At 37.1% G+C, this 63,131-nt stretch overlaps 1 protein-coding gene and 1 long non-coding RNA gene across 4 annotated transcripts; one reads left to right on the forward strand and one right to left on the reverse strand.

The window, feature by feature from the left end:
• Positions 1-3,844: 3,844 nt before the first annotated feature.
• NET1 (neuroepithelial cell transforming 1) lies at positions 3,845-54,664 on the reverse strand. 2 transcript variants are annotated; one of them, XM_037156614.2, is made up of 12 exons: positions 54,423-54,664; positions 40,370-40,436; positions 27,841-27,900; positions 10,684-10,791; positions 10,103-10,270; positions 9,637-9,699; positions 9,209-9,305; positions 9,009-9,085; positions 7,819-8,076; positions 7,224-7,394; positions 6,077-6,263; positions 3,845-5,736 (listed from the first exon to the last, which is right to left on the reverse strand). In XM_037156614.2, exons 1-12 carry the CDS (start codon positions 54,548-54,550, stop codon positions 5,330-5,332), a joined length of 1,791 nt encoding a protein of 596 aa, XP_037012509.2. In that variant the 5' UTR covers positions 54,551-54,664; the 3' UTR covers positions 3,845-5,329. The 2 variants fall into 2 exon arrangements, with proteins under 2 accessions (XP_037012509.2, XP_037012515.2); XM_037156620.2 differs by lacking the exons at positions 27,841-27,900; positions 40,370-40,436; positions 54,423-54,664 and adding an exon at positions 15,890-16,161.
• Positions 16,260-33,007, forward strand: LOC128627517 (uncharacterized). 2 transcript variants are annotated; one of them, XR_008391725.1, is made up of 4 exons: positions 16,260-16,327; positions 20,918-21,020; positions 29,577-29,617; positions 32,201-33,007. It is a non-coding gene; the product is annotated as an uncharacterized LOC128627517 (long non-coding RNA). The 2 variants fall into 2 exon arrangements; XR_008391724.1 differs by having other exon boundaries at positions 16,280-16,327; positions 20,938-21,020.
• Positions 54,665-63,131: the final 8,467 nt, after the last annotated feature.

Raw genomic sequence — 63,131 nt, forward strand, 5'->3', positions numbered from 1 at the left:
ACTGGGAAGGACAAAAACACGGGGTGTTGCTGTCTACTCTGTGATGTGGGATGACATTGTCACTCTTTTCCCCCTACTCCCACTTGCTTTGTCCCCACTTGTGAAGCGTGGGCCCTACAGTTACATTTATGCCTTAGATTCTGATACTTTGGGAGTTGGAGGTGCAGTCTGCTCTGGCCAGCTGGGCCCGGTTGTAGACTCTGACCTCTGTATGCACAATTTCTTCCTTGCAGCCACAGTCTGAGAGTAGGGGCTGTGGCCCAGACACCCAGACAGGCTCACGTCACCATGCTAAGCGTTTACATCCAGTGTCTGTTTGTAGAATATGTACAGTATTATTTCAGTTTTGATCTCTAGATATGAATGATGTGTACTCCTAATGGTGCATTTTTTTCTGGGCCTGGGTAATTTTTTTTTTTAAGCAGACTTTATTTTTTAGAGCATCTTTAGATTCACAGCTAAATTAGGTGGACAGGACAGAGAATTCCTGTATTCTCCCACTAGCACTCCCCGACATATAACTTCGCCTATTATCAACATCCCAACCCAGATAGTACATTTGTTATCACTGATGAACCTACACTGACACCAGGATCACCCAAAGTCTGCGGTGGACATTAGGGGTCACTCTTGGTGTTACACATTCTGTTGGATGAATATCTAATGACCTGTACCCACCACTACAGCGTTGCACACAGTACATTCACTGCCCTGAAAGTCCTGTGCTCCACCTTATTATTCATCTTTCCCCACCCCAAGCTCCTGGCGACCACTGATCTTTTTACCGTTTCTATCATTTTACCTCTCACAGAAGATCACAGAATTAGAATCATATAATGTGTACCCTTTTCAAATCTGCTTTTTTCACTTAATGAGCATTTAGGTTTCCTCCATGTCTTTTCATGGCTTGCTGGTTCTTTTCTTTTTAGCGCCAAACAATAGTCCATTGTCAGGATGAACCGTCTATCCACTCACCAAGGACATCTTGCTTCCTCCCAAGTTTTAGCAATTATGCATAAAGCTGTGGGTTTTCAAACGCATGTTTTCTAAGTAAAGATCGGAGTATAATAGCTGGATCATATATTTGTGATTTGGTAAGGAACCGCCAAAGTATCTTCCAAATGGCTGCACCATTCTGCCGTCTCCCAGCAGTGAACGTTTTTGCCATTCCACATCCTCGCCAGCATTTGACGTTTTGGATTTCAACATTCTAATGAGTGTGTAGTGGTATCTCACTGTTGCTTTAGTCTGCAATTCCGTAACAACAGGTGATGTGGAGCACCTTTCCATGCTTAATTTGCCATCTGTGTATCTTCTTTGGTGAGTGTCCAGGTCTTTTGCCCATTTTAAAATTGGCTTGTTCTTTTTTCATTATTGAGTTTTAAGACTTTTCTTTGTATATTTTAGGTAACAGTCCTTTATCAGATATGTTTTTTACAAATGTTTTTCTCCTAGTCTGTGGAGTTGGGGTTTGAATGTCTTCTCGTTCTCTTCAGGTAATTTATTGTAATTTTCTGAATTTTGCAAATATTTCATAATGCAAATGTATGATTTTTAGCTAAATGTAAACTTTTAGGATAAAAACGTAAAGCTCTGTTTTACTGATATTTTACCATGGCCTGATTTTTATGGTAGAAAGATCGCTGGCTGCCAGACGGAGGGTGGAGTGGACAGTAGTGAGAGCAGAGAGTGGGGGCCGGTTAGGCGGCTGTTGCTGCTCTTCACACCAGAGCTACTGCAGCCAACACTAACTTGGAACAATGAAAGTGCTGGGCAGTGGTAGGATTCCACATATATGGTGGACACGGCTTACCAATGAAGTGCTCACAGAGTGAGAAGAATCAGATTTACTCAGATAGGAAACTTAGGGAAGGGCAGGGTTGGGAATGAACAAGCAATAGTTCTCTTGGGTCATGTCAAGTGTGACATGCAGGTTTCCAAGTGGACGTGTCAGATAGACAGGCTGCTGGGTAGCGAGTCTGGAGCTCAGGGACAGGTGAGAACTGAAGACATAAATTTGGTGGTTGTTGGGTGTTGGTGATGTTCAACTCATGGGGATGGGTCAGATCATCCGGTAGCATACAAAAATAGGTCTGGGGACCAAGGGCTAGGCTTTCCGACTTCAGAGATCTGGAAGAGTACAAAGAAAAGATGCTAGGAAGGTAGATCAAAGAGAAATGTACTGGCACAGGAGTTGAAGGAGTGAGGCATGATGGGTTTAGTCAACTTCTTAGAGGAAGCTGAAGAGTCATGGTGCAGAACGAACTGGGCCTACTGGGCCACAGTGTACGCTCAAGATGCTTGGGGCCAGAAGGAAGGACAAAGTCTTCCACCAGAGGTGGACCTCTGAATGATAGTCGCTGGGGTGGGGTTGGGAGGAGCTTAGGGTGACAAGCATACTTGGTTTAAAAGCTAGAACACAGGACTGGTACATAACTGCCTATCATCTCAGCTTTGCCACATACCAGCTGCATGATCTTGGTCAAGTCACTTGATGTTTTATTTCAGATGCCTCAGATGGCAAGGAGGGAATCAGACTAAATGCTGAGGCCTAATAAAGCTGAACAATCTCTGCTTGCCCTGCTCAGTGGAGGGAAGTACAAACCTTTCCTCCTGCCCCCAGTAGCACCTATGGAGGAATCTGAATTCTATGGAGGATTATCAGAATTCTTTAAATGTAGCTAATTTTGTCTTACTTTCTGGTCTACTCAATAGTAGAAACACTATTAGATATTATAATGGTAGTTCCTTTCTTAAGAGGCAGGAATGTGGAAATTCTCAGGGTTGGGTTACATGGAGTTGCTTCATAGGGTGAACTGGAAACATACCTTTCTCAATACCTCATTGATACAGTTGTGGTTCCAAAAGGGGTACACTAAAGGGAAAGACATGGGGGGAAAAAGTAGAGGAGGAAAGGGCCATGTGAATTACACTAGAGTCCAGATTAGTCTAACACCGCTGTGCCAAGGTGTCAGGCAAAGAATACAAATGCTGAATTTAGGCAAAAGGTTTGAGGTTCTGTGAGTCAGTGGACAGCAAAGGCAGCTGTGTTTGATCATCATTCTGACTGCACTTTGTAAACTGAAGGCTGGGAGCTTGGAGGGGCTTAAGAGGTTAAAGAGTTGGAAACTCACTAAATACCTGCAATTCCTTAAGTTCTTTTCCTTTTTTAGTGAAAAATTTCAAACATATACAAAAAGATATGCAAAGACTATAATGAATTCTCAGTACTCTCCTCCAGCTTCAGTAATTCTTAGCTTATGGCCAATCTTATTTCACTTTTAGCTCTAGCCATTTTCTTGCCCTGTAATTCTGAAGGAAATCCTAGATATCACACAATTTTATCAATAAACATTTCAGAATCTGTCTCTAAAGGGACTGTAATCAGAGTACTACTGAATACCCAGTCAATACTGAATTATTTCTCATTGTATTATTAAGTTTGCTCGATTTAGGATCGAATTAAGTCCACATTGCCATTGTTTGATATGTCTCTTCAGTCATAGTTAGAAACCTGAAATACCTAAATTAAAACCTGAAATTAATCAAATTCATCAGGATGCTTTGCTGTATCAGCCTTACTGTCATGACCACAAACTGGCCAGATATTCGGCTGTCTTTAATCCAATCACTATTTCTGATTATACTGCATCCTAAATGGATGGTAAGATGCACAAAATGACCTAACCGAATCTTTCTCTTATTCATCAATGAAGTGCAAAGGTTTAAGTATGTGTAATTTTTTAGAACTTTTGTAAGGTCTGCCATTATCCTTTATCATACCAACATATTTTGGCAAATGTCCCCCAATATCCACCACCAGCCAAGAAACCTTTAAGGGTGATTATGTGTGTGCTTTTTTTTTTTTAATTGTATAATTCATTTATACAGAGAAATCATTTGGATTGACCTATTTACAGTATTTTTCAAATTTCCCCTCCACACAATAGTCAACACTTGCTCAATTTGATCACCATTTTTGACCTGCCACGACACAGAGCTTTCAGTACCCCCTTAAAGACCGGGGTCTCGTTTGACCAGGTACACTTCACACTGTAAAAGATTAATCAGTTTTTTTCCTCTTATGAATAAATCCACCGTAACTGACCTGATATTGTCAAAATTCCAACATATTTCGTTGTCTTTTCAAACCCATTATTTGCAGGCATTGTAAACCAAAGCGAATAAAGTTCACTTCCCCCAAGCCTTCTACGACTTACTACACACCCTCAAGTTTAGCTTTTACTATCTGCTTTCACATTCTGGCACAACCAGACATTTTTTCCTTTAAAACAAAGCTACTCTCTTTTTCCCTCTTTTTTCTGTAAAAAAAAAAAACAAAAAAAAAAACCCAAACTTATTACCAGTCAACTGCCTTCTCTCTTGCTCTTCAGGTAGCACTAAAACTTTCAACAAAATCCTTAAGGTGGTTTTCTTTCAGTAGTCCAAAATATGCTGAGTCAGTTCATGTGTGTTCATTACTGAGATGCACAACACTTTAAAATGGCAATTTTCTTAATTGGCTCAAAAACAGTATGGCTTGGTTTCACTTGGAAAAGTTAATATGATTTAAAATATATATATTTATATATATATATACACTCAAACACACACATTTTTTAATCAAGGAAGAAAAATATTTTAAAGACATGCCAATTTGAAAGTCATCAAAGTAAAAAAATAAAAGCAAACACTAAAAACTACAATAAAAAATTAAATAATTGGCAGTAAAATGAATGAAAAAATGAGGAATGTGTAATAAAAAACAAACTAATATAAAGCATTCCAGTTGATAAGATGGGAAACTTATTAAGTTTCATGGTTTGTTTTCCAAGGAACTTTTGTTTCAATGTACATTCTGATATGTTACATGTATTCCATGTAAATTTTAGGTGCCAAGGCTAAGATTTCAAATTTTGCACACAAAATTTATCACAGAAACACGAGTAAAATTCCAGTCTTTGCAAAATTTTAAGTTTTGGCAAATAAGGTAAATCTCACAATTGGTTGGTGTTGAAAAGTCATGATGTAGAATGAAGAGAAAACCCATTTCACAAATTTCTCATTTGATTAAAAATACCAGGCTTGAATGTTCTAAATCATCTGAGAAAATATCTGAAGAAGTAAAAAAGGATCGCAATTTAACAGCAATCTCTCTCTATATATTTAGCTGCCTTTAAAAAAATAGAAAAGAAAGGAACAACAACCAAACCAACAAAAAACATTGAAAATGTTAAAACTGGTATTAAGTAACCCTGCAATGCTTCCATGCTCACATTACAAGAAAAAATAAACTGTACACATTTATAAATAAACAGTTCTCCACCAGTTATACCAAAGTTTCTTTCCGTTTGCCACTGAACTGGGCTTTGTCCCTTGCTTTTCGAAAGCCACACTGTGTTTGCTGTGCTTTGACACTCTTAATGTTGTCTGCTGCGAGCACTGGGGAGCCACATTCTGAAGCATCTCCATCAGCTTCAACCTGTGCCACACTGGACACTGTGGATGCTCTTCTCTGGGCCCTGATGTTCACGGCAGAGGGGCTGTTCTCTTCGCACTCTTCATGGAGCTCTGGCAAGCCCGGCGGCTCGGCTGGACTGGCGGCCTGCTGGAAAGGGGCGATAGCGGTGCGAATGCAGTTGAACCACTGCTGCTTGTGGAACACGTCATTTGCTTGTAGAGTGTGTGACTGGCCTGGAGAGGGATCTTGGAAACGAACTCTAAAAATATTTTTAGCTAGAAAAACAAAAAAACAAAACCAAAAATAGACTTTAAAAAGTTTATTCTAGATAAAGTGGTCATATCATCATAGTAAGAGTACTGGTTATTCATATAACATGCCAATCAATTAGGTAAAAACATGGAAAAAGCCCATATATGACTTAACAGATACACATACTGGTGTTAGAGCAGAGAAGCAATTTACAACTCAATGAGTGTAATAGTTTGCATAGGACAATGGAATCCATTTCATTTTTAATTTCTTTTGTGTAGGAACAGAATTCTTAAAGATTAAAACCAAATTTATTCAGGTTCTGAGTGTGTTCTTAAACTGTTTTAAAGCTAGTATTGTTACCTTTATCTGAGTTGCTGAAAGCCCCTCGAAAGGACCCTCCCATTCTCACATCTCCATCCTGCAGATCTTCCAAGACCAGCTCCTGCACTGGGATTGGCTGCCGGTAAACCTGGTAAGAGTGACGCTCGTTTCGTGTAACAGGCCGGGTCAACACCAAGATGTCTTGAAACAGGAAAATGTAAAGTTTCTGGAGAAATGGAAGACCAATGCTTACTAAGTATGGAACTTTGTGACTCTAGGTGATTGAAATCCATTGTGAAAATAACTTGATTTGATGTTAACTTCACATTAATTTACTAAGATACCTTTAGAAATGACCCCATAAAGAGGAGGATTTCAATTCTGTGCGTGTTCTACTTGGAGAGCTTTACTCATCTCAGACTATATAAAACATTTTTTTAGTTGGTATATAACATGAGATTAAGTAGCCCCCAAGTAAATGCTATTCCCCACAAAGACCTGATCACCAGCAGTAACATGACCAGAAATGCCAGTACTGTATACCAGTTTTCTAACCAAAGATTTAAAAATGCAAGGTGGTAAAAATGTTAATGGTTCTGTTCTGTTACATACAAACTTAAACCTTTTAAAACAATTAGGCCTTATGACAGAAATCAGAGATGTCAGATTTCAACTTTTCCCAAAAAGAACCTCAACTTGCAAACTGAGCTTCTGAAAAATAATGAAACAAAAGTACTATCCATGTTTATATATAGCTCTGGAAGGTACTGTTGTAATTATTTTAAAAACAAGTTTTGTTTTCATTCAGTCTGCTGCAGGGATTTGTTTAGTAGTGCTAAACATGACTTCCGTCACTATAAAGTAAATTCCACAAAATTGTTTTGTTCTTTTTTATCAAACATTATGAATCTAATAATTTATTTAGAAAGGAATCCCTAACCAAACAAGTTGATGACTTATGATTCCAAACTAAAAAAATAAAGTATTACTGATTTTCCAAGGCATTTAACTCATTCTGTAATGACAGAAACCATACATTTGCTTTATCAAAACTGATAACCAGTAGCCTTCTTTCATTATGTAATGAATTTATTTTATAAACCTGCTTTAGAATTCATGTGGAAAATTTAAATAGGGTGGGAAAGAAGTAACAGCTCACTTCACATCAGCATTCAAATGTACTCACGTGTCCATTTTTGTTCTTCAGTTCCCCATGGCAAAGCAATACTTTGCTTGCTTCAATTCTAGGATCCTTTTGCTTTTCATCCAGATACTCTAGTTTGTCAATGTAATATTGGCATTCTGATTCACCTTTCTTCAAGTTGATATCGGAGAGAACGCCTTGTATTATCAGTATCTAAAAATTATCACAACATTGATAGAGCACTTTTAGCCTATTAACTCATTCCCCTGTAGGACAACAATATCTTATTAAAATGACAGAACTTTAAAGCTTTATTAAAGGGACTCTAGAAATCAATAAATTCAGTCAGTCTTTTCTTTCTATAGATAAAGAAACAGCCTCAGCCAAATTGGGTGATTTGCCCAAAGTCACATAGCTAGCTAGCGAAAGGGTTAAGCTGGTTAAAATATAAAATGTGTTACATCTCTTTATGCCTAGTGTACAGCACACTAACATACTGGGTACTTAAAACAACAGATCACTTCACTATGTTGATTTAATATGCATTATATTTGAGAGTTATCACTGTAAACCTTTCTAAGGGAAGCTAATATATAAATATGCAAAAAACATAGGAATCATGTATTTGACTACTTACAGATTCTTCCAGAAGCTGAACATCAAGGTGGTCTTTTGGTGTGTGTCTAAGAATTTCCTTTAACAGTAAAGGGTATTTGACCAGGCGACTTCGAGGAATATCTAGGAAGCTCCAAAGATCTAGTTTTCGACTGAAAGGGGACTCAAGACATCGCTGGAGAAAGTCTTGGACCCTTGGATCTTGTTTCTTTTGATCAAGAAGAGCTTTGGCTGCCAGCTGGTTACTACAGTAGCCTCTGTAGGCATTCAAGCCTGGCAACTACAGAGTAAGAAGAGAAAAAAGAGTATGGGAAGTTTCTGTTAGGATTTAGTTAATCAGTCAGCCAGTGAACATGAAATGCAAAATCTACAGCTATTCTTGAAAATTTCAACAAGCTGTGGAAATTTTCCTGTAGGTAATATTGGGTGTGGAATGGTGCTCTTTTTCTTATTTTTTAAAATCTTTTTTTCTTTTTAAAGATTTTTAATTTATTTATCTTTCAAGGGGAAGAGAAGGAGGGAGGGAGAGAAATATCAATGTATGGTTGCCTCTCATGTGTCCCCTGCTGGGAACTGGTCTGCAACCCAGGCATGTGCCCTGACTGGGAATCGAACCGTGGGTGCTTGGTTCCCAGGCCCGCGCTCAATCCACTGAGCCATGCCAGCCGGGGCTTGGAATGGTGTTCTGACTGATATCAAAATGCCCTACTCCAATTTCCCTAATTTGGCTAAATCCGGCCAAAGACTCATGACTTCTTCTTTCCCTAATATCAGCTAGATGCTGGTCCTTTGTACTCCTAGGATACCTGAGTGTTCCTCTGCCACATTTGTCACCAACCCAGGGACTGTTTATATGCTTGATTACTTTCTCACTAAATTGTAAATGTAGAAACTATCTTTCATCACTGAATCTCCAATGATCCCTCCTAGAACAGTGCCTACTATCAGAATGAAACTGATAAAGTAATGGCATATACTGTGGGGATTCTGTCCAAGGAGGAACATATTTTTTATTTTAAAAAACTGTATCACTCATAAAGTATTTTTTAAAATAGACTATCACTTTTTATAGCTACATAATTTCAGTTTCAATGACTTGTTTATCTATTTCTAGAATCCAATCACTGGATCAAATCAATCTGACATTCATAAAAAATGACAAGTATGGCATACCTGTAAAAAACTACCCAGAGCAAACAACTTGCTACATACCCAGTTCACAAGAATGTGACCAATCTGCTCTACCGTTCCATCAGGTTTGGTTGCTTCTCCTAATCTTGCCAACAAATCTGAAGTATAGAAGGGCAGAAATACCAATAATAGGTTTATTTTAAAAATAATTCAGCATTAAATTAGCAGTTTAGATTTAAAATTACTTCAGATATTAATGAAAATTAAATTGCATCTTTTACCTTCATGAAGAGGTATATAAGCATCCAAATCACCGAATATTTGTGTTAGTTCCTCTTCTGACATAATAGACAACTTTAACATGGGGTCATGGTAGGCCTATCAGAGGGGAAGAAATACGTCACACAGAGATCAAGCCAATAAAACACAATGAGAGAGCTGTCCTTGAATGACTAACTGTATGAAAGCTAGTGTGGATTCTATTTGTTACACATAAAAGAAATTAAAGTATATGTTAATGCCCAAATATACTCTCTCTTATTGGTATTCATATTTGAGGGGGGTATGTCTAATAAATCATCTAAAAAATATTCACGCCAGTAAATATTTTCTACTTTTCTTCTTTTAAAGACAAAAAAACTATCTTTTACAACTTATTAAGTATAATTTTTAAAAATTAGGGCATATGATACGAAAGTTATTTACTGACCTTTCTTGCAAGCTTGAGATCCTCAATTAAATCCTGTTCACCCCGGGACATTTCATATATTGCCTAAAAAAAAAAAAAACAAAACCCCAACCCCCCAGCAAACATCATAGGTCATTTCTTCCTTCGAGAAAGGAAAATTATATACAATTGGTATTTACCATTATTTAACTGATGGTTTGAACAGTGCTTTTTAAAGTGACTCAGTTTGAAGCCTGTAATTCACAATGGCATCTTAAAAGAGGTTGCCATGTTTCATCATTTTACCTTCTCCTTAAGAGCTGTTAAGTCAGATGACCACTATACATCAAAAGTGCTGCTCAGCATGTGTTATTAATTGTTGCTTAAATACAAAAAATGCAGGGTGATTTTTGCCACAGGTATTAATTTGCTATTCTTCTCATAAAACATATGTTTAAAAAACAGGGACTGTTTTTAAATATGGTCTTCCTATTGAATGCCAACATACCTCCTGACGTTTGATTTCTTTGGCAGTTAAAGACTCCTTCATACTGACGTCTAACATTTCTGACCATAGCACGCTACTTCTCCTTTTGGAAGGTGTTGGAACTGTTGATCTGCTTGACAGCTTCTGGGCAGAAGCTGGAGATCTGTTGTCACCACGAAGGGTGAATGACTTAAAAGAAAAAGAAAGAAAGAAGTGAATAAAAGAGAAAAGATTTACAAGCTACAATAATTCTTCCTTTTTCTTAAAAAAATAGACAAATTAAAAACAAAACTCTGAGATTTTCTCAATGCATAAAACAATAATTTATGTAAGCTGCAATCTATTAAAGTATTTATCAGCTAAAATTATTTTTGTATCTTATATGCAAAACTATGCTTTGATGTGATACAAACTAATATAATAATGATGTTATATAAATGTTCTAGTAACTATATTTATTACCAGCATATTCCAAAAAGAAAACTTATACTTAAGTATAACAGTGTAAACCTGTTTGTACAACTCAGAGAAAAATACAAATCTTAGGCTTCTATAAAATGTCCCCTTTACTACATTACTCACTACCCATCTCCTCCACTGACCTGCAGTGTTTGACCAAAACGTCTGACTGCTCCATTTCTTACAGGAGAGATCAAATTTGCCAAGGATGTGACCCGAGCTAGAGGTCGAACTCTTTTATTGCTTGGTTCCTGTGAAAACAAGTACAGATTATGTAAAAATACTAAGAACACTAATGAGTAGCAGTCATTTATTAAAAATATAAATGGTATGAGGAAGGCCAGTCAAGTATCTGAATTACCACCGAGACCATTAACAAATATCATCAAACAGAAGGAAACTAATATTAAAATACAGATATTAAATTCTAAAATCCTCTAAAACCTTTTATTTTAGTATAAAGATTACCTTTTTAAAAAATCACACTATTAGGACAGATTTCAAACATACACAAAAGTGCGGACTAGCATAATGAACCAGGCACTTAATTACTTGGCTTCACAGTTTTTGGTTGAACAGTTTGTTTCATGTTGGCCTCTTACATAATGAAATATTTTAAAGCAAATCCCAGACTTCACATCAGTTCATTCTTAAATAATTCATTTAGAGAACAGCTTTTAAATGAACATGTCTGACACTGAAATGGGTCAACTAATGGCAGTCAGGCCTGTCACAGGAAGTAAGTGTTCAGGCAGGGACAGTGGTTAGGAGAGCATTCGGGCTCTGGAACCAGACTGACTGGGCCCAAATCCTGGTTCTAGCACTTGCTACGTAATACCCTGGGCCTCGGTTTTCTCATTTCTAAAATGAGGTTAGTATTAGAACTTGTCTTTTAAAGTTGTTGTAAAGATTAAATAAGATGTTTAAAGGGCTCAGAACAGTGCTTGGAACATACTAAGTTTTAGCTATTACTAATATTTTTTTCTTGGAAATATTTCCACTTATTATGTAAATGTTGGGATATGTAAATAATTAGATCTTTCCCCATACATTCAATTATTAACTTTAAGGAAAAAATATACACATTCAGGAAAAATAGTTATTTTTCTACATGTATTATTTAAAAAATAATAACAGTATAGCAAACGCATCCTTTATTCCAGGACCTCAAAAGTTTACAAAATGCATTATTCTAATTTTACTGCTAGGAAAATGGAGGCATAGCATTTAGGTGACTTGCACAGCTATTGAAATAAAGAAAGCCAGATAATAAAACAGGCCTATCCTTCAGAATGTTTATGAAATATAATTATTTGTTTGTATTTGATGCCTTTGACAATTGTGGCATACTTGACAAAATAATTCTGATGAGAGTTCAGAAAGATATATAATTAAAAATTATATTAAAATTACCACTTACAACTAAAAACTATGATTTACAAATGACAGACAAAACATTTTTTCTAAAATTTTTTAAATTTTTATTTTTGATTTAATTATTGTTCAAGTACAGTTTTCTGTCTTACTCCCATCCCAGCCCCCCCCAGCGCTCCCCACCTCCCTCCCATTTCTAAAAATTCTTTGATATGACTAAAGTCATATAGAAAAGTAAAGGCTGTGGATATTGAGTAAAAATAATCTCCTTAGAGTAATTTAAGAATAAAGTGGCAGAGATAAAATTCTCTGGAAACAAACTTAAGTGGTTCAAAAAGTCAGAGAAGCAATTAGACTTATAAAAGCTACTAAAGGCACACACACACACGCCAAAAAGGAAGGACACCCACTAAAGGCAGGAGACTTTGCAGATAATCAATTCAGGCCTTTGAGGGGCTTAAGAGGTGGAACTATAGAATCGCCGCCCCCACCCCTGCCAAAATAATTAACTCCAAAGTAAAACTGTGAATATAAAGCCACTAATGTGCAAATGCTAAATGAACTGAAATAGAAACTTTCAAGATATATAATAAAGTGACACATTGTGTGGCAATGACATGTGTGAACGCTTTTACAATATACATCTGCCCAAGACTGCAGTGACACATGCATGGGCTGAAGGTCCACCATAAGGCATTCCTTTCTACTTAGTAAAGGCAGTACAAAGAGTCTTCTGTTTGAATGGAGATATAATTACCTCACAAAGTAAGATATGCCAATGGTAACTAGAAACAAAGCAGTTGTCAGAAGTTCTGTTCTACTTTTTGGAGAGAGGTTAGCTAATTCCTCTCCCTTGTTTAAAAACATAACAAATGTGACTTCCTAGTAAATCCCAAAATATTTAATTTCAATTTAAAAGTCTATGGAAAGGTACTATTCCCAGTGAATTTGAAAGGAATAGTTAGCTTAGCTGAGAGGAAAATATTTGATATCTACTTTATTATATAATATCAAATTAATGATACAAATTCTTTATAGAGTATTTAAATCAAAACTACAGAATTTAGATTTAGATAATTAAATATAAATATGTCTACAGCATCTTTCTGAACTACTGAGGATTTGTTTGTGCAGTCTTTTTAGGGTGGCAGGATATCACGTTAAGCAGTACTTGGTGGTTTAATATGCTCCCTAGTCCTTCAGAAACTTCCCTATAATCAATCTTACTTCTTCCTTCACAAAGGACATGTTAGTTGTATGAATTTATCTAATCTCAAATGCCTTGGTAAGAGTGCCTAGCTAGCTCAGAGCGTGAGACTTAAAATGTCATGGTAAGAAAGTATGGTATTAAATCAGGAAATGTGTGTGGGGGCAGTGGGGGGACACCTTTGCACATTTCACACATACTTTTGGGCATCCAACAGTAACTTTCCTGATTTACTAAAAGGCAGGAAAAGTATTTGGTAAACACAACACAAACATTTAGCATGTATATTTCAAAAGTATGAAAAACTGTAATGAATAATTTAAAAAGTGTGATTGAAATGTGAAGATGTAATACTAAACTATGCTTCACTACTAATTTCAGAATACACCTACTATTTTAAAAGTATAATACAGAAAAAATTGTGGAGAAGTGATATGGATTGATTAGGCATTCCTAAGTTAGCCTTACGGTTGGGACAAAAATTTGTCTTTTAAAATACAGGTTAAGATTTGGCCCATGTGAGCTATAACCAGAAGTATTTTTTCTTCAGAGGTTCAGAAGAACCCTTTTAATGATCTTGGTTTGGTTATTAAGAGCCTAAACATGTGTACTGTAGCAACGCAAATGCTGACAACAAAGTTTTTTGAGAACTGGTACGAAAACTACTCCTACCCTCCACATACACAGAATGCAGGTACGGTGTTTAGAGGTGATGAAGGAAGAGGGGAGCAGGAGTCTACCTATCTTACCACCACCCAAAATAATGCTTACATAATGGTTTTTGCTGTGGTTGTTTATTTTTATTTGGAATGCTATTAACAATGCTATGATGAATACAAGAAGTTTGAAGAAAAGTATAGATATTAAAACTATTCAATTTCCTCAAAAGACAATCTGAAAATCTACAGGAACAAAGAACACCAATGAGTTTTGTATGTTTAAGGAACTTTCTATCATAGGCAACCTTTCACCAGGGTAAAAGTTCACTTAGATGGGAGAAAAAAAAAACATTCAACACCCTCTAACATAAATTTATGTTGTTTATTTAAGTTAGCTTTTAACCAGACTATCTAGTTTAGCTAGGCAGTCACATGTATTTCTGTGGGGAATCTACTTGGGACTGAGTTTTTAAATCAAGCTATTTATTTTACTAATCCATCTGAAGTTAGATTTTATGCCTTAAAGCATTTTCTGAATATCTATAAACAGAAAATTGTTAAGATCAATTTAAAGTCTTTTACTGAGATGTACCTTGCACATAATAGCAACGACATGGAAAACTTCTGTTGTGAACTCAGTTTTTATTGTAAAAAGTTTTCTTCTATTAATGGTGTCACGTAAGAGGATTTATTCCAGGAGGGTCTCTTCTATAGTCAACCAAATCAAGACTTAAATTAAAACGGAATGTGCCTGGTTTTATTAGTTTGGGTTACTGGATAAATAAATTTTCTCCTCTATCTGGCAAGAACTTTAAAATAATGTGAAGAATGAATAAAAGTTACTTATAAAAAGATAAAAATGAGTTAAGATCACATAGGATTTCTTCTCTTTCAATTTAATAATCAAAATAGTCAAATTCAGTTATTTGTTTAAGACTGTGTGGCCAGCACTAAAACCCTGACAATATTCCTGGCGTTTTTAATCTCTGGAATAAAGGTATGGCAGAAACATGGCTAGTACTTGACACCAAACAAAAAGTCTAGTTCTTCATGGCCCAAAAGGTGACCTGTATCAGTATTTATACTGATGACCATGTATGACTTGCTCTAACCAATGGAAATGCTTAGATATTTTGAGAAAACTAAAACATAAAAGCAAAACCCAAAATCAAACAAAGAGGAAAACAAAACCAAAGCTAAACCACATCAAATGAAAGCAAACCTCCCAAACATGGCAGCTATTTTAACTAGCAAAATGTATGTATGATACACAGCTTTACTGAAGTATACAACAAATTGTACATATTTAAAATATATAATTAATAAATTTTGATATATGTATATAGCTACAAAACCATCATCACAATCAAGATAAGTGTATGCAGTTAATGGAAAACAGGAACACTATGTTATATAAACTGTAGCATGCAGTATAAATGGTATACTCATATAATATTAAATCAACTGTCAAAATTAAATAAAATGGCACAAAAATCATAACTTATTTTGATAAATGTTCATAAAGATTTAAAAAAACCATAATGACTTCAGACAAAGCAAGGAGGGTAGCAGTAGCTAAAAATTCATTGGTTGAAATATTTTAACATCTATTTCTTCCTGAAGAAAAAAAGTCGCACACAATTAACTATTTAGATATGGAAAGAAAAATAAAAATAAGCACTAGGTCAGAAAGCATTTTAGATGCAATTTATTCATAGCATTAACTGGCAGGGGAGTCTTACTCCATAAAGCAGTTCCTAAGACTAGGTAATATAAATGGAAGTTTAAAAAAGTAGTAACTGAATCAAGCATCAGAAATGTGACCAATTTAACCAAATTTTATAGTGTAACATTTAAAATCTGTTTCTTTTTGTATAAAGTTTGTGTACACTCATGCTATACTGTGTATAAACTAACTATACCATAGTTCCTAAACTTTATACCAAAGTTCCTAGACACATTTCAAACTTGCATATAAATTAGTCACACATTTTAAAACTCAGTAAAATCAAAGTTTAACATTATACTGTTTATAAATTGTTAAAAATCTTAAGTTTCTGTAGAGTTATAAAATATCCCTTTGGCTTAATCTTTTTCTAAAAGTCTTACCTCTGGTTCTCTGAAGGACTGATTATTCACATCTAGGACTCGTATAGTCCTTTTAATAGGTAGGAGACCTCCAGTCTCATCATGCGCCACCATGCTTCACCAAGTATCCCTTAAAATCTTTAGAATTAATCCACATCCAAGTCAGCCCCTATAACCAAGCACGACACAGGCACACAGACTTTTCTTCTGAGTGCTCAGCCACCCTTGGCAGCCATTTGCCCATGCCTCTTCCTTGTGGTGGAGCTAACTGCCTCTGGGAGCCGCAGTGAAAAAGCACACAGACCTCAAGGCTCTGTGGGCGGGGCCAACTTCGGACCAGGCTCCAGTGGGCGGACACCTAATGGACACGTGACTCCAGCTAACCACAGCTAGGCACACCTAGGCTTCTCAGTTTTCACTGTTCAAGAGAAAGCTCTTTAGAGGTTTGGAATATCTACGGTAAGAGCAAAAGGGAAAAGGAAGCTGGGTAAACGTAAAGCTTTTCCTGATTTAAAATCATTCCCTAAGGGAAACTAATTGCTTATCTAGGTTACCTACTTTAGTACTTGGCCACAGGCAGGAATACCTTTTCCATAAAACCCTATTACCTAGGAAGAAATTTAGTATGTACAACTTGACAACTTTAAGAAAATCGTAATTCGGAGTTAAGTAAGTGAATATACTAAAGAAAAGCCTAATTATCCAGGGGCCTTGCCTTTATTTTACATGAGTACCAGTATATACACAATTCTAAGGTTATCTAAGTCTTCAGAAAATGGTTCCCACCATTTTTTCTTAAGACTAGCTGCGTAAGTACAACAGACACACTTCAGGTCACTCTGTTTCTAAAGTAAATGCAAATTGGGCTACCTCAGAGTTTAAAGTTCAGTATTTCTTAGACTTAAAAGCAGTTACTTTTTGTTTTAAAAATTTCATATCTGTGTAACAGAAGTTTTATAACAAATACATAAAAGGTGATTTCTGTTCTAAAAATGCATAACATAGTCCTTCTCTATTCTGTATTAACCTTGATGTAGTCCTAACGGGGTAAAAAGAAATCTTCCAAAGTCTTGCATTTTACAGCTGAAGAACTGAGGTTCACAGAGGTGAAATGACCTGCTCAAGGTCTCTAAATTTCTAGTCCAAACCCTTTCCCCTATGAAAAAACACTACTTCTGTTGGTTTGGTAGGCCTGCTATGAAGCAGATTTTCTTTTTTAATATATAAAGTACTGTATTGTATTTTGAAAGGTATGATTTTTATCCTAACTGTATATACTACTATTTATGATATAATGTTGGTAATCTGCAAAAACATTTCTATTCTTAGGATTTATTAGGAACAGAAAACTATTACCATGTAGAAGGCACTATTCTAGATACTGAGGGTGATACAAAAAAAAATAGGTTTCATATTTGCTCCTAAAGTGCTAATAGACCATTATGTAAAGGTAGGTCACATGAAAAGACAACCAGTATAAGACAGCTTTTGAAAATTCCAAAATAAGCTATATAGCTTGAAAGTGCTATAGAAGTTCAGAAGCAGAAACCACCTGGTAGTTCTCTGAGCTGAGATGGGAAAGACACTAGGGAAGAGATTTTGAGATGTTATTTCATGCCTTGAAGGCCACGTTATGTTTTTCATAGGTTTGGGCAAGGGAAAAGTGCAAAACTTTCTCAAAGTAACATAAGGGTGTGAACCTAATGTGAGGTCACGGGCTGTTGGTAAAGATAGGAGGAGAGAATTTTATTAAGCAGATGCAACAGATAAATGAAAGTTATGTTGTAAGGTGGTGTTCAAGATGGTTTTTAAAATGTATGGAAATATAAAGAGCTCTGTGTAAGGTAGGTAAAGAATATATATGCAAAAGATAACCTATGGGAGAAGTCAAAGATGCCTATGATTTATTTTCAAGTTAGGAGGGGTAAATGTTAATGTAAATAATGAAATATAGAGGAATTAAGCTTTGAAAGAAAATTCTGAGTTTCATTTCAGATGAGTCTGAGGTGGTGGAAGGACATGCAAATGAAAATACTGAGCTAGTACTTGGAAATGCTTGACAAGGACTTGGAAGATGCCAGACTGGGAACAGATACACGGATCCGAGTTAAGCTTTGGGAGTGAATAAAATGCCTGGGAGAGAATATCTGGATGAAAAGACCAGAGGTCCAAGGATTTAACTTTGGAGAAATGCTAAGGGAAAAAGAATTTTGCAAAAGGAACAGTCAGAAGGAAAGAAACGGAAATGAAAGCAAGATGTCAAGGGCAGAAAATGTGTTAGTTACAGCAAAAAGGCTGAGAAGGATAAGATTCATGGATTTAGTAGTTTTAAGTTTAATGGGGACCTTCAAGTGTGCTAATTCAGTGGAATAAAGACCCAAGATTACAGAGGTTGAAGAGCGTGTAGAACAAATAATGGCACAGACTATAATGACAAATAATCTATAAAAAACAATTTACTAAGGTTTGTAGGACAACGTTATTTCTTGCAGGAAGAGGCAACGTTCCCCTTCTATAAACACCAGTGTGTTCTGTATTGGTGTTAATTCATCTTTCTGTAGTGACTTTTTTTTATGCTTCATAAAGTAATGGTGACTGGTTATATCTATCTCATCATCTATCCTTTATTACCTGGTCACACATGGGCAATGTGATGTGGTTTGCCATAAAAGTGCTTGACTGTTTGTAGAAGAGAGTTCTATACAGTATTAAAGTGGAATCACCTTGGAGACCATGGAATCCAATTCCCTGATTTTACAGATAAGAACAATGTAAGATCTAAACCACAGGTGGCAAACACAAGGCCCTCGGGCTGAATCCGGCTCTCTGCCTGGTGTTATCTGGCCTGGCACCTTGTTTCTACCTGGCAGCAGGGCCGAGCTCCTTGCCCCTAGTTAAGGGGTAGTCACAGTTATACAGTCCTAAAATTACATTTGGCCCTTTGAAGGCAACCTCAAGGCTGATGTGGCCCCCATTGAAAATGAGTTTGACACCTCTGGCCTAAACCCTCAGAGGTAGTAAGAGAGTGGACTAGAACCCAGTAGTCTGGTTCAGTTAATCAGTTAAAAAATTGTGCAAGTAAGGCCAACACTTTAAGACCACTTAGGTTCACGAAGGAATAAACAGCTACATAGAATGGATCTCTTACCTGATGTCTTTTTCCAAACTATGTTTTTCTGTTCAGTTCTGAGACAGGTAAGGTCAATGAGGGGAAGGGATATCTCTCATTTCTCTCCTTTGGTTGAGGACTCACAAGGTAAAGATAAGAAGTCTTTAAAAAAGCATAAAGGGCCAAATAGGATGTAATGGTGATAGTAACAGAACAAAAATCCCCGTTCACCAACCCTAAAATCAGCTTCATCAGGAATGTTCAGGTTTATGGACCAAATATAATTTAGGCAATGGTATATAGAACCTAAAGAAGCAACAATGAACACGGGAAGTTCAATTAGTACTCTGAGCGATGAACCTGAGAGAATCTTGACTCCAACTACACTCCTTGCAAATCAGAGGGCTGGAAAAATCCTCTGAGATTATTTATTCATCCTCTTCAGTTTTCTGAGGAGGAAACTGAAGGACATCCGTGAAAAAGGAAAGGGAAATTTTGAGTTCTTACTCTGTGCTAGGTGCTTTATGTATGTTATTTACCCGGCTTTATAAAACATGTATTATTACCTCCATTTTACAGATGACAAAACTAGACTCAGAAAGTTAAAAAAGTTGCATGATTAATCACTGTCTGGATAGGGTAGAATCTGTTCAACTCCTATTAGAACATAGGTTCCAGAGAAGTCACTGCATGTAATAAATACCCATGTTGGATGCATGCTCAGCGATCACTGTCATGCTGTGAGTCAGGGGTAGAGTTAGGTTTAAAGCTGCGGTCTCCTAATCTCAGGCCAGTGTTTGCTGAATAACTACTGGCATTTCACAGAGAAGAAAACATACCAAAAGTTATCAATTACTTGCCTTCTAGCCTTTTTATATCAGCAGCTAAGTAAAAAGATAAAATATTTCCAGTTACTTAAGTTTCAGAAAAGATCCTATTTCAATAGACGATTTAATGATATTAATAGGAATTATTTATAAGTTTCTACGCATGATGTATAGATTGGTTAAGTATCTTCTCAGTATGTAGAAAATCTAGAATTTATAGATTTAAGACAACTGAGTTATCTAAAAATAATGCAGCTTTGTAAAAAAAAATTAGGTTTTTGGTAAAGTTACTGGTTTCGAAAGACAAGGCTGTTATACACTCTATTTTGCTTTTATAGGGCTTTCAATGTTTTATTTTGTAAAAAATGAATAAAGCAAAGAGAGAGATTACATTGTCTGCCTTCTCCATAGAAAAAGAACTGTTAGGCTAGAATGACCTTTTTCTTCCTTTGATATAAAATAAAAATTCTAAAATTTAGAAATAAATTAGAGCTGAAAATCATCTTTACTTTTTTTAGTCTAGATATTACGTTTTTATTTATTTTTTGTTTGGAACAATAACAAGTAATTAGAAATTAGGCTAGGAAAGCCATTTTGGTCAGAGAAAACTAAATCTAAGCTCTCTGCTGCCCTCTACAAGTAATAATGTGAAATGCAATTGCCAATCTGCTTTTTTCAACTTGGTAATTATTTGCAAGGATCTTACATAGAGGAAAACATAAACCATCTTTTAATCTGTACAGAAATACAAATGACAGTAGAATTTATATTCTCGGCATTGTGTACCTCTCATGTTTTATATTACTAACATAAACATATTTAAAAATCATACAAATGTACAAAAATTTTTCTAAATATAAGAAAAGTATATTCCACTTCAGAACTCTAGAGTTCAAGATACAAATAACTAGTTCAAAGAGTTCAAGATACAGATAACTAGTATGTATCTCACTAAAAAAGGTTAGTAATAGAATTTCAATGTTTTTTTTGAAAGATTTTATTTAATTTCAGAAAAAGGGAAAGGGAGAGAGAAAAAGAGGGAGAGAAACATTAATGGGTTAGAGAAACATCGATTGGTGATCTGTTGCCTCTTGCACGCCCCGACCTAACCAGGGATTTGGTCCACAACCCAGGCATGTGCCCTGACTGGGAATGGAACCAGTGACCTCTTAATCTGCAGGAATGATGCCACAACCCACGGAGCCATGCCAGCCAGGTCAGAATTTCAAATCTTACTAAAAAAGAAGCACTAACTGAAATATTAACAAAATAGAATTTCAGAAAAACTAGAGTTCCAAACTATCTAGTAATGAGTTAAAACAACAACAAAGAAGTTAGTAATGAAGTTACATGTGGATTTGAGTTTTTAAAAATCATTTGGATTAAAAATCTGAGTGTGTCTGCAAGCTTTACTAAGAATTTGATTTCGGAAAAGATCAATTCAGATCAATTAAATACTACTAGAAAGACTATAAAAAGAATAGTTGACAGGCTAAAAAGTTTGGTATGACTAAAACCATGATTCTTTTTGCAATGATAATACAAAGAGTAAAGAAAATGGGGAATTGGTGCTGTTAGTGGTGCCTTTTTATTTCAAGTACACAGAACAACAAATCATTCCCAGTATAATTAAGATCACTTCTGTTCATGTAACAAGATTTTGAGTGGGATTTTCCCCTGAAACACAGTTAAGGCCCATGCCCAATCTCTTATTGTCTCAGCCCACTTCTACTTGAGTTGTTGATGTTCCCCCAACGAACAGCTCCATGACAGCACCTTGCCTCAGCTGCACCATGTACCTCTTGCTTTTCATCCTGGGCTTCTTGGAAGCCAGTGTGGCATGTAGCATGTAGCGTGACTATTGGAGCATAGGAACTGATGGATAAAAACTTCCCCCTCAGTCCCCTGAGAAAACAATTCTGCAGTATATTTCACAGAGCTCTACAGAAGGTCCCAGCAAGATCAATCCTTAGTTGTCTACAGTGTTGACCAACTTAGTTATAGACACCTGCGTAAGTTCAGGCTCTGATTTCTGGAGGGAATCCTGGCAAATACACTGACACTGAGACTGACCCTAGAGATTATGCACACAGGATGGGACTGTGGAACTGGGTCACTCATTGGTAAAACGATGATAAAGGCTGTAAGTGTGGATTGGGTATAGATGGAGCAGTGAAGAATGGTTTATGTAGCAGTGGTGACATATGAACAACATAGAGGCAATAGTAATTGTAAAGATTAAAGAGCTGCCTGGCTTTTGTTAATTGCTTTAAAAGCCTTGAAAAAGCAGCTGGTAACCTTTATAATGGTCTCAGAGTCATTATGACTAGAAGGGCAAGTGGAAGCCCCTAAAATTTCACCTTCTACAGGTGAATAGCTGGACCAAGATAATAAATAGAAGCACAACTGCACATCAAGAGAAAATAGAGTTAACCATCAAAGTTACAGCAGGCAAGAGTGGTAGTCTCCACTGCATCTCTATTCAATTAATCTGTGTGCCTTCTACAATGAGAGGGATTGTTTTGGCTAACAGTACACTACTGTAAACTTAACTAAAAGTTTAATCTCAGCTATTATGCATGATGTAGAATCTTTACTGGAACAGATCAACACATCCTCTAGCATTTGATAGATGGCTACTAATCTAGCTGTGTTCTTTTCAATTGCCATCAGTAAAGAAGACCAAAAGTAGTTAGCTTTTATGTGGGAAGGACAGCAGCCTGTATTTCATGCACTGAGGCTGTTAATTTTTCTGTTTTCTGCCATTGAGTGTCCATATGAGCCTTGATATCCACAGAATATCACGTTAGTTTAATATACTGATGACATCATTCTGATCAAGCTTGAGGTACCTACGGTAGACAAAGATGTTGTGTAATGTCTCTGTTAAGGCCTGGAAGGGGATTTCAATGCTGATCCCTATGGTTCTCAAGGTAGGCTATGCTTTCCAAGGCAGAAAACCACTTACTGTTTGAACAGCAGTGCCTGGTGTGCTAGCAGCCCCAGTAAAGACTGTTTCCTATATTTCTTTGACCAGCTTTACCATTCTGTTGGTTCATTCATTAATACATTAAATCTTTGACACGTCTTCACTTTTAAAGAAAAAAAAAATGCAGATAGAGCAACTAGCATAGCAAAACAGAAAACCTAGTCTACAACAAAACAAAGAGACAATGTTTCCATCAAAACCTTTTGTTGACAGGTAGTGAGTGACTAACCAAACAGCTATGACATTCACAAAGTATCAGTCTTTGTGCATTAAGAAAAAAAGGTAAGGAAAATGGGCTTCTCTGATGGCCCTGATTCTGATTCTAGGGGATCAGCCACAATGGCGTGCTAGTCTTAGAACAACAGTCTAATGTGGAAAGGACTCTAAGGATCAAATTCTTAGGTTGAGGGAAGGCATACTGCCATCCATGCAAGGAGTTTACAGGTGCTAAAGCAATATGGGCCATATAAATTTTTGAAACTAACACTACTCTGAGAAAGACTGCTAAGAGTAGAATCCAAATTGAGCAGAACAGGGCAATAGCAGCAAAGACAAAAAAAAGTTCAGATTTAAAAAAGGGAGATAAAAAAGACATCAGAAAACATGAGGATGAATTTTAAAAAATCATGATTCCTGTGAACCCTGGTTGGTGTCCACTGGATTGAGCACCTGCCTGGGAAGCGAGGCTTATGGGTTTGATTCCCAGTCTAGGGCACATGCCTGGGTTGTAGGCCGGATCCCCAGGAGGAGGCGTATGAGAGGCAACCACATATTAATGTTTCTTGCCCTCTCTTTCTCCCTCCTTTCCCTTCTTTCTAAAAGTAAATAAATAAAATCTTTAAAAAGTAAAATAAAATCAGTTTGTAAAAACAACAGAAGGAGCTCTACAGTTATGAAGCTGGAAACAGGCTATCTTCATCTAAAAATGCAGGAAAACTCACTGCTTTTAAAAAATGAGCAACAGAAAAGAATCATGAACCTACTTTCAAACTATTGTAAGAAAACAGAAAATGTGGAGTAGAATGCCTCCACAGCATAAAATAAGCACATTATAGAAGCTATGGAAGAACATAAAAATTCAGAAATTAGGTGACCGGAAAAAGGACAATTTAAAATAAGGCGATAGAACCAAGAAAGAATTAAAAATATTACTTCAGAATAAAAAAAATGACTAATGCATTAAGACAAAAAGGAAGATGAGCTTTAAAAAAATCCACCATAAATATAAAAAACAGAGAGGGAAGACGAAACAATAGAAACAATGCCAAAAACTGTAATTTAAAAAAGTAGGTTACAAAATAACTTCAAATGACCTATTTATTATAAATTTTTAAGAGTGGCCCTTTATGCCAGAAACAATGGAGTGAAATATTTAATAAATTCAAGTAAAGAAAATGTGAGGCATGGATCTCATATCCATCCAAATTAACCTTCAAGTATAAAGACTGCAAACAAACTGATATGCACACTCAATTACTCAGGGAATATGGTTCCCATGAACATTTCCTTTGAATTCACTCAATTCTGGAACAGCAGTCAGCAGACTTTTTCTGTAAAAGCCGAAACAGTAAATATTTTAGTCTTTGCAGGTCCACAACTACTCAACTTTTGTCCTTGTAGTGCTTTTAAAAGCAGCCGTAAATAAATAGTATGTAAATAAGTGAGCGGGTTGGATATGACTCCTGGGCCACAGTTTCCTGACCCCTGTACTAGAGAATGAGCTTCAGAAAACCAAAGACCTAGGAAGGTAGTGACCTAAGGACTGGTGCTGAGAGCTAAATATATGTATTTGTTTACTTGTAGAACTAAAACTAAATGATGGTTCTAGGGTACACGGCACAGCTTGTAATGGCTAAGTGCTCTGACCCGTTAGGCACAGCAAAACTATTTAAAAAAATGGAGAATGGTGTGCACATGAAAGGTAAAGTAAGCACTTACTACTTTGAATGTATTAATTTAGAATAATGATACTACTTTAATCAGAGAAGATGTGCTAATTAAAATAATGTTGAGAGGAATGAGCCAATTTATAGTTACCAACAAGGGGAAACTGAAAGCATTATATAAAGATAACCAACAGAATGAAAATATCAATTTTCCTAAATATCAAAAGATAAATCAAAGCAAAAACACAAATAAAACAAGAAAGGAAAGAATAAAATAGAACAGATAATGAAAGAGAACACGATACTGTTTATTCAAGACAGCAGGATATATAGATATATTTGCAACTGCTTATATTTTTAAAAAGTGGAGGATAAACCATAAAATTAAAAAAAAGATTTTGTATAGAGGAAAGGAGCAGGGTACAAGAACCAAGGATAGAAACAAGAATCTCACAGAACTGACTTTGAAATTCTACACACCTTTGTTACATACTTATTTAGAACTGTTACTTAAAAGCAGTAATTCTTAAAAATTAAAAATCAAAAGATGTGAGTTAATAGCATAATTACACACAGAAAAGAGCTAGTTCTATAATTTAAAAACTGAGTAATTTGTACATCCTTATTACAGTCTATGTGTCAAAGACAAACTCTGAAAAATAAAACATAAAATGTTTTCAGTAATAGTATCATTTTTATTAATTTGTAATACTATAACTGCTGTCCCAGAATCTGGAATAACTTGACTATTATTCCAGTAATAAGTCCTGGAAGAAAAGGAGGCCAATAAACTTCTAAATATGAGGCGCAGGTCAAAAGGAAATCAACACAATGTGCACCTTAAATTTGCACAATGTTGTATGTCGAGTATATTTTAATAAAGCTGGGGCGGGGGATGGGAAGGACAAAGGCAGCATCCTGAGGCAGCATACAGTCACTAAAGAAGAGATAATTTGAGCATAAAAGTAATAACCAAAATGGTCAAAATATGACAAATATGTTCATATTCATGATTTCATAATAACATTATGCAGAAAAAATCAGTCACTTTTAGAGAATTTCAATGAATAAAACTCATTATCTTTGAAGACCAATAAAAGAAAAGAGTCAAACATTTGTCCTGCCTGTATTATAACTCAGTGCCTCAAAGTAACCAAATGATTGATGATGGGAATTTTTACAAAAATATTTCTCTTTACAGAAATATTCCAGATAATAAAGAGAGGACTGATAAAGGCATAAGAAAATAATTTTGCAACTTTCAATAAATAAACTGATGTAGGCAATGATAATTTTGAAAACATTACAAAAAGACATTATACACCCTCAGAAGGAAGTACACAGCCCAAAACAATCTCTAGATCTAACTACCAATTTATTAGAAATACAGCGAATAGAGGAACACAGGAAATGATACCATGGGTATATAATCATGAACATTAAGGTTATGGAAAACTGTATTGGAAAAAAGACATGACTTCTTCAACAATGAATTACAAGAAAACAAAGAGCGGAAACCTACAGATTAAAAGATACTAAAGAAATATAATCAATCATAATGTATAAACCTTGTATGAATTGGAATTCAGACAGACAAAATAAAAAACAAAAAAATGTTTAACAATTAAGGAAAGTGTGGGCGCTGCATCTGATAAGATAAATGCAATGATACAATATCTAGGGTTTGAGTCAAAATAGTCCACAGGAGGGTAGGTGAGTAGATACATGAAACAAGACCGAATTGATCACAAATTGATAAATGCTGAAACTGGGGTGAAGACAAGAAGGACTTTCTTTAAGAAGATTTGACCATGATTTTATTGTAGCTAACTACACATAACTGTCTTATTTCTGGATATGATTTGATTTAAATCATACTTAAAAACACTCAGGATTACCATTTCATACTTTTTTGTTCTTTCAGTACAAGATTCGAGACTCATAGATAGAGAGCAGGCAGAAAACTCTGGGATAGGGGTTAGAGGGTAAGGGGATGAATAAAAAAAAGACTCACGGACATGGACAACAGTGTGGTGACTGCTGGGGGGAAGAGGGGAAGTGAAGGTAGAAGAGAGTATAAGGGGGATAAAAGGTAATGGAAAAAATACAATAAAAAATAAAAGTACCTCTGGCCCAAGCACCAGGATTCTAAAGCAAGAGATCTGGGACAGACACCAAGAAGCTGAATATTTAATAAACACTTCAGGTGTGTGTGTGTGTTTTTAAATGTAGTTAAAATTGTTTTTGCAAAAAGCCTAACACTGAAGACACATAATTCTTCTAGAAAGACATTATGTACACACACAATCTGGCTTACAAGATTTGCTAATATGTTGAGGGGACAGGCCTATTAAAACTTAATTTTTAGAAAACACCTTGTCTTTAAAAAACAGCAGTAGCTGCTATCATTAAACATAATGCCAAACTATTTTTTTAAATCTCATTAAAAATGTATTACTTTTCATACGATCTTTAGAAAAGGTTTCTTAAAACCAAGATAGTTCTAAAAATTTGCCAAAGAATAAAAAGGAGAAAGAGAGGGACATAAACCTTACTCTATGGAGTAAGTAATCCCAAAGATACCAGGCTTTTGGACTTAACTACAATTGTACACTAAAGGACATAATTATTTTTACATGTGCACTGCATATTAGTTTTTCATTGGTGACACACTGGAAACTCATGGACCACATCTGGCTTGTAGATGAGGTATTTGGCCTACACATTGTTTTAGAAAAAATTTGATCTGACTTTTAAAATTCAGGAGATTGCACCACATAAACATCCGGATTTTGCAGTCCCACCTGCAGCAGTGGGCGCAAGCAGAGTGGCAGCTTCCTCTTCCAGGAGGGGCATGGCGCCCTCCTTTTCACCACAGTCCTTATCCTACCACCTTTCCTTTCAAATACTCTAGGCCTGGTCTCCTTAGACATATGAATATGTGATGAGCAGTTATAACCTAACATTGTTCTGAGGGGGGTTTCCTCCTCATAGGCAACAAAGTACTACAGACAAAACAGGCTACCTATAAGAGCCAATAGCATTCAGTTTTACATTTAAAAAATGCACCCCCCCCCAAACATTCATTGTTCTTATAACACAGAAATCAATGCTACCTGCATATTTTTAAATGCTTTTCTTAACAGAGCAGTAAGGCTTACCTTCAGATCAAGGCTGCTAAGGCTTACGACATCATCGTCTTTTGCTCTTCTTTTTCTTTTCTAGAAGATAAAAAGATTTCATTCTTAACAGAAGTAAAGCATATTACTCCATACAACTAGAAAAATCACTTTAAGAAGTGAAGCCTTTGACTGTTTTAGAAGAATATTTTTTATGAGGAATGCTCATAAATTACCTCTACCATATATACTGTCTAATAAGCACCCCCTGATTAAATCATTTCTTGTCTGTGAAGTGATTCCACCCTATTAAAAAACTTATGTAAAGTTTCTCAGGACAATACTCTTATATAAGCCAAGGGCTGTCTATACTTGTTAGAGAAAAAGTAAATGTTTTATACATAAAGGCAACAAAGGTTCTTTAAAAAGGAACACACATTATTTATTCTACGGGAGAGAGGGAATCTTCGCTAGAAAAAAATATGCTTTTATTATGGCCCAAAGTAATTAGCTTGAGGAGAAACTGGTGGGAGTAGAATCAAAATCAGGCAGGACAGTAGAAAAAAAGAAAGATCAAGTCCAGGTAGAAGTGGGGAAAACACATGGAGCCTGAAAGTCTCAGAAGCAGGCCAACACGAAAAGAACAAAAGAGAGAGCTCCATGAAATTAGAAAACTCATCTGAACCAAACCTCTTTGTTAAAGGTCCAGGAAAACTATATTCACACTGAAAAGAATGGAAAATTCTCCAACTCAACTTCTTCAAAAAATAACTCTAAGAAAAAAGAGACTAAGGGTCAGAACAACAACCCTACAGGGAACGAAGTTACCTCAGAAGGAAATGCTCAGAGACAAACTGTAACATACTACTATTTCAAATTTAGGTAAAAGACAAGAAAATGACATAAGACATGAAAAAACAATATAAATCAGACTTAGAAAAAACAAGAAAATGAAGTGACAAAACTCAAGATCTAGAAAATGCAGAAAAGTATAAATAATATGATGCTAACTTTGAAAAGCAAACTAAGCAAAAATCCTCCATGTGCGTATTTTATCTGTGAGGTTGTGTATCTGTAAAAAACTCTATGAGCAAAATATACAGAGAAACATTAACAGTGCTGTTGACATGGATTAGAGTGGAGGTTGGGGATGGAACACAGACATATATGGGGAGGAAAACAGGAGAAAAAACTGCCAAGCAAAAGGATTGTACTGAGGAAAAAAAATGCACATACATGATCATACTTATGCATTTTTATAAAACTGTACATATGTGTAGGCATATATAAAGAAATTTAACAGATTTTAACACATTCTACTGTATTTTATTTTAAAGTTTTGCTTTTCATACTTATTCAATCCATCTAGAACATATTTTTTGTATGTATGTGGTATGAGGTACTATAACCAACACGTCAGCCCACCATTCCTTCATAATGCTTATGATATAGTAAGTTCTCAAATATTAGTGGGTCAATTTCTGGGTTATCTATTTTGTTCCAACGATTTATCCATCCCTGTACCCATGGAGGGACCCCTGTACTCCATTTATCCTGTACCCATATCATGTTGTGTAATTAGTGTACCTTTGGAGTAAGTCTTCTTTTTTTAAGGTTTCATTTATTTATTTTTTTGAGAGAGGGGAAGGGAAGGAGAAAGAGAGGGAGAGAAATATCACTGTGTGGTTGCCTCTCACGTACCCCCTACCTGGGACCTGGCCCACACCCCAAGCATGTGCCCTAACTGGGAACTGAACTGGTGACCTTCTGGTTTGCAGGCTGGCACTCAATCCACTAAGCCACACCATCCAGAGCTGGAGTAAGTATTAATAGCTAATACAGCAGGTCATATGATGCCTGACTTATACATTACTTTTGCTGTTCTGGGTCTTCTACTTTTCCATGTAAATTGTAGAATGAGATCTATTATACTCCAACGGGATTTCTTTCAGAACTATACTGAATTCACTAATTAATTTCAGGGAGAACTGACATTTTTATGCTATTGGGCCTTTCCTTGCCTGAATGTGGTGTATCTCCATGAAATTAGCTGTCCTCTGTTCTTTGTAAATGCTTTTCAATAGTTTCCATAAAGCCTCACAGGTCTTTTCATAGATTTATTCTTAGATTTTAAAATCGCTGTTATTTCATAAAAGCATCTGTGAAGTTACATTTAACTGTTTATTGCTGGTATATATATATTCTATTGATAACTTTTAATAACTTTTATAGCCAGAAACCTTGCTTAAACTCTTGTTCTAACAGCTGCTATTAATTTTCTCTTGGATATTCTATGTAGACAATTATGGTTGTTTTTTTCCCTTTTATTTCTTTAAAATATATTTTATTGATTATGCTATTACAGTTGTTCTATTCTCCCCCTTCATTCCCCTCCACTCTGCACGCCCCTCCCCCACCATTCCCCCCTTTTAGTTTATGACCACATGTCTCAAGTTCTTTAGATTCTATATTTCCCATACTATTCTTGCCCCCCTATCTATTTTCTGCCTACCATCTATGCTACTTATTTTCTGTACCTTCTCCCCCCTTCGCCTCCTCCCACTCCCCTGTTGCTAGCCCTCCATGTGGTCTTCATTTCTATGGTTCACTCCTGATCTAGCTGTCCTCTTAGTTTGCTTTTGTTTTAGGTGTGGTTCTTAATAACTGTGAGTTTGCTGTCCTTTCACTGTTCATCTTTTTTATCTTCTTTTTCTTAGATAAGTCCTTTTAACATTTCATATAATAAGGGCTTGGTGATGATGAACTCCTTGAATTTGATCTTATCTGAGAAGCACTTTATCTGCCCTTCCATTCTAAATGAAAGCTTTGCTGCATAGAGCAATCTTGGATGTAGGTCTTTGGATTTCATGACTTGGGATACTTCTTTCCAGCCCCTTCTTGCCTGTAAGGTCTCTTTTGAGAAATCAGGTGACAGTCTGATGGGAACTCCTTTGTAGGTGACTGTCCCCTTATCTCTTGCTGCTTCTAGGATTCTCTCCTTCATTTTAATCTTGGCTAATGTAATGATGTGCCTTGGTGTGCTCCTTCTTGGGTCCAACTTCTTTGGGACACTCTGAGCTTCCTGGATTTCCTGGAAGTCTCTTTCCCTTGCCAGATTGGGGAAGTTCTCCTTTATTATTTGTTCAAATAAGTTTTCCACTTATGGCTGTTCCTCTTCCCCTTCTGGTACCCTTATAATTTGGATGTTGGAGCATTTAAAGATGTCCTGGAGGTTCCTTACCCTCTCCTCATTTTTTTGAATTCTTGTTTCTTCATTCTGTTTTGTTTGGTCATTTTTTTCTTCCTTCTGGTCCACTCCCTTGATTTGACTCCCAGTTTCCTTTTCATCACTATTTGTTTCCTGTGCATTTCCCTTCATTTCAATTAGGTTAGCCTTCATATGTTCCTCTAATTCGTGACTAAAGTCAACCAGTTAGTTCTGTGAGCATCCTGATCACCAGTGCTTTGAACTGTGCATCTGAAAGTTTGGCTATTTCTTGGTCGCTTAGAGTTATTGGCTCTGGGGCTTTGAGTTCTTGAGCCATGTTTTGGTCTGTTCATGCCTCTTACATATGAGGAGTGGAGCCTTAAGTGTTCACCAAGGCGGGGCCACCCAGGTTCCTGGGTCGTGAGGCTGTATGTGGGGGTGGGGTCAAAGAGGAGCAATGGTGGTCCCCTCTGCTGCTTTCTGCTGTTGGGGCCTGCGTGGTCTGTCTCACTGCTCGCTCCTTCGCTGGTTTATCTGCGTGTGCGAATGTGTGACCCCGGTCAGCCTGCCACTTTGCGCCCTTACTGGGTCCGCTTGTTGCCACCTGTGCGCCTGGGTCAAGAGATCTTTCCTGCCCAAACCCGCTCTGCTGCTGGCTCCACCCCTCTTACTGGTCTGGCTGAACGGTTCATTGTTGTTGGACTTCCCTATAGTTCAATTTTCTGTGTCTTAGCTGCCGTTTTTGTTACTAAAACTTTGATGTCTTTAAACTTGGTTGTGTGAGAAGGCACAGTATTTCCACCTATGCCTCCATCTTGGTGGAAGTCCCAATTATGATTTTTTAAGTAATGATATTATACTGGTCTTTCTTTTCTAATTTGTATATCATTTGTTTTTCTGTCTTACTGTGCTGGCTAGGGGCACTAGTACAATGTTGAATGAAAATAGTGACAGGCTTTTCTCTAAATTTGAAAGACATGTTTAAATATTTTACCATAATATATGTTGTTTGACTAAGGATATTTCTATTCTATTCCTGGTTTGACAAGAATTTTATGAGTGTTGACTTCATTTTTTTTCCACTCTTACTTTTTCTTCTCTTTTATTTGATTTACTTTATTGTTATTTTTCCAACCTCATAAGTTAGATGCTTAATTTTTGTTATTTTCTTTTCTTAAACTATGCACTTTAAAGTTATAAGTCTTGATGACTTCTGGCCAAGATGGAGGCATACTTGCACAACCAAAAGAAGGACAACAACAAATTTAAAAACAAAAAACAACCAGAACTGCCAGGAAATCAAACTGTACAGAAGTCTGACAACCAAAGTGTTAAGAAGAAACATTCATTTACACTGGTAAGAGGGATGGTGACAAGCAGCTGGTGTGGAGAAGACATGTGACAGGCAGCAGCTGGTGGACCAGTCAGTCCCACATGTGTGTGCGGATAAACCAGGAGGAACAATGGGGGAGTGAGAAAGACCACTCAAACCAAGGTTTCAATGCAGGGAAATAAAGCCTCAAAACCTCTGGCTGTAAAAACCTGTGGGAACAGTAAAATGACAATAAACTCATAGACATTAACAACTGAACGTAAAAAACAAAAACAAAAAGAAACTAAGCGATCTACTAGAACAGGAACAGAATCACAGACATGGAGATCACACTGGAGGGTTATCAGCAGGGAGAGGGAAGAGAGAGAAAGGGGAAAAAGGTACAGGGAATAAGAAGCATAATTGGAAGGTACAAAATAGATGGGGGGAGGTTAAGAATAGTATAGAAAATGGAGAAGCCAAAGAACTTGTAATGTATGACCCATGGACATGAACTAAGGAGTGGCGAAATGCTAATGGGAGGAGGGGAATAAAGGGAAATAAAGGGCAAAGGGGAAAAAAGGGACAACTGTAATAGCATATCAATAAAATATATTTAAAAAAATAAAATAAAATCTTCCTCTTAGAACTCCTTAATAACATTCTGAAAGTTTTAATACATAAACCTAGAGATATTTCTTTTGTCATGGGAGTCCTCTTTGGAAGTATTTCCCAAGTGATATGCACCCATACTGCAGGATATGCAAGGTATGTTCCATGGAGTGCAGGGAGAAGATGTTAGAACTTTTATTTTCACGTATTTCTTAATCCTTCAAAATAAGCTTTACTAATATTTAATATACAGATGAGTTCATCACAGACACTATATGGTTAAAGATAGTGGTGATCTAATCAGATCTTATATGAAGTCAGTCCTCAGGACACAAAATTAATATCCAGAAATCAGTTGCATTTTTATATGCCAATAATGAACTAGCAGAAAGGGAAATAAAACAACCCACTCACAACTGCTTCAAAAAGCATAAAATACCTAGGAATAAATCTAACCAAGGATGTAAAAGATCTGTAATTGGCAAATTACAGTGAAGGAAGAAACTGAAGAAGATACAAGTAAGTGGAAGCATATACCATGTTCATGGATAGGAAGAATTAACATCATTAAAATGTCCATTCTACCCAAAGCAATCTAAGATTCAACACAATTCCTATCAAGATACCAATTATGTATTTCACAGAATTAGAACAAATCTTTCAAAAATGTATATGGAATCACAAAAGGCCCCAGAGAGCAACAGCAATTCTGAGAAAGAACAAGAAAGTTGGAGGAATCATGCTACCTAATATCAAACTATACAATAAGGTTACAGTAATCAAACCAGCATGGTACTGGCTTAAAAAGACACATAGATCAATGGAACAGAATAGAGAACCCAGAATAAACCTATATTTTTATAGTCAATTAATATTTGACAGAGAAAGCAAGCACATACAATGGGCTAAAAATAGTTTATTCAATAACAGTGTTGGGAAAACTGGACAAATATTTGCAGAAAAATGAATCTAGACCACCTTCTTACAACACACACAAGAATAAACTCAAAATGGACTAAAGACTTAAATGTTAGACCCGAAACCATAAAAATCCTAGAAGAAAACATAGGCAGTGAAATCTTGGGCATTGTTCATGGCAATATTTTATCTGATATATCTCCTCAGACAAGGGAAACAAAAAAAAAAAATGGGACTACTTCAAAATAAAAAGGTTTTACACTGTAAACTACCAACAAAATAAAAAGATAACCCTCAGAATGGGATACATCTGATAAGGGGTTAATATCCAAAATTTATGTAAAACTTAAAAAAAAAAACAAAACCCAAACAATCCAATTAAAAAATAGGCAGAGGACCCAAATAAACATTTCTCCAAAGAGGACACACAGATGGCCAATGGACATATGAAAAAATTCTCAACATCACTAATCATCAGAGAAATGCAAATCAAAACTACAATGAGACATCACCTCACACTGGTCAGAATGGCTATCATCAATAGATCAACAAAAAAGTGCTGGTGGGGATGTGGAGAAAGGGGAACACTTTTGCACTCTTGGTGGGAATGCAGATTGGTCCAGCCACTGTGGAAAGCAGTATGGAGATACCTTAAAAAAAAAAAAAACTAAATGGAACTGCCTTTGACCCAGCAATCCCACCTCTACCCCAGAACACTAAATCAAAAGAACCATAGCACCCCTATGTTCATTGCAGTGTTATTTATCATCATGAAGATATGGATGCAGTGCCCTCCCTAACCTCCACCACCCAAGTGCCTATTAGTAGATGAGTGGATAAAACAACTATGGGGCATTTATATACTGTGATACTGCTCAGCTGTAAAAAAGAAGAAAATCCTTTGCAACAGCATGGATGGACCTGAAGAACATTACACTAAATGAAATAAGCCAGTCAGAGAAAGACAAATACTGTATATTTTCACTCATATGTGGAATTTAATGAACAAAGTGAACTAATAAGCAAAATAGAGACAGACTCATAAATAGAGAGCAGGATGACAGCTATGGGGGGTGGTGGTTAGGGGATGGAGGGGTAGAGCAAAAAGGAAAAAAGACTCATGTACACGGACAAAAGTATAGTGATGTGCGTGGGGGGAGGGGATAAATGCTTCTTTTTATTTTTTATAGAAAAAATATAAAATTAATTAAAAAATAAAGAAGTCAGCTCTAAACTGTGACATCATCATGGGCTATCTGAAATATATATATATATATGCTCACTATCATTAATTTTGCTCTAGGTGAGTATTGTGTTGTGAGATATTAGCTAATAATGGTTGTATAAGCATAAAAATTATAAATAAATGTATGAGGGGTATATGTTCAAATATTTTTTGATAGACATGCAAATCAAGTTTAGAAATACTTTTAAACTTTTTCCATTTAAGTTTAGCCTCATCAGATAGTAAGAGAATGGGACCAAGATGAAAAAAATTTCAAAGGAAAATGCATAATTGCATTAAAATCAAGAGGTGCTTTCTGTAATAGCTTATCTGATAAATTAATGTATGTAATCAGTATAACAGCACAGAAATCTTGAATGGAGTCTCCAACAGAAACATAAATTAAAGACAAAAGAATAGAACACAAATTATGTATTGTTGAACCTAACAGCATATCAATAAAGGTACACTAATAAAGTTTGGCAAGCTAGAAATAGAATCATTTTTGCTATTTCACCAATATAAAAAAACATAAAAATTATGCCCTATTTGGATTGGTTCGGCCAAAAAGCCCATTATGTTTTTTCTGTACAATGGCTCTAGTAGTGCTTAGTTGTCTTTAACTACATTTGAAACAATTTTGTTAAATTGTATTGTGGCAGCTGTTATGTCAGTGTGCATAAACACACACACACACACACACACACACACACACACACACACAAACTGAGATTTCCAGCCAAGATGGAGGCGTTGGTAGACACACTGTGCCTCCTTGCACAACCAGGACAACAACAATGTAAAACAAAAAACCAACCAGATCTGACAGAAAATCGAACTGTATGGAAGTCCAACAACCAAGGAGTTAAAACATTCATCCAGACCAGTAATAGGGGCGGAGATAGGCAGCTGGACTCTCCGCAAGGTATTGACTAGCAGACCCAATGAGGCAGCGGACTGTAGAACGGGGAGTGCAAGGCTGTAGCTGGCAGTCCCAGCAAGGCAGCAGAATGCAGTATGGGTGGTCCCACATTCGTGTGCAGATAAAGTGGGAGAAACAACCGGGGAGCAGGATGGACTGTGCAACCCAGGGTCCCAGCTCTGGGAAATAAAGCCTCAAAACTTCTGACCAAGAACACCTGTGGGGGTTGAAGCGGTGGGAGAAACTCCCAGCCTCACAGGAGAATTTGTTGGAGAGACCCAGGGTCCTAGAATGTACACAAACCCACCCACAGAAGAATCAGCACCAGAGGGGCCCAATTTGCTTGTGAAAAATGGAGGAAGTGACTGAAATCCGGCAGAGAATGAAGCAAATGCCATTGTTCCCTCTCAGACCCCTTCTCCACATATAGCATCGCAATACAGCAATATGGGTTGCCCCACCCTGGTGGACACCTAAGGCTCCATCCCTCACTAGGCAACAGGTGTGTCAAGACAAAGAAAAAAATGGCCCAAAGGAAAGAACAGATCAAAGGTCCAGAACAAATACAACTAAGCAATGAGGAGACAGCCAGCCTATCTGATGCAGTTTGAAACACTGGTAATCAGGATGCTCACAGAATTGGTTGAATTTGGTTGCAAGTTAGATGAAAAAATGAAGGATACACTAAATGAAATAAAGGAAAATGTACAGGGAACCAATAGTGATGAGAAGGAAACTGGGACTTGAATTAATAGTATAGACCAGAAGGAAGAAACATCCAACCAGAAAAGAATGAAGAAACAAGAATTCGAAAAAAGGAGGAGAGGCTTAGGAACCTCCAGGACATCTGCCACGTCCTCTTCTAACCATGTTGTCTGACAAGGTCCGGGCATGGAGGAGTTGAGTTCAAGGAATTCGTCTTCCCGGAGGAGAATGTGGCATCCAAAATGGGTTAACAATTGGCTGTTTTATTTTAATTATTTTACTCTTGCTACTGAATATAGACATTGTACTGTACTTACTTATTCCTGTGAAAATCACCCAAGAGGAAGGGACAGTTCAGGGGAAAACATTAGTATTCCCCATGGAACTGCCTGAAAGGATGGAAAAATCTCCACAGATTCTCCTCTCCCTTATACAGGGGTGTATGACAGCCAGGGTAATATAATTGTTAACCATAAGGAAAAACATGTCAAGTTGTATAAATTACCCTGGTTTGAGCAATTTAAAGCAATCAGGACTGTCATGGTGTACCAGAAATAAGAAAAACAAGTTAGATCTCTTAAATCAACAGTTAAGGCCAGTTAATAAAGAACCAGGTTATTGTTGCAAGCACAGGTTGTGCTGCCAACAGTTGAGGGAATGGAAGAACAGATTAGAAAGACTTTCCCATGACTGTCCTTACCTACAGATACAAAGGGTCTTCCAAGAAAACAAGTAAAAACTGTATAGACCCCTACCCACAGCCCAGGGATACGGTCGGGATGGTTGAGATGCATCTGCAAGGCAGAGGCAACTGTGGCAGGATTTCCTGTTTATCTCTCCTTACATGTTTGTTTCGGTGATCAAAAGGTGGTGGGATTGTTAGACACCTGTATTTCAGGTTCATTGATTTGCACAATTCCAATGAAGTTGTACAAATAATTTCTTGACCAGAGAACAAAGTTCCCGCTAATGAAGTAGTCCCTAAATGTTTAGAAGTTGTTGAAGTAACAGCCCCTCCTTTACCTTGAATAAGAATATATATCAATTAGACAGGCAAAGAAATAACAAAGGCTGGCTAGTTATTACAAACTAAACACGTAGAAACAGTTACTAAAGAGTCAGAGTTTATAGTACACAGAGAAACATTTTAGACAGAAAAAGATAGCTAAGTTAGACATCACAAAAGCCTTATAATAAATTTCCTATTACCTCTACTCAATCTAGCATATCCTTTTGCCCCATGACAAATTCTGAGAAACTTTAATATACAATAAGATATTCAAATTCTGTACATACAGCTATTTTTAATTGTCTGATTTATGGCTCTCCTGGTCAAAATAATCTTTATTATAACTGAATCTATGGGAACTTTCATATTTTTCCTGGTTACCTCTGTATTGATTTTTTCTGCTTAACTGATCATGCTATACTGCAAATGTTAATCACTACCTAAAATGAAAATATAAAAACATGCTTGTACTTGCAATAAACGTAACAGAGCTTCACTGTCCTGAGTCATGTTGTTGTCTGTTACCCATAGCCAACTCCTTACCCACCTTTGGGAATCCCTGGACCCTGCTGCGGCAGGTCCGTGGCAGACATCTTTAAATGTTCCAACATCTGAATTATAGGGGTACCAGAAGGAGAAGAGGAAGAGCAACAAGTGGAAAAATTATTTGAACAAATAATAAAGGAAAACTTCCCCAATATGACAAAGGAAATGGACTTCCAGGAAGTCCAGTAAGCTCAGAGTCCCAAAGAAATTGGACCCAAGGAGGAACACACCAAGGCACATCATAATTACATTAGCCAAGATTAAAATGAAGGAGAGAATCTTAGAAGTAGCAAGAGAAAAGGAGGCAGTTACCTACAAAGGATTTCCCATCAGACTGTCAGCTGACTTCTCAAAAGAGACCTTACAGGCAAGAAGGGGCTGGAAAGAAGTATTCCAAATCATGAAAGGCAAGGACCTACATCCAAGATTGCTCTATCCAGCAAAGCTTTCATTTAGAATGGAAGGGCAGATAAAGTGCTTCTCAGATAAGGTCAAGTTAAAGAAGTTCATCATCACCAAGCCCTTATTATATGAAATGTTAAAGGGACTTATCTAATAAAAAGAAGATAAAAAACATGTATAGTAAAATGACAGCAAACTCACAATCATTAACAACCACACCTAAAACAAAAACAAAAGCAAACAACTTGAACAGGAACAGAAACACAGAAATGCAGATCACATGGAGGGTTATCAACAGGGGACTGGGAGGGGGAGAAGGGGAAAAAGGTAGAGAGAATAAGTAGCATAGATGGTAGGTAGAAAACAGACAGAGGAAGGGTAAGAATAGCATAGGAAATGGAGAAGCCAAAGAACTCATATGTATGACCCATAGACATGAACTAAAGCAGGGGAATGTGGGTGGGAGCGGGTGTGCAGGGTAGAGGGGAATTAAGGGGGGAAAATGGGACAACTGTAATAGCATAATCAATAAAATACATTTTTAAAAAAGAACTTCACAATAAACTCATCTTTAAACAAAATGGTAAAAATGGAGAGAAAATAGTGATGGTGAGAATGATCTTGGTGAGTTTCTGAATTTAAATAAGATTTTTCTGGTCCAAATATTTTCAGAAAATGGTCTGATTATAATATACTAGAGCAAATAATAAAATAATAATGATAAATAAAAATTATCAAAACTGGTGAATTTTTGTGCGACCACTTGCATATTGAAGATGGAAGAAGATACACAACATTTTTAGTGTATTATGCTTATTATTTCGACAAAGGTAAAACATGACTGAAACACAAAAAAGATTTGTGTGGTATATGGAGAAGGTCTGTGACTGATCAAACATGTCAAAAGTGTTTGACATGTATTACCAAGAAACTGCAAAATTTCTTAGTAATACTGACATTTTGGCCAAATAATTCTTTGCTGTGGGGCTGTGTTACTGGAGGATGTTTTACAACATCCCTGGCCTCTACCCACTAGAAGCCAATAGCAGGGGATAGCTGACATACTCAAAATATTCAAATCAGTAAAGATATTGGTGAGATGATAAATATGCCTTTTACTTTGTGGAAAAAGTGTAATGGATTTCCAGTCAACCCAATACATATATTATCTATATGAATACAATGAGGTAACAAGTTTTTAACTACAAAAATATTAATTTTATGGTGTCGCTTTGCACAAAGTGAGATGCCTCTGCAAAGTATCATTCTAAAACTAAGGAAGCAGCCTCCCTTTACTAAAATGATTAATAACAGAAAGTAATTCATTCCTTATATCTTATATTTCTCAACCATGAAATTTTAATTTCAGCTGTTAAAATTATATATATATAACTATATATATAACTATGTACACATATATAACTTCATGCTTTATAATATATTCTCAACTTCAATATTGGTGGGAATAAACGAAAGGATTGCATAGAGTTAAAGATGAATAGGTCTAGTACTTTTCAAAACACATTTTATATTTAATTGAAATAATTTCTTTTAGAGTATTAGCAGAAAAAAATTAAATTGGTTTGCCAAAGATGTTGAGAGAAGTAGACAACTGAGCTGTACACCAGATTGGAAGAGAACCCAGAAATTAATCATAATGTCTTAAAATAAAAAATAAAAATAAAAATAAACCCAAATAGGCATTTACTCACCAAAGTGAAGTCCCAATGGGCACCAGGTGTTAAAAATGTGAAGGAGCTACCTCTCCTAAGGGAATATCTGTTAATAGAAATTAAACCAATAAATAAATTGAGAGTAATGTCAGTAAAATAAAGCAGTCGACAGATAAGACACCTTTTTTTTCAGTTTCAAAACTGTCTAAAGTAGCCTTGTAGCCATTCAATCATAGAAATAATAGGGAGAGTATGCAAAAAAAATCAGGGTACAGGTTCTAGTCACTTTCGGAATCTTTATAAAGGTGACAGAGCCTTTATAATATTAGTGGATAGAATAAGAGTATTTAAAAAAAATAATTCTGCAAGCCAAGCAGAGTTTATTTCAGGAACATATACATGGTTCAATTATGTGAAATCTCTTTATATATTACACTATTAAGTCAAATAAAAACAGTAAATGATGCAAAAAATTATTTGATAAAATTTAACATTCATGCCTAATATTTTAGAAACTAAAAGGGTATTCTTAACAATAAAAAATCCTAGATGTATTTAATTTGCATTTCACATTAAAACTCTTCTTTCATTACCAACTTTTAAAAATGATGATTTAATAAACCATCAAGTAAGATTAAAATTTCACTAGGATTTTGTTCTTTATTATTAAGTGACATATTTTTACTTCTGCGTCATCTATCCATTCAATGTAAAGAAGAGGACCTCATGACAAACACCTGTGTTCACCTTTATAAAATATAAACCTGTTTATAAAACATCGAGAAAAATCACTAGAATAGCACATAAAAACACTTTATAAACTATACTTATTGTTAATTGCTTCAGATGTAAATATAGTTTGTTTTTTCTTCTTTGTGGAAATAAAGATGAAGCAAATGAGAAATAAAAGGCTATTTATTCAGAGCTTGCTATAGCAAAAGAATCAGCCACTATCATCTCTGTTCAGACAAACTCAAAAGCAGGCTGAGGGAAACCTATAGAGTAGAAAAGAGGGAGTTTCAAACATGTCTCGATTGGAGGCTGTTGGCAGGCTAACTAGGAACAGGGCATCTTATTGTGATTGATTGGGGTGCAATTAATTGGCTTGCTCTGGTTGGTTCTAAGTCAGAAGGGAGGACAAAAATTAGGGAAGCCAGCAGTCTGGTCATCTGGGACCAAATGTTACTGTTTAGCTTTCTGGATTATCAGTCCATTGTCCATTTGTATAGTCCATACCTCACCTCAAGTCCCTACCTTGATCCTCAAGGTCTTTGTTCACTGTAAATTACAGAAACGCCACAGATGGCTGTTTTATCCTATAGTAATTTATAAATTTAAATCAAACACATGGGCTCCTGTAGTTTTTGAAGCTAAATAAAAAGCAGAACTTTGTTTATATTTTGATAAGAAACACAAGGGAAAAAACGGCTACAGGAGAAAGAGGATGTCAAAACAGCTTCACAGAAGAATTAATAATTAGATAATACAAAAGCTGCATCAAAAAGCCTTCGAGTAATTAACAAAGCACAGAAGAGCCAGGAAGGTTCTTTGGGCAAAGGGAATAGTATATGTTGAGAAGTGAAATGAATTAAGTGCAGGAAACTCCAAGCAGTTCCTTGTTTCATAATCAAAAGAAATAAGGGCTAGATCTAATGCAAGGCCTTACGTACAATCATTAAAGAGTACAAGCTTGATATCAAAAATGTACAGCAGCTATTAGGTATTGAATTCTAAGTAAGGAGAATGATGGATTGGAAGAAGGCAAGACACTGGTCATGAAGACCAATTAGAAAGAAGCTCCAATATTGCTTACAATAGATGGTATGGGGATGAGTACTGCAACAGCAGCAAGATTTGAGAAAAGAAGATTAGAAAGAGGGTATGATGACAAAGTGGGTAGATTTTTCCTTTTCCTTGCTATGACTATTCAGTTACTACCAAGGTTCTTGACATAGTGAAATATGATGCCACTAATAAAAATTAGAAGTAAATGCAGAAAGGTCCTAAGGTATTTAAAGCAAAATAATTATTTGAGAAAGATTTGTTTAGTAACAAAAATTCAACCAGGTAAATTTTAAATATCTTATCTGCTTTACTGAGCTATTAATGAGTCAGGCAGCATCCCATCTAGCAAATAGAAAGGAACTCCAGGAGTGCTGGGTGAAACAGGTTCTTAAAAACAGAAAGGGGGCTTGCGGTGGGGTGGGACTGACATTATTAGTGGAGAATACATTGTTTCAGGCAAGGCTACTCTCCTGAGGGGAATGGAAGAGACCTATCAGCAGATTATCTCACTAGTGCTGACCAGACATTCCATATGGATTGGTTAAAGGTTACATTCCTTAAGCAATAAATTTAAGTGATAAATCTTGGTTCCCTAAAGTGGGGCTCAGTACAAATGACTCCATTTTGGGCCTGTTGTTTCTCTTTAACAGATGAAAGACATAGTAAGCCTCTTATTCACTTTTAGAGTCCCCCCTTTTTTGAGGGGGCCTCTTTAGTATTCTTTAGAGGAGCAAAATAAAAAAAAATGACTTTGCCACTGCAAAAAACACAGACGACAGTGAATCAGAAAGCAGCATGATTTTTGATAAAACACTGGAATAAAGTTTTTAAGTTAAATAAGAAAGGACATCTGAAATACATTATATTTCATATAACTAAATAATACATAGGTATACTATTATATACAAATGCTACAAGATTATAAGATTATAAGGACCTTCATACTACGGCTCTACAGATCACACTTTAAAAAAAATACTACTCAGCTAAGTGCTATCATATACCACGTGGTTAAGTACAGTTTTCAGTGAGGATTGGGCTGAGAAGCAGCAATTATGATTTCTGAGATTATTTTTGATCTAATAGAAATATTTACTCCAAGTAGTAATCATAGTGGCACTTAAAATATTCAATAAAACACTGACTTCCAGGTATAAGAAAGTGTTAAGAACACAAAACCAAAGCTATTATTTCTTTATTCCATAGAATTAAGCATACTAACTTTAGAATAAATTTGGTGTCTGAAAGCTGGAAAGAAAAACAGTTCTTAGGAATTTTAAATAGGGAAACAAACTGAAAAAATATTTCCAATTGGATGGCAAGATTCTTTCCAGCACTAGCTATAATCAGCTTTACAGTAATGCTATTTTCCCCCATTTCAATAACAAGTACCTATTTATTTTGAATACCCATGGAAAAAAGTGACCCCAAAACAAATTGTGCCCAAAATGCATGTGAGACCATGCCAACTTTCAAAAATCTTGGAAAGACACAGTCATTTTTCACAGGGGTCAGACTCAAAATGTAACAGCTATTTTAAATCCTTGTGGGAAAATTATTTTTATTTCATAAAGCATTAAGATTATAACTGCCCTTTCTACAAGATACACAATATAGTCTATTTAGAGGGAAGTTTCAAAGATAAAATATGTGGTGGTCCTTGATCTTTTCAAGAATTTTTGTTCAATCCTCTTTTTGATACATCCAAATAATTATAACATTTAAGGCTTAAAATAAATAATACATGAGAGAACTAGCTTGGCATACAAAACTGTGTTTCCTATTAACCCCAGTGTGATTATTCCTTGGATGCATACTTCCTTTTGTATTATTTGGTATGTTTTCAAATGATGTGTATTATTTTTGCACTAAGATAGCTTTAGTCTAAACAAAGCATAACTGCAATGGTAAAGTTGATGTTCAAAAAGAGAATCATCCTAATCCATCCTTAAGTCAAATTATATTTCTAGATTGATCCCCTTGAATGGTGGCATGAGACATCCCCTTGATCTCTCCCCTGAGGTTATAACAATTTGAACAGCTATAACAAAAAAGGGTTCCCTGCTCAACATATAAGCACACCAGAGAGATCTGTGCATTGAAACATCTAAAGGTGGGAAAGTGGGAGCCTAAAGGGAGAGGCAACAAGGAAGACAAGCTGTGGATGCAGTCCAGCAGCAGAGCTCACAACAGGGTTCAGCCTGGAGAGGGAAGGAACCTGGTTGTAGCTGGTGCTCCCTTCAGCAGAGAGGAGCACAGAGATTTGGTGGGCATTCCTGCAGGAACAAGTAACACAAGCTGTAGGTGGGCCTAGAGCCCTGGGAGGGACACAGCATCAAAGGTGCAGCTGCTATTGTTGGGTTGTTGGCATTCCAGGTAGAGTAACAAAGCCATGGAGGTCTATAGCCTCCCAGAGCTTGCTTCCCTTCCCCTTGGTGTCCGACTGTAGAGCACATTATTTGCAAACCCAAGAACTGGTACTACAGAATTGCTTTTTACCTTGAGCAAAGGGTTCACTTTGTGACCAGTTCTGGGGTGGGGGTGCAGGGAGACCCTACAGAGGTCTGAGGTCACCATTACGAGGAAGGCAAAACAACAAAGAAACTGGCCAGTTCACACAGTCCACTCCACTCCCATGCACTATAGTTATACTGTCAGCAACATCTGGCTGAGATTCCATAAGAGCTAAAAAAACAAAAACAAAACCAGCAAAAAAACCCCCAAAGACCAAAACTTGTGATTCAGCACTACCTACTGGAAAATAAGAGAAAGATTTATTTGTATTAATCTGCTAACAAAATGCCACTCAGACACAGATGCCTAGATAGCGAACAAATCCATCAAATATGACAAATAACCAAGGTAGCAAGGAAGCTCAGAAAGAAAATAAAAACTCTCCAGAAAACAAACTTAAAGACTTGGAAATAAGTGATATAAATGACAGAGAATTCAGGATTGCAGTTCTGAAAATACTCAACGAGATGTGAGAAAATACAAACAGGCAATTGAATGTACTCAGAAAACAAATAAACAAACAAAACATGGACTTCCCCAAGGCACTGAACTTTTTAAAAAATGAAACAAACAGAAATTCTGGAGATATAAACTCAATAAAAGAGATCGAGAATGAATTAGCAAACATTAAGAAATAGAACAGACCAGATGGAGGAAAGGATTAGTGACGCTGAACATGAAAACCTAGAAATGACGCAGAGGGCAGAGAGAGACTTGAGCATACAGAAATAAAATGGAAGAACTTCCTAAGAACTATCTGACTTCATCGGAAAGAGCAATATAAGAATGATATGCATACCAGTGGAAGAAGAGAGCGAGAAGGGAATGGACAGCCTATTCCAACAAATAGTTGATGAGAACTTCCCAAACCTATGGAAGGAGCTAGATCCTCAAATCCAAGAAGCAAAAAGAATACCTACTTACCTCAATCCAAAGAGGCCTTGTCCAAGGCACATTTTATTAAAACCGAAAAACTGATGACAAAGAAAGAATTCCCACAGCAGCCACGGAAAAGAAGAAAGTGACCTATATAGGAAAGCCCATTAGGTTATCATCAGACTTCTCTGCCGAACTCTACAAGCCATAAGAGAGTGGAACCAAATATTCCAACTACTGAAAGAGAGAAATGACCAGCCAAGAATAATATATACAGCAAAGTTATCCTTTAAATATGAAGGAGGAATAAAGACTTTCCAGACACATAGAAGCTGAGGGAATTTATCACCACAAGGCGAGTCATTCTACTTGAAACAAAAAACAAAAGGTCACAACATAAACCAGAATGATTTGTGACAACAAAAACATAAAAGGGGAGGGGATAAAGGCCTAAATTTGGAAAGGAAATAGAGATTAGATGCATTCAGAAGAAAAAGGTCTAATTTATATTCATATATATACACAAAAAGTTTATTTTTCATAAATACAATGGTAACCACAAACAAAAAACCCAACATGAGACACATAACTTAAAAAAAAAAAGAAAACAAAACCAACAAGAAACACAAAGGAAAAGAGCCAATCGAGGCACAGGGCTACCGGAAAACAAAAAGATAAAATGGACATAGGAAATCTTCACACATCAATAATTACCCTAAATGTAAATGGATTTAACTCATCAATAAACAGGCACAGAATAGTAGTCTAGATAAAAAAATAAAACCCAATAATATGCTGCCTTCGGGAAACACATGTAAGCTGTAAAGACAAAGTTACACTCAGAGTGGAAAATGATTCTCCAAGCAAATAACCACAGATAGCAGGGGTAGCCATGCTTACATAGGACAAAAGAGATTTCAAGATAACAAAGGCAACAAGAGACAAAGATAGACAATTTATAATGATCATGGGGACACTACATCAAGAAGATGACACTTAATATATATGCACCCAATCAGGGAGCACTGAAATATATAAAGCAACTACTAACAGAAGTAAAGTGAGAAACAGGCAAAAGCACAATCATAGGTGGGGACCTTAATACTTCATTTAGAGCTCTAGATAGATCATCTAAACAGAAAGTCAGTAAAGAAATATTGGCTTTAAATGACACACTAGACAAAATGGACAGAATTCACATTTACAGACCCTTTTATCCCAGAACATCAGACTATACATTAGTCTCCAGTACTTGGAACATTCTCAAGGATAGACCATATGGTGGGTCATAAAAGTAGACTCAATATATTCGGGAAGATGAAATAATACCAAGCATATTCTCTGACCACAATGTTTTGAAATTAGAAATCAACTGCAAAAAGGGAGAAGCCCACACATACATGGAGCTCAAACAACATACTACTAAAAAAGACCAGGTCAAAGGTGAGACTAAAGGATAAACGAGAATGACAATATGACATATCAGAACTTCTGGGATGCAGCAAAAGCAGTAAAGTGAGATAAGTTTAAATCATTAGGCCTATCTCAAGAAACAGGAAAATCCCAAGTAACCAACCTAACATTACATCTTAATTAGATAAAAGAATAAAAGCAACCCAAAGTCAACAGAAGAAAGGAGATAATAAAAATCAGAGCAGAAATGAATGAAATAGAGAACAAAAAGACTATACAAAAAATTAATACAACAAAGAGCTGGTTCTTTGAAAGAGAAGGCATCATAGACATTATGAATATATGAAGGATCATACTAAAATACTCTGAGAGACTAAAAAAAAAAACTATATGCCACCAAGTTCAATAACCTAGAAGAAGTAGATAAATCTCTAGAAATACATAACCTTCCTACAATAAATCATGAAGAATTGGAAAATTTAAATACACCAATCAACAGTGAAAAAATTGAAACACACCAAAAACCTCCCCCAAAATAAAAGCCCTGGACCAGATGGCTTCACTAGTGAATTCTATCAATATTCGAAGATGATTTGATATCTATTCTTCTCAAACTCTTCCAAGTAACTGAAGAGACAATACTTCCTAACACACGTTATGAGGCCAAGGATAACACAAAAAAAGAAAACTGTATGCCAGTATCTCTGATGAATACAGATGCAAAATCCTCAACAAAATACTACCAAGTCTTCTACAACAGTACATTAAAAATATAATACATCATGATTAAGAAGGGTTCATTCCTGGGGACAGGCATAAAGATGGTTCAACATACACAAGTCATTCAATGTAATACACCACATTAACAAAACAAAGAATAAAATCATATGATCTTATCAATAGGTGCAGGAAAAGCATTTGATAAGATACAACTACAACATCATTTATGGTTAAAATACGTAATAAAATGAGCATAGAAGGAAAATACTTCAACCTAACCAAGGCCACATAGAATAAATCCTTAGGAAATATTTTAGTCAATGGTGAAAAACTGAAAGCTTTTCCTCGAAATTTAGGAACATGACAAGGATGTCCACTCCAATCATTCATATTCAACATAGTCCTGGAATTCCTAGCTGGAGCAATCAAGCAAGAGAAAGAAATAAAAGGCATCCAAACTGGGAAGGAAAAGGTAAGAGTGTTGCTTTTTGCAGATGACATAATTCTTTATATAGAAAACCCTAAAGACTCTTCAAAAAAAAAAAAAAACCTATTAGAAACAGTAATAAAGTTGCAGCACACAAAATCAATGTAAAAAAAAAATCCACTGCTATCCTATATACCAGTGATTTTCAAACTTCTTCATCTCATGGCACACATAAACTATATAATTACTAAAATACTGACGCTTACTCCCCCCCAAGATTTTTTTTGCTCATCTGACAAACAAATTAGGCATAATTATGATTTGTTCACATTGGATGGCTATTGTTGTGTTGGCTGTCATCATTTTATTTGAGGATCTAAGAAAGAAGTCGGTGCCCTGACTAGTTAGTCGGGCATTCATGTTTTAAAAATTCTTGCAGCCAATGTTGCCTCTTGTGGGATGTATCAGTGTGTTATAGCACACTGGTTGGTAATTGCTGCTATACACTACCAATGAAACTTCAGAAAAAGAAAAGAATAATACCTTTTGTAATTGCAACAGAAAGAATAACATACCTAGGAATAAACTTAACAAAGGATGTGAAGGACTTATATACTGAATGCTACAAAGCATTATTAAAAAAAATTGAAAAAAAGATAATGAAATGGAATGATATTCCATGTCCATAGATTGGAAGAATCAACACAATTAAAATGGCCATATTATCAAAAGCAATATATAGATTTAAGGCAATCCCCATCAAAACGCCAATGTCATTTTTTAAATAACTAAAAACAAAACAAAACAAAACAACTAACCAGATTTGTACAGAACCACAAAGGATCCCGAATAGCTAAAGCAACCCTGAGAGAAAAAAAAAAAGAAGAGCTATTGATACTGGGAACCTGGCCAGTGCTGGTAGCCTGGAGGGTTAGTGTCTCGGTGTCTGCCTGCCTGTCCATCTGTCGGTCTGCCTCACACTCTCTCTCTCCCTCTCATTCAGGAACACCATCATACTCCCTGGCTTCAAATTATACTACAGAGCTATGATAATCAAACAGCATGGTGTTACCCTGGCCAGGTGGTTCAGTGGGTTGGAGCGCTGTCTTGTGCACCAAAAGTTGTGGATTTGATCTCCTCTCTGGTCAGGGTGTGTGCAGGAAGCAACTGATTGATATTTCTCACATCAATGTTCCCCCCCTCTCTAAAATTAATAAACATATCTTCAGGTGAGGATTTAAAGAAAAAACAAACAGCATGGTACTGGCAGAAAAAGACACACAGGCCAATGGAATAGAATTGAGAGCCCAGAAATAAAACCACATGTATATGGTCAAATAATTCTGACAAAGGAGCCAAAAACGCACAATAGACAAAAGAAAGCATCTTCAATAAATGCTGCTGGGAAAATGGAAGGCCACATGCAAAAGAATAAAAGTAGATTACAGTTTGTTCCCAGGTACAAGAATTAATTCAAAATGGATTAAAGACTTGCATATAAGATCTGAAACAATAAATTACATAGATGAAAACATAGGTACTAAACTTATGGACCTTGGTTGTACAGAACATCTTATAAATTTGACCCCAAAGGAAAAGTAAAGGCAAAAAATAAATGAATGAGACTATATCAAACTAAAAAGCTTCTGCATAGCAAAAGAAAACAACAATTAAACCAAAAGGCAACCAACTGAACGGGAGATGACATTTTCAAACAACTAGCTCTGACAAAGGCTTAACATCCAAAATATATAAGGAACTCATATAACTCAACACCAAACAATCCAACTTAAAAATGGGCAGGAGACCTGAAAAGACACCTTTCCCAAGAAGACATACAAATGGCCAACAGATATATGAAGAGATGTCCAACTTCATTGGCTAGTAGGGAAATGCAAATCAACATTACAATGAGATACCACCTCATACCCGTTAGAATGGCTATTATGAACAAGACAGGTAATAACAAATATTGGAGAGGTATTGGGAACCGCCCTGCCTGGTTTCAGGAATTGTAACTGTCTCCCATGGCCAAGTGAGCGACCTCTGGAATGCGGGCCACAAGAGACAAAGCTTGTCTCTGGCAGCAAGCGCTGCTTCTGCTTCTTCCCCTGCCCCCAAAGCTTGGCTGATGTCCATGGCGGGTACGACCCCTCAGAGAGGGGCAACGTAGGCCAGACACGATCACTTGGGAGGCCATCATGGAAGGACTCCATGCAAGGGGGCTGCAACACAGAGAGAGACATGGACCCTTGTCCCCCAGCTGTTGTGATAGAGCCCGAGTCCCCATTTCCATCTGGGAGAAGCGCTTCCTGGCTCTAATCCACTTAAGCCTAAAAACCTATGATGGGGAGGTGGTGCAGCTCCTTGCCTTGCTAGAGTGGTATTGGAGTAAATCAGGAACAAGAAAACCCTGTGAAACTTGCTTTGTTTAGAATGCTCTCATTTAAATGATAGGGTCCAAGCAAGAAGTTTGTTCCTCAGAGTTTTCTGGCTCCTTAGCTATCTGACCCTGACTGAGAATAAGCCCTCATGGTTCCCTGAAAGCATTCAGGGAACGCTCTATTGTTTGATCCTTACCTGTATTCTTGTGCAAATGAACCTAATAAAAGCCCCTGGAGGAAGGGGCTCTCCACCCTTCCCCTTTGAGGGATGGGCCACCTTTTCTCCCCAAGCAGATCACGTCCTGGTAGTGTTTACTTTCATCCCTCGGAGGCAGATGGAAGTACTTTTTGAGCAAAGTTGCCCCCACAGAGAGGGTGTGGAGAAAAAGGATGGTTCCTCAGAAAAGAACAAAGTTACCATATAATCCAGTAATCCCTCTTCTGGGTACCTACCTGAAAAACTTCACAACATTTACTCAGAAAGACATATCACTCCTCATGTTCACTGCAGCATTATTCACAGTGGGACAACCAAAGTGTCTTTCTCGCTAGATGATTGGATAAAGATGATGTGATACATATACATACTATGGAATACTATTCAGCCTTAAGATTTGTGACAACATGGATGCTAGGCAAAATAAGTCAGTCAGAAAAAATTAAGAACCATGATTTCACTCATATGTGGAATATAAAACTGAAATTCATAGACACAGACAACAGAATAGTGGTTATGGGAGGAAAGCAGGTGGGAGGATAGTAAAGGGCGAAGGGGGCCAAATACATGGTGACAGAAGATGATTTGACTTTGGGTGGTGGGAACACAATGCAGTATACAGATCATGTATTACAGAAATACACACTTGAAGCCTATATGATACCATTAACCAATGTCATCCCAATAAAGTTAATAAAAAATAAGTAATAAAAATATTTTCAGAGATGATGATTTGTATCACTGCCCTCTCTAACATGGCAGACAATTAAGAGCTGAACTGGAATTATAAATGGCAGAAAGGTAGCTCAATGAACATTTTTATAAAGTATAGCAGACAATATAAGTGAAATAACTCTTCCAATTAAAAAGAAAAACAAACTACAAAAACCATAAAGGTACTGGCTTATCATAAGGTAGATTTTTTAGGGGTTTATAGTGAAAAACAACCAAAATGAGTCGGAAAAGTAAAGTTCTTAAAAAGCAAGGAAAATGGGACTAATGATAGGAAGATAGCAGAGTAGGTCACTGACACTAGCAAGAAGAAAGACTTGAAGTATAAGGTCCTCCAAGATATGACGAACGTAACTGAAGATTATTTGAGATGCCTCCAGATCTGTGAAGGAAAATTACTTTCTATGTGAAAACAAGAAATGTAGCTGCTCGGCTAAGAAAGTTGCTCCTATACACTAGCAAGTACAACCCAAATAAATGCCTCAGCCTAATTACAAACTCAAACTTTATTATACATAACTCAAAAATAGCTAAAATTAAAAATGCTAATCTGTAAATTCCAAGGATATCATTAATGTACAAGAATAATGTGAACTGTGCTCTACAGTTAACATGGTTTGATTTTGAGGGTGTTCAATTTCTCTGGAAATTAGACAAAAAATAGAAGACAGTTATTACAGAAACAATTCATTTATTTGAGTCAAACATTTGATGTAGTAGACATCTCCTACTCTTTTGACTCTTCAGCATCTTTGCTGTTAAGAAACTGTCTCTTCTCCCCCTTCATAAAGATTCCAGAGGAGCTCTATCATATAGGGCTTCTCACCTGTATATGAGAGTCCCAAATTACAGATACATCTTAGGAAAAAATCTCTAGTCTAGAACACGGTTGAACATCTAGACACCAGCTTTTGTGTTACGCAATTCTAACATACTTGTCAGGTTGCCTTGCCTCCAGCATCAAATTCAGAAGTGAGGGTACAGGGATAATGACAGCAGCAAGTAACAGTGAGGGAAGAGAAAAATACCTAAAAGCACACGTCATTAAAAACATAGTAGCTTTTGAAAAACAGTTTGGCAATTCCTTAAAAAGTTAAACATCAGTTTACTATATGACCCAGCAATTCTACTCCTAGGAATCTAGCCAACAGAAATGAAAACATGTCCACAGAAAGACTTGTATGTAATTGCTCATAGCAGCAAAATTCATAATAGTCCAAACTGGAAACAATTAAAATCTCCAACAAAGAGTAACAAAATGTAAAATATTCATTTCTGTGATAGAATACTATTTTGCAATAAAAAGGAATGAAATATTGATGCATGCCATAGTATGAACGAACTGTAAAAACACACTGATACAAAAGATTGCATATTACATGATTCTGTTTATGTGCGATGGATGGCTAGATATAGAAATTTACAGAGATGCAAAGCATATCTGCCAATGGCTGCCTACGTACGCCTGGGGGTGGGAATGCTGACTGACTGCAAACAGACTTGCCATAATCTTTGGGGAGATGAAATGTTCTAACATCGGACTGTGGTGAGGGCTGCACAACAGTATAGAGTTACTAATAATCAATCATTAAATTGCACACTTACAATGAATGAATGTTATGATATCCAAATTTCATCTCAATAAAACTCAAAAAGTACAGTCATTTGATGTGAAAGCAAATAGTTTTAAAGCTAATGTGGGCATCCTTTTAACTATTACTATAAACAGTAATAATAATGACAGTCCTGGGTTATCAAGAACTGGCTCAATTATTTATGTTTATATGACCTAAATCATTTAAAATATGTTTTGAAAAGTCCACCTAAAAAGTTAAATTCCCTTAATGGGAACAATAATCCCCAAATCTGAGTTTATACAACACGTAGCCGGCTTCAGACTACCTTTAACCCTAGATATCCATTCTATAAATTCATCAATTTTACTGGAAAAACAAATTCAAAGAGTAAGTTCCATCACTACTGGTAGGTCATAGGTCACAATATTATCTTTCTACCAATGGATAGCATTACTGCAAATCTCTTAAAAGGAAAATAGTATAAAATCCTTAAAAGGTTCAATATGAATTTATATTCCTGCCATACAGGTGACATATAATGTTCAACGGATTCTCCTAAGGCCCCACAGGGCAAAAATAGATCAAAGTGTTATTAATATCCAATATTTATAGCATTTGCAAAGAATAACTCCTTAAATATGTCTGTGTGAGTGAGGGTAATTGTTTCACTGATTAAGATTACTAATACAACTCTGTAGAAACATTCAGTGGAGAAAGCATGGCCAACAAAACATAACATTAGAAGAAATACAGGAAAAAAATCTCCCCACTATCTAGCTGTGAAATTTCATTGAATTTCAACAAGCCTAATATAGAGAAGTTGTGCTAATTTTTAAAATTAGCTCTCTTTCAGCACTAAAATTGATGTCAATTTTTTAAATCTAACAGCAGCAAAAAATTCTCTTGAATGCTGGTCCAGGCACTATTCTATGCATTTGAGATGCCTACACAAATATGAGTTATATGCTTTAACTCATAATTCCCATAGCCACTTTACAAGGCAGGTATAATGACTATCCCCACTTTATGAAGAAACTGGGGTAGTGCACTAACTAACTTAGTCCAGGTCGGTGACAGAACCAGGATTCACATCCAGGAAGTCTGGCTCTGGCAATGCTAAATGCTGGGTTCTGATAGAAGTCGCCGAGGTCGGTAACAATCCCTCTCTGCCCACCCCGCCGGCTCCCGGACAGTTTCAACCTCCTATTTGCATTTCGGAACCGCCCCCATTCCAGCCTGCACCCTGCTGGAGTGAAGAACTAAAATCCGCGGCCGGGCCCCACAGCCACCTCCCAAGGAAGGAGACCAGTGACCAGCCCACGCCAACGCCACTCCGGAGGGAGGTCGAGAGGAGGAGGAGGACCAGCCCGCCTCCGGATCCCTTAACCCCCTCCAGGCCTCTGACCAGCCTCCCCGGTCTCCAAGGGCTGCCGGCCCCCGCGCTCACCTGCCGTCTGGCTCCGGCCTGGGGGTGTCGGGCAAAGGGCCCGTGGCGCCACCGGCGCAGAGCTCGGAAGCCTGGCGGCTTCGTCTCCGCGGCTGGGGCCGTTTCTGGGCCGCCAGCTCCGGGTCCATGGCGCAGATGGGGGTGGGGCGGTGGCCGGATGCCCGGGAAGCCCGCCGGGACGGGCACTGCGCCCAACAACTTCTGTCCTAACACAAGTTTGCCAGAAAAGCGCCACCGCTGTCGCTGCTACGTTCTGGGGTTTGAAAATGGTGGCGGCGCTGCGACCAGCCTATCAGGGGACAGCGTGAGGTTGCTAGGAAACGTGAATCCCTCCCTTCTCCCCTTCCTTTCACTTCTACCCTCCCCACAGTCCGAGCGCCGAAGCGGAAGCAAGAAAGAGGTGTTGGAAGGATCAATCCTGCGGATTGGTTGGGTGGCCTTGGGTTTATTCTGCCTGCAGTCCTGAATCCCTAAGACCCGATACCTATTTCACTGTCTATTAGGACTTTCATCGCACTAGAGAGGTTGAAAGTAATGACCTGAGATGAGGTTTGTTTTTTGGTCACATACGCTAAATTATTCATGTGAAATAAACTGCCGATTACCAAAATTAACCTAGAGCTGCTCTAGAAAACCATTAAAATCTAATTATGAGCCCCCCTGTCTGCCGATGGGGCCAAGACAATCTCTCCCTCTCAGCAACAGAATGACGAAGGTAGCAAAAGACCTTCTCAAATAAAAACAGTCGTTAAAGTTAAAGCACATCTTTGATTTTAAATATATTGCATTTTATATGTCCAAGGCTTTTAATTAAGCTCCCCGTTGATACTATGACTTTATTTATGGGAATCTTTCCAAGGTACTAAAACTACGTGTACATTGAGGGATGGCAGAATATGCTATCCAAAATATGCTGCTTTGTCATTAGAACTATTTTGAGCTACAGGTGTTGTCTGTGGGAATTAGGTTCTCCCACAAGATCACAAGAAAAACACTTCAGAGACCCATGCACGGGAGATTATGGTGTGGCATGATTATTCGTGTGGAGATAGAAGCTGCCCCCTGGGTTTCCAATGTCCTATCTCCCTTTGTCATGCCATGGAAAAAGTCCAAACATGTTCTCAGCAAGGCCAAGACAAAAGCCAGTGTTCAGAGTTTCTGCTCCATATTAAAGTACAGCTCAGTTCAGCATCGAGCCAGTTTAGTATGTGCTTCCAGCTGTAGTGCACTTCAGGCTCCCTCCTGGAGCCTACATGTGACATTGCATGGCTACAAGTCATGTGGCAGGTAGGACAACAGGGCCAGGAAGTGGGGACTTATGAATGCACGGGGTGAGTGTGGGTGATCCAGGTGAGAAAGAGACAGAGGGAGCCAGTGCTTTTTTGTACCCTCCAGGAGTATATTAGCTTGAGTGTGGGACAGATCTGACAGACCTGGTGCCTTTTGAAAGGAACCAATCAACTTCCTAAACTTTTGTGGATTTTAGATGGGCCCACCTCTCAACTAATTTCTTCTTTCTTCAGGAGGAACCAGCAGGCCTCTATGGTCCAGCACCTTCTCCTGCACCATTTTGACTTCTGTTGAGCATATGTCTACCTTCCCAAGCTCCTACCTGACAATCTGGTACTGGAGGTGGAGAAGGGAGGAGTGTTAATCCTCTTGGCAAAGAAATACTTTAATCCTCTTGAGTGAGAAGCTGCAACTTCCTGGCTGAACAAGCAAACAGTCTTCTGCTTCCTATTTTATTAAGCTCAATATCTAAGTCCCTTTTGCTCTCTGTTCTCAATATGTAGTTAACCGCCAGTGCTAACACAGGCATTTGGAGAACACCGGATGCAAGAAGGGCACTCTGACTGATACAGGGTGCAGCCAGGGGGGCCCCCCAAAAAAAGATTTGGAATGGTGTCCAGAATTCAAAGTGTATAGGAATAATGGAGAGACATGTAAGATGTCCTCACTCCCCCCCCCCACAGGTGTGAGTTGGGGGGAAGGGACAGTTTTGTACAGCCACAGCCTTGCAGCTAATCCATGGCATTGTCTTTTAACATATCTATAGCCTTTGGCGGTCACTTGGATGTGTTAAATGGCTGTGGCCAGGCTTGGAGCTAGGGGGGGGATGAAGTCACTTCCCCCAAGATGTAACTGGGGGCAGGTCCCCCAAGTTACAGCACCTGCGTAGGGGCTTGGAGAAGATTGGCTCAAGGACATGGGATGATTACTGCCCAGACTAACGATGGCAGCCCAGTAAACTTGTATTAATACAGAAATACTGGCAGGTGTAACTGATCTTGGGAGGAGTCGGAAATAGGGGTACAGAGGAAGATGGGTGCTAGGATTTAAAAGCCAGACACGGCAGCCATTGAGGGAGAGCCATGTGGTTTCAGCAGAGTGAGGACCCCCTCTAGGTGAGGTGAAAGAGGGAACCACGTGGTTTTGGCAGGGTGCAGACCCCCTCTTTCCCAGGTGAAAGGGAAAAACCACGCAGCTTTGCCAGAATGGAGATCCCTGCAGCCAGGTGAAGAAGAAAGCCACATGCTTTTGGTGGAGTGCAGACTCCTGCAGCTTTGGTAGAAGAGGCCCACGCGGCTTTGGGGTGCCCCTTTGGCCGCGGGGCCTGAAAAGCAAGAGAGACTTTGACTGGAACTGGGTACAAAGGACTCTTTCCAGTGGACCATGAGAGGGTACCACAGTACTTTGGATTAACTCGAGATCCTGCCTGCACAGCGACACACCTGATGGCGCCAGCGGCCTGAAACACAGACGTGTGCTCTTTTTCTGATTTACGGTACCCGGAGTTGGGACAGTGGGAGAAGGGAGCGCTGTGTGGGTGTAGATGTACAACCTAAAGGACTTTGATATTTTAGTGGAGGCATTAGGCCTGAATAGCATTAAATAAACATTTTGTTTCCTTTTCACAAATCTCTGGCATTGAGAGATGTCTTTCCAATTGGCGGCGGGCAGAAGGGCCCAGTAGATATTAGTATTTTGTTTTGGGGGAGGGGCCCCTGTTGTATAACAGTTTTTGGCATCCCTGGGTGGGCCAAATATTGTATTGCCCCTCCTTCGGACCTCTTGTTCGGTAACAGTTAGACTAGGTATTAAAATTTTTTCTTGTATTTAAATTTTTATATCTTGTGGCACTTATATTTGTAACACAAGGAAAACATTTTTTTTTTAGCTTTAAAAAGGTAAGAAGTTAGGGAGTAAGATGCCTATAGTTAAGAACCGCTGTGTTCTATCTTATCCTCCCTTCTCCCTCAAAATTTAAGAAGTATTGATTTTGTAGCAGTTTTGGTAAGACAACACAGGCACACAGTTTAAGGAGTTGGTCTCCACTCAGAGAGAGCTTCATAGGACACACACACTGAGATCAATCTGCGTGAAATTGCCAAACTTTGACCTTTTAAAATGACAACTTCATTTCAACCCAATACTTTGATGAGAACTTTAGAAGACAGAGCCTCTTAGATCTACAATTCTTGAAACTGGTTTTGTTGGTGTAATTAGAGATAGTCAGTCCTCTGGGGACTTGTAATAATCAATTTTTAAAGCATTAACAAATACTGGATGTTGATGTAGGAATTCTCGGTGGGGAGGGATTTCTTTCTCGTGATCAGAATACTGTTGTTTTATGCAGAGCACGTCTTTTCAATTTTCAGACACTTGGGAACTTGCTATTTTGTTCAACTATTCACAAATATTTATTGAATTCCTATTATATTATGACAGGCCTTGTGCTAGGTACTAGGGAAAGAGTAAATAGAAGACAAATTTTAATCAGAAAATTGCTGGATACTATAGAAGCAGAGCAAAGGGAAATGGACCACGCTGAGGGCTGGCCATTCAAGACATGAAAATGTCTGGTGAACTGTCTTGATTCTCTAACATACAGACTTTCTGATGTCCAAATGCCCTTCCCTGCAAAGACAGTGTCTCACCCTGCCTAGGACAGTACTGACAAATGTTCCCTGAATCCATTTTACCCCAGCTTCTCGAAAACTGCCTCACTCCATTAACAAATTCTTCAGGGCAGGGCTTGAGGTAATTGATTAAATTTCAGCTTTCACATATCTTTAGAGTCTAGATTTCCCTTCCTGAGATGATATTCTCATTACCATAATAAGACCTGAACATTTTCAAAATTTCTTCAATCACAGACTAGTAACCATAGACTTGCAAATATTCTCTTGGGAGACTTCCTCAAATATTTTTTTCTAAGACCTTAGGCCATATGCAACGATATAACTCATCATGTATGTTGACCTTAAATATATTTAACAACTAGTATACTAATATCAATATATAAATCAACAGTTCTAAAATTTATTCTTTTACATTATCTAAATAAACCAAACTCTATTTTCATAAAACTGCTTAACAAGTGATACATGTGCTGGTTTCAGCAACCAGTAAGTTCACAGTGCATTTACCAAATTGATGTGTCTTGGGTTTTAGAGGAAGAATGTTGGGGATGCACAGTTCTTGCCAGCTCCACGTTCTTTTTCTTCTGCCACTTTGAAAAATCCGATTTAGCACTCTGCATCATAGACATTTTAGTTTTTTCGTCAAACCCTCACATTAATATTTCGCAGAAAAATAAGAATTAGAAGAATGCTTTAAAGATACGGAAGCATGATTTCCTAAGCTGCCAATGGGAAGCTTCCACTTATAATAAATTTATTTTATGAAGCAAACCTTTAAAAAAATTTTTGTTGAATGTATTGGGGTAACATGGTTAATAAAATTATATAGGTTTTGGGCATACCATTCTATAACACATAATTTGTATATTGTATTGTGTGTTCACCACCCAAAGTCAAGTCTCCTTCTGTTGCCATTTATACCCCCTTTATCCTCCGCTAGCTCTTATAGCCCCTTTTCCCTCTGGGAATCAACATACTGTTGCCTGTCTGCATGAGTATTTGTTTGTTTTTTGGTTAATACCTTCAACTTTTTCATGCAGCCCCTGAATTCCTGTCTTTTCTGAGAGCTGTCAGTTTGTTTTCTTTATCTGTGAGTGTGTCTATTTTGTTACTTTATTTTGTTTATTAGATTTTGTTCATTAGATTCTATCCTATAAGTGAAATCATAGGATATTTGTTTTTCTCTGACTGGCTTATTTCACTTAGCATAATAATCTCCAAGTCTGCCCATGCTGTTGCAAATGGTAAGATTTCCTCCTTTTTTATGGCTGAGTAGTATTCCACTGCGAAAATGTCCCATAGTTGTTTTATCCACTCATCTACTGCTGGATACTTGGGCTGCTTCCACATCTTGGCTATTACAATAATGCTGCAATGAACATAGGGTTACATATATTCTTTTGAATGAGTGCTTCAGGTTTCTTCAAATATATTCCCAGAAGTGGAATCCCTGGATCATAAGGCAGTTCCATTGTTAATTATTTGAGGTAACTCTATATTATTTTCAACAGTGGATGCACCAGTCTGCGTTCCCATCAAAAGTGCAAGGGGTTCCCCTTTCTCCTCATCCTTGCCAGCACTTATTTTTTGACTTACTGAGGAAAGCTATCATGACAGGTGTGAGGTGACATCTCACTATGGTTTTAATTTTCATTTCTCTGATAATTAGTGCCATTGAGCATTTTTTCATGTGTGTATTGGCCATCTGTCCTCTTTGGAGAAGTGTCTCTTCAGGACCTTTGTCCATTTTTTAATTGCATTGTTTGGTTTTTGGTGTTGAGTTTTATAAGTTTTTTAAAATATGTTTTGGATATTAACTTCTTATTAGATATATCCAACTCAGTGGATTGTCTTTTCACTGTGTTCATTGTTTCCTTTGCTGTGCAAAAATTTTGTAGTTTGACGTACTAGCATTTGTTTATTTTTTCTTTTGTTTCCCTTGCCAAAAGGAGACATTTTAGAAAAAATATTGCTATGAGAAATATCCAAGATTTTATGGCCTATGTTTTCTACTACATAGTTATGGTTTCTGGTCTAATATTTAAGTCCTTAATCCATTTTGAGCTTAGTCTTGCGTATGGTGTAAAAAGGTGGTCTAACTTCATTTTTTTTAGCATGTATCTTTCCAATTTCCTGAATACCATTTAATGAATATATTTGTGTGGGGGGAGGGCTCCACCCGCAGAGCCCCCCATCCACCACAGATAAAAATAAGTCTACTAAGACATGATCTGCTTGGGGAGGAAAGGTGGCTGACCTCTCAAAGGAGAAGGGCCAGGAGCCTGTTGGCCAATGGTCTTTTATTGGGTTCAATTTACACAGGAATACAGGTAAAGCTCATTAATCATTCTCAGGCAATAAGGATAAAACAATAGATAACATACAAAGAAGTATGAGGGCTTATTCTTAGGTAAGTTAGCTAAATGGCTATAAAACTTTGTAAAATAAACTCATTTCATGTTTGGATCCTTATCAGAAAATTGAGGGCTTTCTTAGCAAAGCATGTTCCACAGGATTTTATGCATTCTTTCTCAAGCCTGATTGCCCCGGGGAACCGCCTGTTCCTGCCCAGAGCTACACTGCCCTCCAGCATCATTTCAGGCTTAAGTCAGGCAAGGGAAGTAAGGCAGCCAAGAGATTAGGAGACTTCTTGTAGAGGGACTCAGGCTATATCAAAGCCAAGGGGTGAGGGTCCATCACTCCCTTCTATAACCCACCCCAAGTCCTTCCCTGAGGGCTCCTTCATGACCCTGCCTGTCTTAGGTCATCCAGCCCTTGAGGAATCTCGCCAGTCATTGGCTAACCAGTAATCCGCCTGGGGCCAAGCACAGTGAAGTAAAAGGGGGCAGAGGTGGCGTTCCTACCAGGAAGATAAGCTTTATCTCCTTAGTGGCTTATGGTCCCGAGGTCACTCACTCAGCCTTAGCCATGGAGGGTTACAGCTTCTGAAACCAGTCAGTGCGGTTCCCAACATATATTATCTGTACTCACTAGAGGCTTTGTTTGTTGTCTTTTGCCAGTTCTTTTAAGTGTAAAGTCGGATTGTTTATTTGAGATTTTTCTTGTTTCTTGAGATAGGCCTGTAATGCTGTGAATTTCCCTCTCAGGATTGCTTTTGCTGTGTCCTATACATTTTTGGGTTTTGTCTTCACATATTTATTTCACAGTATCTTTCAATTTCTTCTTTGATCTCATTATTAACCCATTTATTGTTTAGTAACATGTTATTTAGACTTTATGTGTATGTGCTTTTCAGTTTCTTCTTGTGATTGATTTTTAATTTCATAATAGTATGATCAGAGAGGATGCTTGATATAATTTCAATCTTCTTAAAGTATTGAAACTTGTTTTGTGTCTTAACATGTGGCCTATCCTAGAAAATGTATTTGGAAAGAATGTATTTTCTGTTGCTTTGGGATGAAATGCTCAGAAGATATCAATTAAATATATTTGTTTTTGTGTGCCAAAAGGCTGTGATTTCCTTGTTAATTTTCTCTCTGGGATATCTATCCATTGATGTCAATGGCGTGTTAAAATTCCCTACTATGGAAAAGGTTTTACTGTTGATCTTTCCCTTAATGTCCATCAAAATTTGCTTTTTATGTTTAGTGCTCCTATGTTGGGTGCATGAATGTTTATAAGAGTTATATGTTCTTGTTGGATTTGCTCCCTTTACTATTATGTCCTTCTTTGTCTCTTACTATAGCCTTTCTTTTAAAGTCTACTTTTTCATATAAGTATTGCTACCCAGCAATTTTTTCATTTTCATTTTCAATAAATATGTTTTTCTATCCCTTTACTTTTAGTCTGTGTGTATTTTTCATTCTGAGGTGCACCTCTTATAGACAGCATTTATATGGGTCTTTTTTCTTATCTATTCAGCTACCCTATATCTTTTGACTGGAGTATTTAAGCCATTTACATTTTAAGTGACCATTGATAGGTATGAATTTATTGCCATATTATTCTTTTAGCTATGTTCCTCTGGTTCCTCCTCCCCCTCCCTTCCTCTCCCCCTCCTTCTCCTCTTTCAAGACCTTTTAACATTTTTTACAAATCATGTTTGGTGGTAACAAACTCCATTAGCTTTTTCTTCTCTTGGAAAGTCTTTTTTCCTTCAGTTTTAAAGGATAGGCTTGCTGGGTGGTCCTGGTTGTAGGTCCTTGCTTTATATCACTTTGAATATCTCATACCAATCTCCTCTGGCCTGAAATGTTTCTGTTGAGAAATCAGCTGACAGTCTTATGGCAGCCCCCTTTGTATGTAACTATCTTTTTCTTGTTGCTTTTAAGATTCTCTCTTTATTTTTAACCTTTGCCATTTTAATTATGATATGTATTTGTGTTCATCTTGTTTGGAACTCTCTGTGCTTCCTGGACTTGGGTATATTTTTCCTTCATCAGGTTTGGGAAATTTTCAGTCATTATTTCTTCCAATAGGTTTTCAATTTCTTCCTCTTTGTCTTCTACTTCTGGTACCCCTATAATGCATATGTTGTTGTGCTTCATATTGTTCTAAGAGTCCTAAACTATCTTTTTTATGGTTTCTATGTCCTTTTTGATGCTTGCTATAGATCTTTGTTGAAGTTCACTTGGTTTCTTGAGAATCTTTATAACCTTTTTTAAAAACTCTATATCTGGTAAATTACTTGTCTCCATTTTATTTAGCTCTTTTTCTGGAGATTTCTCCTGAATTTTCATTCAGGGCCTTTTTTGACTTCCCAATTTGGCTGCCTGTCTGTGTTTGTTTGTATGTATGAGGTAGAGCTTGTATGATTTTCAGTCTT

The sequence above is a fragment of the Artibeus jamaicensis genome, unplaced genomic scaffold, assembly GCF_021234435.1.
Source record: "Artibeus jamaicensis isolate MK-2021 breed Jamaican fruit bat unplaced genomic scaffold, CSHL_Jam_final contig_426, whole genome shotgun sequence".
NCBI classification, from domain to species: domain Eukaryota; kingdom Metazoa; phylum Chordata; class Mammalia; order Chiroptera; family Phyllostomidae; genus Artibeus; species Artibeus jamaicensis.

Coding starts and splice junctions, on each gene's coding strand:
- NET1 (XM_037156614.2), bottom strand. CDS start 54,550: ATGGACCCGGAGCTGGCGGCCCAGAAACGGCCCCAGCCGCGGAGACGA. Junction 9,086..9,208: donor TTATATACCTCTTCATGAAG/GTAAAAGATGCA, acceptor TCTATACTTCAG/ATTTGTTGGCAAGATTAGGA. Junction 8,077..9,008: donor GTCACATTCTTGTGAACTGG/GTATGTAGCAAG, acceptor CTTACTCTGTAG/TTGCCAGGCTTGAATGCCTA.